Source organism: Lathamus discolor, chromosome 2 (genome assembly GCF_037157495.1).
Source record: "Lathamus discolor isolate bLatDis1 chromosome 2, bLatDis1.hap1, whole genome shotgun sequence".
In the NCBI taxonomy this organism is placed as follows: Eukaryota; Metazoa; Chordata; class Aves; order Psittaciformes; family Psittacidae; genus Lathamus; species Lathamus discolor.
This window is the reverse complement of record NC_088885.1, coordinates 33,025,065-33,095,731: the sequence shown is the minus strand read 5'-3', so window position 1 is coordinate 33,095,731 and position 70,667 is coordinate 33,025,065. Positions and strand designations below refer to the sequence as shown.

The 70,667-nt window shown below is 40.8% G+C and overlaps 1 protein-coding gene and 4 long non-coding RNA genes across 12 annotated transcripts in view; 1 reads left to right on the top strand and 4 right to left on the bottom strand.

The window, feature by feature from the left end:
- The first annotated feature begins 14,855 nt into the window (after positions 1 to 14,855).
- C1GALT1 (core 1 synthase, glycoprotein-N-acetylgalactosamine 3-beta-galactosyltransferase 1) lies at positions 14,856 to 31,600 on the top strand. Of its 8 annotated transcripts, none has more exons than XM_065666317.1 (4): positions 14,856 to 14,983; positions 21,295 to 21,534; positions 23,737 to 24,404; positions 27,003 to 31,600. In XM_065666317.1, exons 1-4 carry the CDS (start codon positions 14,887 to 14,889, stop codon positions 27,210 to 27,212), a joined length of 1,215 nt encoding a protein of 404 aa, XP_065522389.1. In that variant the 5' UTR covers positions 14,856 to 14,886; the 3' UTR covers positions 27,213 to 31,600. The 8 variants fall into 8 exon arrangements, with proteins under 8 accessions (XP_065522389.1, XP_065522390.1, XP_065522392.1 ...); XM_065666318.1 differs by having other exon boundaries at positions 14,910 to 15,082; XM_065666320.1 differs by having other exon boundaries at positions 14,910 to 15,138.
- A 6,348-nt stretch (positions 31,601 to 37,948) lies between these two features.
- LOC136007879 (uncharacterized) lies at positions 37,949 to 39,729 on the bottom strand. Its single transcript, XR_010609894.1, has 3 exons — positions 39,710 to 39,729; positions 38,100 to 38,182; positions 37,949 to 38,021 (listed from the first exon to the last, which is right to left on the bottom strand). It is a non-coding gene; the product is annotated as an uncharacterized LOC136007879 (long non-coding RNA).
- A 4,876-nt stretch (positions 39,730 to 44,605) lies between these two features.
- On the bottom strand, positions 44,606 to 55,472 carry LOC136007878 (uncharacterized). The gene is made up of 5 exons (XR_010609893.1): positions 55,402 to 55,472; positions 53,318 to 53,386; positions 53,181 to 53,232; positions 50,484 to 50,552; positions 44,606 to 45,290 (listed from the first exon to the last, which is right to left on the bottom strand). It is a non-coding gene; the product is annotated as an uncharacterized LOC136007878 (long non-coding RNA).
- Positions 55,473 to 58,222: 2,750 nt separating this feature from the next.
- LOC136009161 (uncharacterized) lies at positions 58,223 to 64,459 on the bottom strand. Its single transcript, XR_010610371.1, has 3 exons — positions 64,246 to 64,459; positions 60,104 to 60,172; positions 58,223 to 58,274 (listed from the first exon to the last, which is right to left on the bottom strand). It is a non-coding gene; the product is annotated as an uncharacterized LOC136009161 (long non-coding RNA).
- A 3,393-nt stretch (positions 64,460 to 67,852) lies between these two features.
- LOC136009162 (uncharacterized) overlaps positions 67,853 to 70,667 on the bottom strand; it is a 3,134-nt gene continuing 319 nt past the window's right edge. The window contains exons 2-3 of the long non-coding RNA XR_010610372.1: positions 68,923 to 68,991; positions 67,853 to 67,907 (exon numbers count right to left, since the gene is read on the bottom strand). This is a non-coding gene — a long non-coding RNA (uncharacterized LOC136009162). The remainder of the gene's footprint in view (positions 67,908 to 68,922; positions 68,992 to 70,667) is intronic.

Below are 70,667 nucleotides of genomic sequence, written 5' to 3'. Positions count from 1 at the left end.
CTCCAGTCCTAATGCATAGTAATGGCATCATAGGATAGGCAACTAAAATTTCACCCATGCTTCAAACGATCCTTTTCTGAGCCTCAGTGACTGAATGTTTATGATGTAAGCTGGGCATAGATCACCAGAATCCTGTATTTTCCAGCTTGATTTTTTTCCTTGATGTATTTGCTCCACAACATTTTGCCACACATTGCCACAGGACCAACTGAATGTCATATGTTACTCCTGATTTGTTTGTGTTTGTCAGCATCTACAAATTACTTCGGTGTTGAAGTACTTTATGTGTTTACATATTCTATTCCTGAATGCGTGCTAGTAAGAATTTAATGCCATTCTTGGGACAGGGAGTCAATGTACAGTTTCATTTCCACCAGGAAAGAGTGGCTTTAGACAGACATGGCTCCATACTTCAGCATTGCAGCAGTAACAGAAAAGATGTGGCAAATGGTGAACACTCTTTCTGGGAACACCCTAGTGCATCTTCTAAGACAGAGAGTGAGCCTGAAAGCAGAAATTGTTTCTCCTAATGGATCCACACAGAAGCACCCAAGCATGAAGTGGTGTCATTGGCAGGTATGGGCAGGATTCTGGGGAAGGTGGAGGTCAGTTTCTCCTCCCCAGTCACATGGGTTGACATAAATGATGTTACTTCATACCCCGGCTATCTTTACAAACAGAAATATGTGTTGGATATATGTATTCACAGGCAATAGTTGTGTTGTTCTGGTAACACACCTGACATCTGAAACTTACGCTTATAAGTCAGGGATATGCATATGCAGAGAGCAAAGGCCTTTTCCTAGTTTTGTTTTCCTTCCCCAGGAGAACAGTAACTTGAAATGTTCTAAAAGTTGGAGTGCTTGCACTCAACATCTCAGGCTGAACTGGCTTCACAGAATCACAGAATCCCAAGGGTTGGAAGGGACCTCAAAAGATCATCTAGTCCAACCCCCCCGGCAAGAGCAGGGTAACCTACAGTACATCACACAGGAACTTGTCCAGGCGGGCCTTGAATATCTCCAGTGTAGGAGACTCCACAACCCCCCTGGGCAACCTGTTCCAGTGCTCTGTCACTCTTACAGTAAAGAAGTTCTTCCTGATGCTAACGTGGAACTTCCTATGCTCCAGTTTACACCCATTGCCCCTTGTCCTATCACTGGATATCACTGAAAAAAGCCTAGCTCCATCATCCTGACACCCACCCTTTACATATTTGTAAACATTGATGAGGTCACCCCTCAGTCTCCTCTTCTCCAAGCTAAAGAGACCCAGCTCCCTCAGCCTCTCCTCATAAGGGAGATGTTCCACTCCCTTAATCATCTTTGTGGCTCTGCACTGGACTCCTTCAAGCAATTCCCTGTCCTTCTTGAACAGAGGGGCCCAGAACTGGACGCAGTATTCCAGATGCGGCCTCACCAAGGCTGAGTAGAGGGGGAGGAGAACCTCTCTTGACCTACTAACCACACCCTTTCTAATGCACCCTAAGATGCCATTTGCCTTCTTGGCCGCAAGAGCACATTGCTGGCTCATGGTCATCCTCCTATCCACCAGGACCCCCAGGTCCCTTTCCCCTTCGCTACTTTCCAGCAGGTCAACCCCCAACCTGTACTGGTACATGGGGTTGTTCTTCCCCAGATGCAAGACTCTACACTTGCCCTTGTTAAATTTCATCAAGTTTCTCCCCGCCCAACTCTCCAGCCTGTCCAGGTCTCGCTGAATGGCAGCACAGCCTTCTGGTGTGTCAGCCACTCCTCCCAGTTTTGTGTCATCAGCGAACTTGCTGAGGGTGCACTCAGTTTTCTCATCCAGGTCATTGATGAAAATATTAAACAGCACCGGTCCCAGCACCGACCCCTGAGGGACTCCACTAGTCACAGACCTCCAGCTAGATTCTGCGCCATTGACCACAACTCTCTGCCTTCTTCCTTTCAACCAGTTCTCGATCCACCTCACTACTTGATCGTCAAGCCCACACTTCCTTAGCTTATCTATGAGGATGCTGTGGGAGACAGTATCAAATGCCTTACTGAAATCAAGAAAAACTACATCTACCGCTCTACCATCATCCCTCCACCTAGTCACTTCCTCATAGAAGGCTATAAGGTTGGTCATACATGACTTCCCCCTCATAAAACCATGTTGGCTGTTCTTAATGACCCCCTCATCCTTGATATGCCTAGTGATGGAGTCAAGAATAAGTTGTTCCATCACCTTTCCAGGGATGGAGGTAAGGCTGACCGGTCTATAATTACCCGGGTCCTCCTTCTTGCCCTTCTTATAGACTGGTGTGACCTTTGCCATCCGCCAGTCCTCAGGCACCTCGCCCGTTTCCCACGACTTACCAAAGATGATGGAAAGTGGCCTAGCAATGACCTCCGCCAGCTCCCTCAGCACCCGTGGGTGCATTCCATCCGGACCCATCGATTTACAGATGTCCAGATTGCATAGCTGATCCCTAACCCAATCCTCATCTACCAAAGCAAACTCCTCCTTTGTCCTGACTCCTTCTGGGGCTATAGAAATCCGGGGCCCTCGGGGAGAGTCTGCAGGAGTAAAGACAGAGGCAAAGAAGGCATTCAGCACCTCTGCCTTCTTTATATCCTCTGTCTCCAGGGCACCCACTTCGTTCAGCAGTGGGCCTATATTGCCTCTTGTGTTAGTTTTATTTGCTGTGTATTTGAAGAAGCCCTTTCTATTGTCTTTCAGTCTGGTTTGTTCCTGTATCAGTCCAATATAGCTTGCTGGTAACCCAGACTATTGCTAATCCAGTTGGACTTTCCAGTCTGGTGTCCACCACAACCTCCTGGCTTGATCCATCCCATTTTGCTTGGCTGATTGAGTCAGTGTTAACATCTGTCCAGTAGACATATAGTCATTCTTTGAGCCCCTGTCTAGAGCCCCATATCTGAATGGGGAGAAAGGTAAACTGTCAGATCTGTAGCTTGAAGAAAGGTAGGCCCTCATTTGTGTTACTTGGTCTGTCTTTTACCCAGTGGGACTGAATCACATGCCAGCAACCTTTGAGCTTGCAGCTTTCAAGGAACTTATAGACCTAACAGAGCTGTTTGTTCCTGTAAGTTTGTTCCTGTAATTTTTTTTTCCTCTCTTCCTTTGGACATGCAGACTACTTGTCTCTCCTCCAGACAAAATCTTCTCACTCATGGTATAAAAAGTAGTTGTCTCTCTCACTGGGAGTCCCTGTTGCTATAGTCCCTCTTGTTTAATGCTTTTTTTTCTTTCTGCTTAATTATGTTATGCTTCAAAACAAGTAAGACTTGCTCTGACTTTGGAGTTAGAGGTCACAGCACCGAAGTGTTAGAAGAAAATCTTTTCTAGAGCCTGGGCATTCAGAACTTCAGTAAAGTGCCAGGAAGGTAAGTCTAGTGCATCGAGAGTGAACACAAAGTAAGGTGATTTGTTATTGCCTGCACAAAGACTAAGCTTTTTGCGCTACTGCTACATCCTTTCTTTAACATCCCAGGCCTTCCATTATCCCCCATGCTCTTTAACACAGAGAGGAAGGGATTGTTGAAAGCGCTGTTGGCCATAGAGTGCACATGGCAAGCATGGCATATGGCATGCCAATGGCGCTATTGTCAGCAGGACCATGGAGGAATGACACACTGCTGACTTCCCATGAATAGTGGTCTTGGCTAATTAGAAGGAATCCAGTGTAATTTATTCTCTTCTTGGGGAGGAGGAGAGGGAAACAAACCACAAAACTGAAGAATATTACATAAGCTTTTTTACCAATTCCAGAATAAGAAAGCTTAGTTGTCTGATACTGATTCTGTAACAAAATGGAATAACTCCAGAGAGTTTTTAGAGCCATAATGGTAGAACTAATATAAATTCTGGTTCTTTCTTCATACAGTAAAAAAGATTATGTGTCAGCTGCATTAGCATTTAATCTGTTGTAGTCAATACAGCAGGATTAACTGCAAATTACAATCTTCAGTTCACTTTCTCATTGTAATTTGTCCATTGTGAGATTTTGCCCCATTCAATAGGTGTTTTGTTTAATAAAAACACCATCTTTTTCATCTAGAATACAGTTGAATTCCACTGTAAAAGACATGGTTAGCTGGTATAAAGCTGTAACAGCTAAATTCATATTTGAACATATATAAGACTTAAAATACATTGGAATGTATTTTTCAGCTGGAATAATGAGACATAACTCTAATAAATTTATTTTGACACAGATCAGTTGTGCTACTATAGTCTTTTAAAGCACTGGATTTAATTTTGTGATTTGTGTATGGGAGACAGTGTCCAGTGAAATGTGCTTAAATACACATAATATGCTCTCCTAGAGGCAGTTAAGAACAATAAGGAAGTGTTGTTTGGATTTGAGGGTTTTGGTTGTTTTTTTTTTTTTTTTTTCTCCCCACAAAGTCAGATGGTCTTTGTTTATAAAAGCCTTAGAAACTATTCTGACTGCAGCTGCTCTTTCCCATCACTAGGTCGAGCTATTAGCTGAAAATGAGAAACGGACACCCTGCTAGGGTTGTTACCAGAAACCAGAGGTGTGGAACAAATACAGCAAAGGTCTGCAATAAAATAACTAGACTGGCAAATGTAACGCTTTTAGTGTTGAAAATAAACAATCACATATACTAAGCCATTTTTTTCCTGGAAAATAAAAAAAAAACCAATAATGTAATTTCCCCCGATTTTCTCACAGAAGTACACACTAAAGTAGATCTTGCTTCACAGTATTTATTGGCATCTTACTAATTTTGTTAAATCAAGTAGTACTGAACCCTTAAATGATTGCCTTGTTTCTTCATTATAGCTGCTTACTCTGCTTTTTTCCCTAGGAATTCATTCTGAATTCTGTACAGCAGTAAACTTCTGTTGTACTGCTATCATATGAACAGTAAAATGGAGTTTCTCCTCTCTTTTCTTCCATAGCTAGAAACTCTAACAACAGACTTTGTCAAAATAGCTTTGTCTCTTTACACATAAGGAGAAAAAGAGAATTCTTCCTGATTCGAAAAAGAGAAGAAAACCCAAATGAGAACCAATTCTAAAGGAAGTAAAATTTTTAAATCAGGATTAAAAGAATTAAATAACTAATGATTGCAAAGTAGAAGAGTTAGTTTTGCGTTCTAATTCTTACTGAACAATACTTTATCTCTTATCACAGATGCCAGATAACAAGGTGGGTATTTCTACTAATTTAACAGGATAATTTCCAATATTCCAACGTTTTTATTAAGCTTTGCCATTCTCACAGAAATACAATTATACAAGAATGATAGTTTACTGTGGAGGATTGGCTTGTCGAAAAAGGTCAAAAGGTCACATTCCCATCAACGAGCTGAAACAAGACATCTGTGTAGAACATGGTGCAAACCTCTCAGGCCAGATAATGAGGAAATGAAGGACACCGGCAAACAGCAACATACTATGACCAATCACAGCCAAGGCCACTAAGTGATAAGTGCATGAGAAGGAGGATGGTGGGGGGATGCACGGTGTAGCTGCAAAAATGTAGAAGCTATAAACCAATGATCTTGTAACATGTAAAAGCTATAAGCCAATAATCTCTCTGTAACCAAACTATAAACATGCAAGCAAGGTATATAAGTATCCATCTGCTTAGCAATAAACGAGACTTGTTGGTCATCATCTGATGAGCTCGTCTCCCGGCGATTCCCACAAATGGTGACCCCGACGTGATCCCTCGAACACCACGGTGGGACGACGTAAGTTCTGCTCGGGTCCTGATCGCAGCCACAGGACGGTCAAAGCGCCAAGATCTCAGGATTTTAAGCGCCGGACCCTGGGTGACCGTATAGACGAGCCCGGCCGATACGCGCCGCCGAAACCTGAAGGGGCTGCAACAAGCGCGCTAAGGTATGGAAAGGCAAGCGGCGTACGATTTATTTACTGCCTTCTTACAAAAGCGGCAGGTTAAAGGGATCGACCTGCAGAAAGAGCTGCAGGGACTGTTAGCTTATGGACAGTCTAAGGGATGTTTTGTTAACCCTCACACTGTCCATAAATTAGCAGAAAGGCGAAAATTTGGAGATAAGATTTGGCAAGCTATATATAATACCCTGTTAAAACAAAAGGCTGGGAAGACAGCAGGGATCGGGAAAGCTCCGAAGAACGCAGCCACAGAAGGCAGTGACACTGTGAAACATTTGTTGGTCATTTGGAGAACTATTTTAGAGATGTTAAAGTCAAAGTTAGGTAAATTATGGTGGGTGGTACATAATGAACTTTTACAATATCAGGCAGAAAAGAAAGCTGCCGAGCAGGCACTCACGGCTCAGGCAAAAAACAGAAGTTATGAAATTGACTGGCCTTCCTCCATTCCAATGCCATCTGCTTTTTCACAAGTAATGTTGCCATCTCCACAAAATGCAGATGACACCGGAGCAAGCCCCTCAGTTTCGGAACCAACAGCTCCCCCCACCACTACGACTCTAAAACCAGAAAAGCCCTCTGTTAACCCTCTTTCAAGCAATGAGCCTATCCCTGGGGCAGAAAGTGACCTAGTGGAGGCCATAGCTAAAGAAAGAAGGGAGGCTTGGGCAGCGGTGGCTAAGGACAGCCTTGAAAAGGGGGACGATAAGGTGGCGACCTCGTTGGCATGCCCGGTGACTTTTCAGCAACACCAGGGTGGTTTGATGGCAACTGTTACCCCTTTAGATTGGAAACTGTTATCACAATTACGAGCGACGGCCAGTCAATTTGGAGTCACCAGTGAGCCGGTAAAACAGATGTTAGATTATATCTGGACTGCTCATATTTTGCTACCATCCGATTGCAAGAGTATTGCTAAGCTTATATTCTCACAACATCAGCAGTTGCTTTTTAACGCTCATTGGCAAAATCTGGCTCATGGATTCGTAGCTATACAAAGACAACCTGGGGATCCCCTTTACGGGGTAACCCTGGATGAGTTAATGGGTACAGGACCGTTTTTTAGAACCGAGGCACAAGCTTTATTAGGACCTGATAAGTGTAGAGCAGCTATGAATTTAGTACAGCAAGCTATTAACCAAGTTAAGGACCCAGGAGGTGTGCCTTCATATATGGCTATCAAGCAAGGACGAGACAAATCATTTGGGTCCTTTATAGACAGAGCTGCTGCAGCTATTGAAAAAGCAGGCGTCCCAGGCTACATGAAGGGAGCCTTGTTAAAACAATGTGCTTTACAAAACTGCAACCTCATTACCCGAAATGTTATTCTTACTTTGGGAGCTAATTGGACTATAGAGGAAGCATTAGAAAGAATGGCCTCACAACCAACAGGGCCACAAACTATGGTAGTAGATGCCATAAAACAGCTAGCTGAGGGAATTCAGGAACAAGCTAAGGCTTCACAGACTCAGGTGTTAGCCGCTCTTGCACCCCTTCAAGCGTCGGCCGCACTTGGCCAGCGCAACCGTGGTCCTCTACGCTGTTATCGATGTGGAGGAATGGGACATCTCCGCCGAGAATGCACTGTCTCAGGAGTGTGGTGTCAGAAATGCCGAAACAACTCACATAACACCTCTATGTGTCGGCGAGGTTCGGGAAACTGCAACAGGAGCGCGTACACCAACGGCCGCGTGCAGAAACAAGTTGCCGCTGCAGCTCAGATGATTCCACCCCCTTGCAACCCGCAACCAGCGGAAGCTTCGGCTTGGACCTGGCAACCTCTGTAGAAATAACACTTGTAACTTCACAACCTCAAAAGATCCCTACAGAAATTAAGCAAACGGAACCCAGTGTCCCCCCGCCACCCCTGGCCACCCCTGAGCCTCTGCCAGTTGCCGTCGCAGCTGCAAAGTCTGGAGACAGAGATGAAGACACTCTTTTTGACCCAGACCCTATTGACCCCAAGAAAGAGCCTGTGCGTGCTCATCAGGCTGCTGTTGCTGCTCCTGAAGTTCTGACGCCTGTTAATTCTGATGCTGACCTGGATGATCCTTTTGACATGGAGCCAGAAAAGAAGCCTAATTTATATCCCCCAGATCCTCATGATAAATGGACAGCTGTAAAGGGAGAAGTAAGATGGGTGTGGGATGCAGATGTATTGTGTGCTTTCCCTGTGATGTATGTGCTGGATCAAGACCCGCGGTGGGAAGGTCTCGTATTCCCTTATCAGGGGTATTGGGAGGACTGTGGCAGACTGTGGCGGACCGTGGACTTGGGGCCCCATATACAACTCATTTGATACAGTCCCTCTGTGATACTCATGTACTAGAAGTTAGCAAATATGTCTATGATCTTATTGATGCTTGGAAACCTTTATAGATATTGCTGGCCACTTCTTCTGACATAGGCTGGCCACCTGTGTCAGAATGAGTGTGCATTTTGGTCAGTATAAAAGCCCAAGCCTCATGAAACGTGGGGGAGAGAGAGCCTCTGCGGGGACACTCGCTAAGGTTGAGCCTGCTACCTCTCACTGCGATGATGCTTGTTGGAGCTGGTTTCCTGATAGTCTTCACAGAGTCCTTATGCCACATTCTGTACGTGGAACTGTGTAGTGCGAGTAATGATTGTCTGGATTTTGTGTTTCAAACACTGTAGTTGTGTGAAATGTGCTTGTGGGATCCCATATGCATACGTATGTGTGTGTGTGTGTGTGATGAGAGCAGATGGTGTTCTATGTATTTTTTTGCTATCGTGTTCATGTAAAAGTTTTTAACAGGTAGTGGTTTAACATTTCAGGCAAGAAAGGGTTAATGTAAAAGTGTGGTTGCTGACAGGTATTTATGGCTGCTGCTGAAGCAGGCAGGCAGCTGTAGCTGCTGCCGAGCAGGCTGCTGTTTGTAGCCGTGCAAAGCAGAGTGAACAACTTTTAAAAAAAAAAAAAAAAAAAAAAAAAAAAGGGGGGTGGGGAGAGAAGAAAGGAAGGTAAAGTTGCAGAGCACAGGTAGACAAATGCGAACCCAGGTGATAGATTGGAAATCTATTCAGAGAGAGGCTCTGTCAAACAATGATTTTGATTGTTTGCAGGCCTTGCAGGAAAAGATTCTCGCCTTTCCTGTTCAGTACCAGATTAATGCTCAATGTCAGGCAGTAAATGCTGAAATGTCTCCCTTAAATTGAAATTGCTATCTCAGTTAAGGCAAACTGTTATTTCTACAGGCATTCAGTTTGAACCCACTAGGCAGATGTTGTCATATATTTGGGGAACGGATTTGCTGTTATATTAAAAGTATTGTGAAATTAATCCTCACCCCTTCACAGTTGTTGTTATGGAACATGTATTGGCAGAAAACCTGTCAAGAGGCAGTTGCAGTTCAGCGAGGCCAGGGAGATCCCCTGATTGGGGTGCAATTAGAACACCTGATGGGAACTGGACAGTTCTCCACTAAGGAGGCTCAAGTCCAGCTAGGTCCAGAATTGTTAAAAGAATCTATGAGACTAGCCTTGCTACTGGGGAGATCATCATCTGCGTTGAAAGGACTATTCATTGTTCCAGGTGTCATCAATGCTGATTATATGGGTGAAATTACGTTAAATTATTTATGCATCTTTGGTGATGAACAAACTCCAGCGGTTATTAAGCACTTTGTACAAACAGAAGATAAAGCCTTCTTTTAAGGTGTACTATCAAGATCCTAATACAGATTTGTGGCAGGGACCGGCAGAAGTAATATATCTGGGCCGTGGTTACGCCTGTGTTTGTGCTCCTGCAGGACCCTTGTGGGTACCATCCAAGTGACTAAGACCGGCTGTTGCAGAAGCTCCAGTGACGGCGTCTCCGAGCTAGTGTATGGACCCTGACTCGCAGGCCTGGGAGGAGCGTTGCTTGCGCCGAGCGCTACAGCCACTAATAGAAGAACTTAACTCCTTAGTCAACACAGAGCTTTCATTGAGCACGGTCGCCCTCCTAGATCCGGTCCATGGCCACAGGCATATAGTGGTACAACTGAGATTGGTGATACAACAAGTGCTTCGGTAACTCTGTAGTTTTTGTCATCAGTGTGACCCTACAGTAGAATTATATTGTGGTGGTTGTCAGTCTATAAGGCATCTTCGCCAGAGTTAGCTGAAACAAAGACTTTTTGTATAGTCTGTCAAATTATCTTTTATGTAACCCGCTTATAGCGCTTCAGAAATATTTAGCTGATTTTAGAAGTTTCACTTCATAGAGCTGCATATACGTTTGCTTTACAAGCTGCTTCGCTGTTATAGGTCTCATAGTTATAGGGGGTTTGTTACTTTGTTATGCTTTGCATTGTTTTCTGCTTGTTTACAAGGACTCCTGACTCAGTCCTTATTCCTTTATAAAGAAAAAGCGGGAATTGTGGAGGATTGGCTTGTCGAAAAAGGTCAAAAGGTCACATTCCCATCAACGAGCTGAAACAAGACATCTGTGTAGAACATGGTGCAAACCTCTCAGGCCAGATAATGAGGAAATGAAGGACACCGGCAAACAGCAACATACTATGACCAATCACAGCCAAGGCCACTAAGTGATAAGTGCATGAGAAGGAGGATGGTGGGGGGATGCACGGTGTAGCTGCAAAAATGTAGAAGCTATAAACCAATGATCTTGTAACATGTAAAAGCTATAAGCCAATAATCTCTCTGTAACCAAACTATAAACATGCAAGCAAGGTATATAAGTATCCATCTGCTTAGCAATAAACGAGACTTGTTGGTCATCATCTGATGAGCTCGTCTCCCGGCGATTCCCACAGTTTACAGAAGCATTACCTTGAATTTCATTTTAGCTGAACCTCTTTGATTTTGCCAGGAACAGGTAGGAGATAGGCAAACGAATGTATCCAACGTATCCACAAGCACTGGCTACACCTTAAGCTGTTCTGAAATGCAGCTCATTTATTAGAGTTTTTATTGTTAGCGAATTTATTAATTTTTTATTATTGTAGGATTTGACAGAGAAAATATTTGCACTTGCCCTTACTTTCACATTGCATGCATATGTAAAATGAACGGAAATATACTTATCTATACAGTAAGATATCAGTAACAAATATTTTGCCCAAGTGCTTAAAGTAGGTTTCATGAGGCCACTACTATGAATAAATCAGCGCCAGAAAGTAAATTCAAGTATGGGAGGCTGACTAATGATTAGCACACTCATGGGTGTGATTTATGCCTTGAGAAAATCTCTGGGCAAGGTTTACAGAGTAACACTTGCCAAGAGCCCTTTCTAAAAGAGCAGTATGGATAAGGCTGAGGTTTTGGTCCATCCACAGTGCAGCTCTGCAGGGGAATCCCAGCAGAATTCCTAACCCACCAGTCCTCCTGCATGTCTTCCCACCATCTTCCACAGCACTGAAAGTCAGTGTCATTTTCTGTTCCGTGATATGAAAATTTCAATCCAGCCCTCAAATTACTTTGAACTGAAAAAGCCTAAAATAATTATGTCAAAGAATGGTCCCTGGCACTGTTTCATCCCCAGAAGTAGAGATGTAGTCCAGAGCATTCTGCAGTAGGCTTCTGGGCAGGTCTGTGAGCAGGATAAAAACTTCGTGGGAATTTCTTTCTTGCAGAATTGCCAGAATGATAGCTTATTGTATTGTCTGATATGAAAGTACAAAGAAATCTAATGTCCTCGGTTAAAGGAGGAAACAGGCCTCCTTTACTTCAGATTGTTTGCAAGATACAGTGATTAATCCCTTATTCTGCCACTTAAAATATATAACTCAAGTTTTTGGCACACACCGAATACTAACCTGTAAGTTCACAATGGTTTACATCAATTATTTGTTGCAAGATCTGGTTAAGACAAATAGAGATTGTACATTGTTTAAATGCAGACAGTACTTCTGATGTCACTGATCAGTAACATGCCTTACTACACAGCAGTTCCACTCTTGTTTGTGCCTGACATACAGGGAGTGAAGTTCCGTATAATAACAGGATGTCAGACTTTCAGCCAGCTGATGTTCTTACATGTAAAAGGAAGGTGGTACACTACAGCATGGAGAACCCTCTTACTGCTTTATCATGTTATAATTCACTCCATCTCATGCAGTAATCAAGCATATTACAGTAAATAAATTAATTTTACAGCTTCATATATAGTTCTGCCTCTTTCAGGACACCACAGCACCTGATTTGCATGTCCTGTCCCATGTCAGGTGAGCAAAGATGTGGTGGTAAATTGAAATTCAACTCACTTTCCTGAAGGCCTTTGTTGTGCTCTAGGAGTTAGGGTAGGCATGGGTAATACTTGCATTTGATCCGGTCCAGTATGCCTGCAACCAGAGTTTGTGGGTTCACAGGCTGACATACAACAGGCAATAGGTTCTTTAAAGAACAGCCTCCCTGAATCTGAACAGTCAAGTTAATGGGATTTTTTTATAAATACTGTTAAGCAAGTAAGGCTTATATGTTTGTATAACAACATATGTTTGCATATGTTCCATATGTAAGCAAGTAAGGTCATATGTTTGACCAAATAGGAGTGAACAGAGAAAACAAAAGTAGTTTTCAATCAAAAAAATATGGAAATTACTCATCAATATATACTTTCATGGTCTTGCTGACAATCCATCAAGCAATGGCATAAACAAAATTGAGATAAGACCATTTATAATGGAACAAAATAGTTTTCCATGGAGTATGCAGAATTTGATCTGGTAAAGCTGGTTCCTTGTCAGCCATTAGCATGTAGAAAGCTGCTTACAGAAGGAAATCACAGTTTCAATCACAGATATTTATTAGGTAGCAAATTAAATATTTAAATGTTGTATGTGTAGTCAAAGGCTTGCCAAATCACACAGGCTTACAACAGCTGTTGCATTTTGCCTTCCTCCTTAACTCTGTGTCAGCTTTCTTATTTAGAAAGCTCTATTCTCGGTCTCCTGTGCATGGTAATGGAGAGTTGAGAGCAGTAGCTGATGTGCAAGTGGGCTTTTACGGTACGTGCGTATTCTGGAATGCTCTTCTGACGGCTTAGCAGTGAAAATGCCCAGCCAGGTAGCTCATGAAGACCTACCTAAGTGAATAAAGGGATTAAGGACCTGCTACCCTGTATTTGCCCTGCACCTTTTGGAAGCGTGCAGGAAACAGTCTTTTATGTTTAATACGGCTTTTCCCTCCTACATAGGGAAATATCTCATTTTTTAGTATATACTGACATGAAGACCAAAGTGCTTTATTTCCTTTTAAATCAAACTACTCAAAATTTCATTACATATACACATATGCGATATAGATGGGCCACAGTCCTTGACAGTAGAACTTACATGATCCAAGAGTTTGCCAAGAAAAATTAAGTCTTACATTCAGCTTGTGATGTATGTAATATGTATGCAATATATATGCAATCTCATGTGTAATATGAGATGTTTTGAAAACTTCATTTGATCTATTTTAGGATTTTAAGGCATGCCCCTGGACATTGGTGGACAGAGCTCATATCAAAACTTGATGGGAAGGGGAAGAGGAAGGGAAACAAGAAGACAGACACCTCTAATTTTTCAGCAGCCTTTGCAATTTCTATTGTCCTTGTTATTGTTTATAGTTGAATTTCTTACTGCCAAACACTCAAATGTTTCCCCAACAAGTGTGCTCACCTCACTTTTGCCCCTTCTACAATGAAACTAGCTTGAGAAGATACATCAAGTTGCCTGTAATTTTTGTTTTCAGGTGGCAGCAAACTGTCAGACGGGGCAGGAATGAGAAACTATGACCTGGAGCCATGTGGGACATGTGAGCTTCTTATCCCAGTGGAAAAGCCAGCCTCTCCTGAATGACCTAGCTGGTCAAAAGGAGGCCAAAAGCAGACACACAGATCTGCAGTCACAAAGAGGCAAAGCTATGGTTTTGACTAAACCCCTGGACAGTTTGGAGGAAGGAGATAGATAGGGTGCGACATCAAAAGCAGTGTGGGCAGTGACCTCTCTTTAGAGACACTGGTTGCCCTCAGCAAGGACCAGCTTTTGTTTGCACGTACCTGCACACCAGTGCTTTTAAAATAAGGAAACCTCTACTTACTAACTGCAGAGCTCCATTAACTACCTGCTGTTTGCAAAATACTGTCCTTTGGTTACCCTGTAATATAAAACACCTCTGTAATCCTTCTTCATATTCAGTAGCTTTTTCCTAAGGAAAAATACCGAGAGAGAAACGTCACGGATGTTAAAAAGGTAGGCAGCATTAGCAAAGGGAGATAAGGAATGATTTCAGAGGGCTTGGTTACCTAGCAACGTCCCTTGCAGTTCTCTAATGGTATTTTGGAAACGCAGAGGCTCCAGACCGGCTCAAGTGCAGGGAAAGAGGGGCTGGAAAGCCGTGGCCCTCCGCAGCCCGGCCCGAGCACACCGCACGGCTGCTTCCAGGCAAGATCGGGCAGAAGGAGCAAGGTAATGCGATAAACAGGCGGGCGAGCAGCCCTGCCCGGGGCATTTCTTCCCTAACCATGCCTGAAGAGGCGGCGAGGGAGGTACCGACGCCGAAACACTTCACCACTTGCAAACCTTCCAGCGGCCAAGGGGAGGCGACGCTCCTCGCTCTCTCGTCTCCCCCTCGCAAGCCCTGTACCATGTTTCTCCCACATGGAGAGCCCTCACCGACCAACCCACCAGGCGCTGCGGGCGAGCCGGCCGCCACGCCCCTCACGCTGCAGCTGCGTCCTGGGGCACCCACCCGGCGGTCTCCCCACACGGAAGACATGAGCTGTACTCGCGGGCTGGGCCGGCGGCGTGGCCGCGCTCCCGGCAGACATGCGGAGGGGGAACACACGAAGGGGCAGATTACCATCCCTAGGGGGGTACCGCGCTCGGTCGGTCAGGACACGCTCCTGTTCCCCCGCCACCGATGGTGGCGGCTGCCACATACTCCAAACCGCGCCAGGGACAGCCAAACTGCCACGCGGCGGGGCCCGCCTGGCGGCAAGGGTTAAAATGAGAGCGGCGGGGCCGGCCACGCCCCCCACGGCGCTCGCAGCCAATGAGCAGGCAGTGGGGCGGGCGCTGGCCCCGCCCCCGTTCCGGTCCAGGGGGTGCGCGGCGCGGCACGGCGCGGGGCTGGCGGGATGGTGCCGCAGGTCGGTGGGCTTGGCAGCGGCTTCCCGTGCGCGCGGCCAACGGCTGCTGAGTGCGGGCCGCGCGGCTGAGCGGGCGCCGGGCCTGGCAGGCTTGACGGAGTAAGGGGAGGCGCTGAGGCGGCGGCGACGGGGCCCCGCGCTGGGCAGTCGTAGGGGTGAGACCGTCGGGCAAGGCCTCTGGTGGCACTGCCCCATCTGGGGAGGAGGCGTTGAAGGAAGGTGCCTCTCTGCGGTGACTGGGCTGGAGGAGGTGGTCGGGGCGGTGCGTGTTACCTCGGCGGCGGCGAGACGGGTGCCCGTAGGAGCTGCGGTTGCTGGAACAGCAGGTGCCTGACTGCCCGGCTGGGAAGGACAGGCTCCGGAGGGAGGGGCCTCAGCTTGGAAGAGAGCGGGTCCCTTGGAGCCGCGGTGGAGGGCGTGAGGTGGTTGTGGAGGCCGAGTTGCTTGCTGCTCCACGCCGTCCGCCTCTGCTTCTTGTAGCAGGGACTTCCTGGACTGACGTTGCAGTTCTCTAGTAAGCGCTGTTAGTAGAGGTCTAGAAAGCCATTCTTTGGACGTGGTAACTTGTTGCTACGGGAGGGTTGTCGGCTTTTGGAATGAGGAAGGAGATTGCAGGATATCTCTTCCATCTCACCTGTGCTGTGGTTTGTTACACGTCTTGTTTCAATGCTATCATTGGCCACCCATACCAAAATACCTTATTTTGCTGGCTATACTTTGTGGTAGACCAACCAAGAGTTTTTGGTGGTTAAAGTTCTTCTCCAAAGAAATGCCTGAAATATTAGATATCCCCTCCTTCCCTCCCCCCCCCCCCCCCAAAAAAAAAAGAAAAAGGGAAGTGAAAAATGTAATTTATTACATTTCTATTATTCCTATCAACATATAGTTGATAGGAAATTACAGAAGATGCAGACAGTATTAGCAAATATACAACTTTTGCTTCTTCGTTTTAAAAGCATATGAATATGCCCATGTAAAGCTCCTGGAAATAATGGGACTCGGTCAGCAGAAGACCTTCCTGGGCATTTCGCAGCTAACCACGTTTTCTGCATTTTGACTTCAGTTATTCTGATGTGCTCTTTGGTGAGGGTGTGGTAGTGGAGGTCAGTTTCACTGCCAATTATGCAGCTGTCCAAGGACGTTTGCATTTTGTATCATGCTGAGGGCTCAGGGCTTTCCCATCACTTGTAAGTGAGGGATGTGAGGAAGAGCCAGCAGTGTGTGTAGGCTGGCCTTGTTTCTCAGAGTTAATTTATTGAATCTTAAAGTGATTATGGAGTGGTACTGCAAAAAGCATGTGTAAAATACTTAGTTATTTTGTAAATTTAAAAATTTCCAGATTTGGTAGCTTGCTTTTTTTTTTTTGCCCCCTTTTTTTTCATTTTTTTTCTGAAAACAAGTTCAGAAAGTTACGTAGTCTGAATTTATTTTAAAGTATCAATTTTAAAGGTCTTTTTTTGTTTTGCTTTGAGGGGTGGGAATGAGGCAAGCTCCAGTATCCTATTATTCCTATTGCATGGGGATTTGGGGATTCTTTAAGTTTCCTTTGGCTTAGGAAGGTGACCTTAATCCTTGTTGGAACAGCTACCAGAGTGAGGACAGTATTCTAGATCAATGTGTTAAAAGGCTCATTGCTAGGACTCCACAGAGGCACAGCAGGGGTGGTGGGCCCCATTAATCTCATCAGAGGAAGTAGCCCCAGGTTCTGTCATTGGAGAGCCATCAGTCCCATTGCCCAGGTTCGGCATACATCGAGATAAGTCAACAGAAAGGCTCTCTGGAACAGCTTGCAAGATTAAGGGGTAACTGCCTACAGAATATGGGACATATTACAGGGTGCAGGAGAAGAGCATCTTGTGACTGTACAAAACTTATTTTGGGATGCTTAGGGGATGGACTAAAAGGGGAGAGTTCACTGAGGTGGAACAAGTATGGGAAAATAGAAGGGTAAGGTGATAAAAGGGATAAGGGGATAAAGGGCCTGGTTGATTGTAAACAAGTGGTTGGTCACTATGTTTGGCCATGCGCTGTGCCAGATTACCACAGCCTGTCCTCTTTTCTCATTGAGCTCCATTTCTCTTTTCCTGGATGAGAGGGCTCTGTGCTATATTCATACTGAGGAATAAGCACTGACAACTGGAGTGGTAACCGAAGTTATAGGGACCTTTGTGCCTGATGTGCTAGAAGGGGGAGGGACTGGAGTGAGGGAGGGTCTAAATGCCAGCAGCTACAGTGGAGACTGTAAGTCACGGTGGCTCATGTGTCTCTTAAGTGCGAGTAACTGCGGAGAACAGTGTATGCATTTTGTCTTGGCAAGCATGCCAGTGTGTGATTGCTAGTGAATAGCATGTCTGGCTAGCCAGTAAGTAGAGTAAGACACTTGGGAGCCAGGTTTTGAGGCAGCTGTAAGTGTGAGACAGGTACTAGTGAGATCATAAGGTCTCCAGTTTGGCAATATGAGTCCAGGAGGTCCAAACCAGCTGCCAGAGGGACTGTAAGATCTGGGAGTTGTTTTGGAGGCTCATTTGCATGTGTGTTTCTGAGCAGGGCAACTGGAGACAAAAGGATCCAGGGGCCAGTTACTGAGTAGACTGAATGTCTAAGGCCATTTGCTGGAGAGCTGTGGCATGTCTGGGGGTGCAATGTGTGTGTATCTATGTGGAGGCAGTTTGTACCAGCAACTGGAGTGGGACTCTTGGAAGACTGAGGATTCAGTGTTCGTTCCTTGGTAGATTGAGTATCTGAGGCCAGTATAGTGGATCCCGCCACTGTACACACATGTATATTTCCATTAACAGCCTTTTATCCTAGTCAGCTAGGGAGAGGAACAGCATAGGCCTGGCCCATGTCTGTATTTGCGCAGACACTGGTTTTAGTTGTATTGATCTGTATGTTGAGACATCCGTATATGCATGTTCATGTGTGCAACTCTGAGAATACATCCTCAGCCTTGCCACTGGCCAGATCTGGGGACATGGAGTTGCAGCTGCCTTGTCTTTATTTGGGCTACCAGTTACAGCAGCTTCTAACACAGAAGAAATACTTTTTCTGTAAGTTTGAAGATGCAGATTCACAAAACTTGGAGCCACATCCACAGTGACTTTTATGTTGTGATAGAATGTTAGAATATTTGTTGGTCTGGCTGATGTGAATAGGGCTGCCTACATGAATATCTAAATACATATATATGTTTAAGCTGCCATGATAGGGTAGTGGAGCGTAAATTAAATTTAAATGTAGGATTTTGTTGTAGGTGTTTTTTAAAAAGCATTTTTTTAAGTAAAGTGAAGTAAAAATAGAAATATGAATAAAATGTCTTTTAGTGACCTGGTAGGTTTTGTATTTATCTTTTTCCTCTCTGTATGTCATAGAATCATAGGATCATGGAATGGTTTGTTTTGGAAGGGACCTTTAAAGATCATTTAGTCTGATGACCTGCCATGAGCAGTGGCATCTTTCACTAGATCAGGTTGCTCAAAGCCTCATCCAATGTGACTGTGAACACTTAAATGTTCTGTATGTTGTGACCCTCAGTAAACCCCTGTATAGAAAAGAATGTCAATAGAGAGTCTGAGTAGGGATTCTTATCATAATAGGAAACTACTTTCCTTATAGGCGTTTTCTGGTTCTACTACAATGCTATAGCACAGTTACTTTTGCTGGCAAGTTAAAAGACCCAGGTCAAATATAAGGATAACGCAAAAAAATGAAGATTTCTGTTCTGTTTACTGTTAGAGTTTATAAACATATGGCTATACAAATATGTATATGGTAGTCCAGTCTATTTATATAAAATTGATATAATGATAGATTATTTTAGATTGAAGATGGTAACCAGTGATATTTCATATCAAATACCAAGTACAGCTTTGGCATCTGTCCCAGTCTGCTTCCACAAAATCTCTTTGCTTCTGGAATAATGGCAAATCAACTTCTGATTTCAAAATGTGATGAACGCACTTTTTTCTCTTTTAATGTTTCCAATACACTTGAAGGTCTTTTTTCTAAAGAATCCAATTTAACATAATTATGTAATTTAATAAGCAGCAGTTATTTTCACTTTTTTTTCTAATTTTTTTTTTCTCTCCGAGCAAGAGTAATTTTAACAGGTGTTAGAGCAGATAACTGAAATTTTATGGCAAAGAGGTGCCCAATATTAGAAAGTGGAACAATGGAGACTTCTTATTCTAGAAGGTGCTGCAGTTACGGTGTGTGCCTGCATGAGTTTTTCTTTTTTTCCTCTTTTAATATGCAGAAGGAAGGCATTGTTGTATTCTGGACCTCTGCCTTTGTGTACTGCAAATTTTATGGGGATTTTGTGGTGGTAGATGGGGAAAATGAAAGCAAAAACCCAACCATTTTAGTAGAGTGAATACTTTTCAGCATTTTAGGCTGCTTGTGTGTGTAGATTTTTCCTTCAGTGTTGGGTTTTGGTTAGTTCGTTGGTTGGTGGTTTTGGGGTTTTGGTTTTTTTTGGGGGGTAGGGCACCTGATCTACATCCTCATGTTTTCTTCCCAAGTTAGTGGCATAGAAAAGAATAGAAATAAAGCTGGAAACCAAGTAATTTTTTCAAGGCCTGGGTTGCAAATGATAATACAGTCGATTTTGTACTTTAAGATGTGATGTCTGAAGGCACCTGTTAGTCTCCACCAAGATGTAGTATTGAATTGAGGGAAAACAATGTATGATTAAAAAATTGTATAGTGTGCTTTTTCATATTAAAGAAGTATATCTTCTTATCAACCTCAGTTATAATTATGCAATTTTGATACAACCTCTAAGTTTCTTGATTTTTATTTTGCTTCAAGTTGTGTTTCCAGTTTTCTTTCCTTTTTCTACCAGCGTGGCAAAAAAAGCATATCATGTTAGAGCTGCTTTGCTCTCAAATGCTTTAGATCTACATGTGCGCAGTAAATCTGATGATTTCTGAAAGTACCAATGTAAAAAACCACACACCTGCTTTCTGTCCTCTCTGTTGTCTGTTCAGGAGAGCGCTCAGACAGAGAGCTGGTATTTGGAGTGTGTGTTACTGCAAAGTGATTTATACAGCTTGCTTGGGGACAGTCTTTTTCCAATAGACTATACATAGCCAACGAGAGAAGTGGGTGCAGGCTAAATGAGTTGTTTTGGTGGCTGCAGCTCTTCAGATCAGTGTTTTTTATTGATGCTCTGTGCATTCCATAATTTTCTTTTTTTGGCTCCCTAACTAACTAAAGTGGGTTCTGTCCATAGACATTAAGAGTGATCCTAATGGAGGGAACATCACCAACTTGTTTGTAAGGCTCTGGCTTGAATCCAGTATAATGGTCAATGTTTTTGTAGTTTAGTCATGAATTCTTAGAAAATATCTCTACCCTTTGCAAAAATGAAAAGGCCTCGGGCCTCAACAGCCTGAAATTGGTTTGCCTGAAAGTGTTTAATAAATAAAAACTCACACCTGTTTTGGATTTATAAATCCCACTTCATGCAGGCGTAGATGCAGATTTGTCTGATTTTATAAAAATGGTCAGTCAAGTCCTTTGGTTTTTGAGGAGAAGGGGGATAGTTGAAGCGAATGTTTTTGCTTTTTGTTACCGGAATACAAGGGGTTTGATCTGTAGATGAGGCCCTGAGGCTGAGGCATTTTGTTCTTCCCTTTAAGAATGGGGTTTTCTGCATGAAAATTCAGATGTTGTCTTACTCTTTCTTCTGAAAGTGTATCCTCAGTACTTCCGAAAAGTGGAAGGAAAACTCCCCTACTTTGAGAGTAGATTTGCTTTTATAACTCTTCAAAATCTGCAGGTATTTGACATCTCTTAAAGAATTCCCATAGTATATTTACTCCTGGAGTTTAGGTACATCCCATGTCTGTATTGTATCTGGACCTGTAGATTGCCTTTGATCATAATCTTTTGGCTTTGTATTACATTTTAATGTAATAGGTATTACATTTTAAGCATAGGTTTCTTGGAATGAAGAGAATAAAGAAGTGAACTTATTGCAGTTTTTAATTAAGAGATTGCGCTCTAAATGTATACATTCTTGTATAAATATGAAAGGGTTTTGTGTGTATAGTCACTATTGTGATTATAATTTTAAGCTAAAGAATATGATGAGCCTTTTGCACTAAATTTATCGGTGGACTTACAATTTTGAATGAATATTTGCATTGCCCTTGTACTTAAACCTCCAGGGAAGCCCAGGGGAGCTGAATCTGAGCTAGAATGGAGATCTCTACTTCCAGAGATCTAGTCCCTGATTTCTTCCTATAGATTTCATTTCTGTGTTAAGTAGCTTTAAGTTTAATGTATTTTTTATTTGGTTTTGACAGTGCATTACCTTCAGGAGATGGCCTCTTCCAAGTCTTTGATGAACCTTCTAACCTTCACTTTTGGATCAGCAATAGGATTTTTTGTATGCTATCTTCTGTTTAGCATTATACTAGAAGAACAAGTGAAGATCCAGCCTCATGTCCTTCACAATGATCCACACGGTCAGCACTCATCGGATACCGATAGCAATCAGCTGCAAGGGCAAATGAATTTCAATGCAGACTTTGGACAGCATAAAGGTATTTTGTTACGCCTGACTAATTATATAATATGCTCCCTTTTCATGCATGGCGAATTATTGCTTTATTCATTGCCAAGAGTTTGCATGAACCTTTCCCCGTGTTCAGGTTACCTCTAAATAACTTTGTTCTCCTGAGGTCCAGTGACTGGTGGTTTTCTTTGTTTACATTTTTATTACACTAGTGGTTTTTTCTTTTCCTTAGAGCTCAACTGTTTGTTGAACTTCTGTATCTAGACTTGTTTGAAGCAGGAGCTTCTCAGATGACCTATTGACATCAAATGGTGGTTTTGCTAACCAGATGTATTTGCTAGCATTGTAGATGTGCCTGAATTGCTTTTTAGCTTTATGGAGCTACTTTTGGAGCACCTCTAACTTTTGAAATAGCCTCTTAGATAAAGCTGTAACAAAAACCCCAACAAACAAATCCAAACCAAATCAAACATCAGAAAATCAATTTTTACACAATTAGTAAAATTGGGGATGGTGGGGTGGTCAGAGGGGGCCACTGTAGGCATTGTTTCATTGTTTGCCAAGCTGATTATGCAGCAGTCGTAGAACAATAGAATCATAGAATGGTTTGGGTTGGAGGGGAATTTAAAGATAACCTATTTCCGCACACACCCCCGCACCCCCGCCATGGGCAGGGACACCTGCCACTAGACCAGGTTGCTCAAAGACCTGTCCAACCTTGTCTTGAACACTGCCAGGGATGGGGCAGCCACAGCTTCTCTGGGCAGCCTGTGCCAGTGAACAAGCACAGGTTGCTGTTGCAGTCAAAACCAGAGAAATGCATCTGAGTTGGGAGTTTGGATGAGAAAAAATTCACTTTGGTGCATTTGCTGAACATGTTAATAAGTGATTTGCTATTTAAATGTATTTAAACTACAAACTTCATAAGACAAGTTTGTGAGTGTTTCACACGTAACTGTAGAGCATTGTTACAAAGAAATCTGATCAGTTGTTGCATAAAGTATAAACAGGAATATTTTATGACAGGTTACGCCGATCTTACTCACCATACATTCTTTTACATGAGTTAAAATTGCTGTGTATGTGTCAAGTGAAAATGATTCTTTGAGGGAAATGAATGCTTTGGCAGCTTGTCAAATATTATATTATGTGCCTCAGAAAACCGTGTCTGTTTATTCTGTTGGATTGTCTGCAAATAAATACATTTAAGCACAAGAGTAATACTAGTTTCAAAGTATCCTAATTTACTTAATCTTATTTGTAAAAAATCAGATTTAACTTGGTTTGGTGATAAATTCTTTTTTTCTGGCTCACCACCTGCTTTTACCTTCAAAAATGTATTAGAATCATAGAATAGTTAGGGTTGGAAAGGACCTCAAGATCATCTAGTTCCAACCCCCCTGCCATGGGCAGGGACACCTCACACTAAACCATCCCACACAAGGCTTCATCCAGCCTGGCCTTGAACACCGCCAGGGATGGAGCACTCAGAACCCCCCTGGGCGACCGATTCCAGTGTCTCACCACCCTAACAGGAAAGAATTTCCTCCTTATATCCAATCTAAACTTCCCCTGTTTAAGTTTTAACCCGTTACCCCTTGTCCTGTCACTACAGTCCCTGACGAAGAGTCCCTCCCCAGCATCCCTATAGGCCCCCTTCAGGTACTGGAAGGCTGCTATGAGGTCTTCATGCAGCCTTCTCTTCTCCAGGCTAATTTTTGTTAGTTAACATGACTACATACAACAGACCTTACTAGCTTTTTGACCTCTCTGTGCTGTATTCATTGTGTTCACTGTGAATGGCAAAAATACTCAGCTTTTTAGTTTTCATTAATCCTCCAACACCATAAAAAACTTGTCTCCCAACAGTTTTTATGTACAAATCAAGGTTTTCTAAAGCCTGTTTCCTGAACAGATACCCATTCCAGTCTGGCTTTTATGCTCTTGTTTATCCTGTTAAGTTGAAGTAGAATCATAGAATAGTTAGAGTTGGAAAGGACCTTAAGATCATCTAATAACTTTAAAAAATTTTAGTTTCTGGGTTTGGGGTGTCTTGTTTGCTTTCTTTCTAAATCTGACATTAATTTCATTACCTTTTACATTTGGAAGCAAATGCCTTTTCTCTCTGCATCTCTTTTCTGATGTAGAAACAATGTCTAGGGGATAGGCTGCTCTTTGTTTTGCAATCAAGTCTAATATTGTTCTGGAACTTTTCTCTTTTTTTTATTAGATGAGAATAAAAATATTGCAGAGGGACTGTATCAGAAGGTGAAAATACTGTGTTGGGTCATGACTGGACCTCAAAATCTAGAAAAGAAAGCCAGGCATGTTAAGGCCACTTGGGCCCAACGTTGTAATAAAATACTTTTTATGAGCTCCGAGGAAAACAAAGACTTCCCAACTGTGGGCCTAGAAGCCAAAGAAGGCAGAGACCAACTGTACTGGAAGACTATTAAAGCTTTTCAGTATGTGCATGACCATTATTTTGATGATGCTGATTGGTTTATGAAAGCAGATGATGATACATATGTTATATTGGACAATTTGAGATGGCTTCTTTCAAAATACAGTCCTGAACAGCCAATATACTTTGGAAGAAGGTTTAAGCCTTATGTGAAACAGGGCTACATGAGTGGAGGAGCAGGTTATGTTCTGAGCAAAGAAGCTCTGAAGAGATTTGTTGCTGCATTTAAAACAAACAAATGCTCTCATAGTTCTTCAATTGAAGACCTTGCACTAGGAAAATGCATGGAGATCATTAATGTGGAAGCAGGAGATTCTAGGGATACAAGTGGTAGAGAAACCTTTCATCCCTTTGTTCCAGAACATCACTTAGTCAGAGGATACCTGCCAAAAACATTCTGGTACTGGAATTACAATTATTATCCTGCTGTAGAGGTAAGTCCTTAGGAACCTGGTACCCATTTTATGAAGTACATATTATGATGTGTGAATTAGAAGTTTAGTAGTTACTCAATATATATTTTAGAAAAGAGGATTTTGTTGTGATACCCTGTGATGCACCTGTGTGTAGATGTGTTAAATACAGTAATCAATGCAAACTTGATGCTAAGAGCCTAATGTTGGAAAAGAGCTAGTGAATTTTAAATTATTATTGCTGGTTTGCTATGTTCTGTGGACAGCAAAAAATGATGAAACCTTTTTGACATATTTGTTTAGTGTCACCACTACTACCTTCCTCGCAAAGTTCCTGCTCTGTTTCAGTCCCTCACATCTTGCGCACAGTGTCCTTAGTTTCTCCTTCATCCATCCAACTGCCAATATGCAGTGAGACTGGTGCAGTCAATTCCAAGGTATATGCGCTCACTGCACAGAGCTGGGCCCAACAGTGTTAGTTACATTAGTTACATTGAAGCCTAATGAAAGGGAAGGTGGCACTGATGCACCTTTATCTTCTACCCAACAGCAAACTTTGCATAGAACCTGTAGAACTAATTTTGGACTCATTCGTGATTGTAGTTGGTTAATGTTGTCTAAGAGAGTCCCAAGTTACTTGAGGTGCTGGTGGGTAATGGTAAAGTGAATTCCATTGAAAAGATTTCAAAATAATGAGCGTTGCCTTTTACATTAGTTACATTAGTGTTAGTTACATTAGTTACATTGAAGCCTAATGAAAGGGAAGGTGGCACTGATGCACCTTTATCTTCTACCCAACAGCAAACTTTGCATAGAACCTGTAGAACTAATTTTGGACTCATTCGTGATTGTAGTTGGTTAATGTTGTCTAAGAGAGTCCCAAGTTACTTGAGGTGCTGGTGGGTAATGGTAAAGTGAATTCCATTGAAAAGATTTCAAAATAATGAGCGTTGCCTGGAAGTGAAATAACAGCATGATCCAAACAAATATGATTAGATTTTCTTGTGTACTTGTACTGGACTCTTGTCTCCCTTCTGTAGAAGTGGAGGCAAGCATAAGAGCTGGCAAAGTAAGTTCTAAAAAATTCTTTTGTTGTAGCAACAGAAGTAGTATTTACAAAATGAAACATTTTTACTGCAACAATTTCAAGTTGTCCTTTGTATTCATATCTGAAATCTATGGTTTAAAAAGGAAAAAAAAAAAATGAACCAAAAGGTGTGTGTGGGAGTAGGCTGCTACTTAAAGCAACCTGAAGGTATTCTGCATTGTAAACTTTGATCGTAATCGTATAATCATAGAATAGTTAGGGTTGGGAAGGACCTTAAGATCACCTAGGTTTCTTCTTAGGATTATAATTTTTCAGCAAGTTTTGAGATGAGCATAAGTAGCCAAAATCAAGGATAAGATGTAGGATTTCTTACACAGTAAAGCTGGGGGAGAGAAAAATATAGCTCTTTAGCAGATTCTTTTCATTGTAAAGCATTCATTTTTATATTTGTATTCAGTGCCTAGAGCATTTCTGTAGCTTAAACCAGCTACAATAACGTATTTAGTGTGTCAGGATGCAGCAGCTTTAGCTATGGTTGTTCTTCATGGGTGGCTGAGCTGTGGGCACTTACATCTGTAAGTGATGCAGTGGTGGTGGAGATCCATAATGGAAATCACATATTTGATCCTGTCCTATTGTAGTTGTGTTTGGATAGAGACTACTTTGGTACCAAAACCATGGTATATTGATCAGACTTAATAAGCATTGAAAGAATAACAGTTGTGTAACATTGCTCACTTCAGTGTCTTTAAATATTTTAATCTTAGTTCCAGTTAGAATTGGAATATTAGCAGCTCTGCAACCAAACCTGATGAACAGCCCCCTTCCAAACTAACTTTCAGAAAAGTTTTCTCAAAGCTGAATTTGAACTAGAAAATAAAAGTTGCAACAAGTGCGTTAATTAAGATCTTTTAGTTCTTAAAAATGCTTAAGAACATGAATCATAGAATTAGAATCGTTAGGGTTGGAAAGGACCTTAAGATCATCTAGTTCCAACCCCCCTGCCATGGGCAGGGACAATGAAATTAATAAACTTAAAAAATAGTTCCAACATGATTCGTTACAACTCTCTGTATTTAGGAAACTAGGTACTGACGGTTTTGCCAAACTGTGTAATGTGTGAACACACACACACGCAGGTGCATACACACACGCATTTGGCTTGTGTACTCTTGAGTCGATGCTGTCATGAGTATCATGTATGTATTGTTTCATATGGAGATGCAGTGCATTTAGACCTGCTCACTGCCACTTGGTTTTGTTTAAACACCAACATAAAAAGCAAAGTATGGAAAGCAAAAAAACCCTGATGTTATTGAGAGCAGCTAGTTATTTTACCTGCTTAGTTACAGAAACAAAATACTTTGTTTGACTTCTGTTTGTGAAAGATGCTTTGGCTGTTGTTTGATACATTTTGCTTCCCTGACATTAAGTTTTGAAGTATATATGTGACTGATGATAGTAAATTTCTTATGAGGAAGTGAAGGATGCTTTTGAATTCTTACTGGGTCTTCAATGCAGGGCATGCTTTGCAATTTTAGCTGATGACTTTGACTTGTTTTGTATTTTAGGGTCCTGGATGCTGCTCCGATCTAGCAGTTTCATTCCACTATGTTGATTCCATGACTATGTATCAATTGGAATATTTGATTTATCATCTCCGTCCGTATGGGTATTTGTATCGGTACAATCCTGATCCAGTAACCAGTCCAGAAGAGCAGAGCAAAAACAAAGCACTGGAGGATAATCAGAAGCTAAAGCAAAAAGTTACTGAGAGTTAATTAGACTTTGAAGAAAACAAAAAGAAGCCAGTACCATGAGTAGGAGTCTCCTCAAACTCCTGCATGAAGCTTGTAGACTGAAATTACTGATTAATGACTCTCACTTAAAAAATCACATTGGCAGTACTGCCTGTCACTGTCTGTATACAATAGAATCTGGTGCTGGCTCTGACTGTTTGGGATAGTGTGACCTTGCTGACTTGCTTAGTGAAGATTTAGGGCTCTCAAGCTGTGAAATAGGAGGTTGTTCTGATACACTAATACCTGGAAGAATTTGTATGAAATTCATAGTGGATGGCTTCAAAGATAATCATACAGTATTTCTGTTCCTTTTTCTGTTCTCCTTTTCCTTCCAGCTGTTCTGTTAGGTAAGCTCTAATGGTAGAATGTGGATGCTGCATAGTCAAATACTTGATGATGGCTTTCTCTAGTATTGTCAGGATCTTGAAATTAGTTTGCGTACCTTGCCCTACAAGGGAGAGGAGTGAAAATAGTCTGCTTAGCCTTAATGGCAGACTGGCTATTATGAATAGGCAGAGATCCACCCAAACAATTAATCTTGAGTTGTTTCAGAAATGGAATTCACTGCTCTGAATTATTTTTAACTGTAAGTCTCTTGTACAAAACAATATGAGGTTGGAGCACTACTGTTTTAGGGAGAAACCCAGAAATGGTTACTATTGTTTCAATTGCTGAGGCAAGGAAAGCTGCTTACATACTTACTTACCTGTAGCTTTTTTTAATGTTTTTGTTTTGCATTATTGTATTGGTTGAATGGTTATAAAAATTCATCACAGAACTTCTCAACACAAGATAAAGTAGATGCTTTTTGAAATAGAAGTCTCTCTTACATCCCTCCTTCCACGTGAACCAGGAAGAATAGTATCTTGGCAAAGTTACAATGACATTATAATACCTTGGTTTCAGCCAATATTATAACTGGTTTGTTTCCATTTAATTTTCACATCACTGTACTTTGAGATTGTGGAGTTACCTTATACATTAAAATTTTACAGATACAAAAAGCTTCCATCTTAAAACTGCAGCAAAGCCAATTTGACTGCTTCCCTAAACATCTCATTTATTTGGCTGAAGTACTTACTCTCACTCTTTTTTTTTCTTTTTTTTTTTCTTTTTTTTTCCTCTACCTTTAAAGATTTCTTCTGTAGCTGCTGCTTGTTACCTTTTTGAGGACAAAGTGTTAAATGATCCTTATCTCACTCTTTGAAGCTGAAGTATATAGTTATTCAGGTAAGCCAGCCTGAATGCAGGAATCTCTGAAAATGCATTAACTTTCTCCATTACTTTGAGTATCTCTGCTTCTTAACTGAAGACACCTTCTTGGTGTTTGATACAAATAGGTATTTTAATTACTGGAAGATTTTCAGAGGCCAAGTCTATGTTTTATGTAGTTAATATAAAACTTTCTGGTTTTCTCTTTCAAATTGAGTGAATAACAGTGTGGGGGATGGGGTTAGGCTTGGCGTGTAGTGTGTCTTTATTCCACACTTGAACAAAAGTTTTGTCATCTTTTTATCGCTTTTCACCTTCATCATATTGATGAATTTGGACATAACCTAATTACCTCCTGTCATTGTTTTGGAAAGGGCACATACTGGTAGCAGACAGCCTTATTTACTACGGCTGTCCTTCAGGATGTTCCTGGAAGAGGATGTTACCATGAAGTACTGGATTTACTTTTTTTTTTTTTTTCCAAAGATAGTTCTTGTACAGATTGGGCTTCTGTCTGTTGCCCAGCAGTAAAGTCATGGCTTCCTTTCTGAGCATTGCTCAGCAGCATGATGGTAATTGCTGAAGTCTCTCGTGGAGCTGAATTATTACATACTTCTCTGCCTGAATATAGGCCAGGTTCATACATCAAGTGTTAATTAAATGAATAGTTCCTGCATGGTTAAATCTGCTGGTCTTTTATCAGCAAGACTGCCTCTGAAGTGCTGAAACGGACATGAGTTTTATTTTATGTTAATTAAGTAGGAAATTATAGCTGTACTTGTTTAAAGAAGGAAAAAGTCTCCAGTTTCTCTAGTAAAGGGATGCTAGTCCAGAGGAGAACGGATGGTACCACGCTGAAAGGTGCTTCCTTCTGTGAGCTAAATGTTTATCCCATGTGCAGCACAAACCAGTGATCTTGTGAACTCCATATGGTTTCGATCATTCCAGTGGCATTGTTCAAGCATGCAGTTAAAATTTTCTGGGATACTTCGGGGAGTTATAAAATGAAACCAGGATACCAACTTAATCTCTTGGTAAATTCAGCCCATGTAAAAGATCTCCTAACTAGTGTATGGTTCCTTTATTTCTGCTTTCTTCCTCAGTTCATCTGTGCAGATTTAAAGACTTTCTACCCCAACAGGCAGAACTAACTGCAGTTTTTTTTGCGGAGTTGTGTCTTGTGTTTGCCCTGTGCTGCTCTGTGAAGTAACTTCTTTTATTCTTCATGTTCCTTACTGTCCTGACTTCCATCTTTGGGTTTTCAATTGCATCATGCGCATGCACAAGTCTCAGGTGGACAAGAGGAAGCAGGCAGGGAGATGTTTGAGCTCTGCACAAGGCTGGTTGCCAAGGTGGCAAGTTGTATCGGGCACCACTGAGCTGCCAGTAAAGCATTTTCTCAGCAGCAGTTCTGGTTCTTGTTTGCTGCCCAGCTGTGGCTTGTGCATTTAGCAGAGCGGGGCAGGAATGTCTCTTTGAACTAACATGCAAGACCTCAGAGGGAGTGGAGGAATAAAGGAGCAAGTTCCATTTCTTGAGGGAGTAAGGCTAAGAACATACTACCTTGTGATAAATAGGTGGCCTACCTGGGGAAATAAGAGGAGCTTTTTCTTCAAACATCCGTTCTTGTTTTCTTTTAAAGTGTCCTTGTGCTTAGGCCTCAGAATCTGTTTCTTTTGCCTTTCCAACAGCACTGCAAAGAATTCTTTTTTTTTTTTTCCTTCCAGACAAGCTAGAAAAGAATCAGTTTTTGCATTCTGCAGTTAAAATAGAGGGCTTTTGTTCTATGTTGAGTTGTACTGCCATAGCAATGAGCTGAAACCTCTGAAATAACTGGTTTGTATCTCACTACCTTCAAAAGCTTCAGTAGACGTGATTAGAATGTGAACAGTTCATATAATTTTAATAAATTATATTCCATGATAGTATTGGTAGTTATTTTGCTCCCAGGTGTTTGTGCTTTGAGAAAGCATTTTTTGAGCTTGAGTACATATGCAGCCCGAGGAGGCTGCTGTAGTTGAGGTGGATAGACCTTCCTGAAGCACAGGGGCACAGGCTCTCTTGGGCTGTACCGGTTATGGCCCTGTGCTTTTGTTTTATTTATAAAAGAGGCTTCTCAATTTTTCAGGACCTAAAAGCTTCCATTGGTACCATCGTGATTTAAATGAGCCACCTAAAAATGTTTAACTCCTTTCCTTGAGATTACTAGGCAGCAGTTGTTTGCAGCTGGATGTGGGAATGTCCCTTAGTGTAAGAGAGTAACATTTTAACCCTCTGGTAAGTGGACTTTAGTTCAGAGAGAACAAGGATGCCAAGAAGTTACGTTCTGATCACTGCTTAATTAGAGGATAGTATTCATTTTTGCAGAAGAAGCCTGATTTTAAACTTCTTTCACACCCATTTGTTGTTTGGGGTTTTTTTTTGGTTTGTTTTTGGTTTGGTCTTTCGGATTTTCTTTTTGCAGTCTGTGGTGGTCTTATTTAAGAATTTAAATGCTGGTGATGTTAGCGTTTTCTGGCAGCTCTTTTCTCTTTTTTTCCAGTACTTTTTGCTTTTAGGGACACTTTTTTTTTTTTTTTTTTCTTTGGTGGAGCTATATATTAAAAATCACTTTTACTTTGCGTGTTGCCATCGTTCTGTTAGGCTTCCAGAAGTATAAATTTTAGACCTCTTATGAACAGTGTGCTGTTTGAGCAGGGTGTTTTATTGGTGTATGGCACAAAAATGTGGGTCATTTCTGATGTGCCTGCTACTGATGCTGATAGTGCAGGCATGGGTGAAAACAGATCCCTCAATACAGGACCACTTGTAAACGCAGTTTTGCCCTTTTTCTGTCAAGAAAAGCTTCTGTGGAACCCCAAAAGTGTAATTTCCTTTGTTTTACAATGTTGTATTTAAAATCCTCCACAATGTTGTTAATGCTCCAAAAGAATTGAATAATGCTGCTGGACAGTACTCTCTACGTTGAACCTGTGAATGTTTCACTTTGCAGTTATAGATAGTTGTGTCCCTAATGGCATGTATGAGTTGGTCATTTGTTGGGAATGTTCACTGTAAGAATTTGTTTCTTAAATACCTTCTTTGAAGTGCCTTTGACCAATTTTTAGCATCAAAATTGAGTTGAGATTTGAATAAATAAAATAAGTTATCTCATACACCGTTCATGTCTGTCTTCCTTTACCCCTCCTGTATACTAGCAGTGTAGCATAGCAGCACAATTTAGTCTAATAAAAACGTTCTTACTTTTGGTCTTGGGTGGTGCAGGAAATTCAGAAAGCTTTTCACACTTGCTAAGTTTTCTATTATTTATGCCTCAACGATAAAGCAGAACTGTTCAAAATTAACCACCTGTTTTTTAAAAAAAGGATTTGTTCTTTTGGTGAACCTCTTCTGAAAAAAGAAACAAAACAAAACCAACAAAACCCGCCAACTTCTTGGTTTAATTGCTGTGCTTTCTCACTTAGACTTCTGCTATTCATGCAGAATAATATCCAGCAATACAGAGCAGTCTATGTATGCAGATGGGAGGTGTCTTTACTTAAGGAATGTTGGTTGTTGCACATGGTAGGCGTAAGCACAGTACAGCTGTGTTTTATTGCCCTAAGTACAGTAACAGATGCCTCTAGAATTATTAGCCTGGATTAGTTGTTTCAAAGCACAGGAAGTGTGTGATGACCAGTTTAACTGTGCTCAGAAGCTAGAATATTTTAGCTAAGTAACAGTGGCCTGTTGAAGATCCTCTCTAAAGTTTCAGGCATAGATTTCGGAACAAACTAGATCCATTAAATTGTAGGGTGATGCGAGTGCTGGAGTGGAACGAAACCTACAGCTACTATCCTGGAGGAAAACTTTGGTAAGTGCAGGTTTGCTTGCTTGCCTTTTAATTTTTAATATATAGCAGACTCTGCATATGTGATGACCAGAAGTTGTAGACACAAGTGAAATAAATCATAGAATAGTTAGGGTTGCAAAGAACCTTAAGATCATCTAGTTCCAAACCCTGTGCCATGGGCAGGGACACCACGCACTAAACCAGGTCGCCCAGGACTCCTTCCAACCTGGCCTTGAACACTGCCAGGGATGGAGCACTCACAACTTCCCTGGGCAACCCATTCCAGTGCCTCATCACCATCACAGTGGAGAACTTCCTTATATCTAACCTGAACTTCCCCTGTTTAACTTTGAACTTGTCCTATCACTACAGTCCCTCCCCGGCATCCCTATAGTCCCCCTTCAGATACTGGAAGGCTGCTATAAGGTCTCCATGCAGCCTTCTCCAGGCTGAACAGCCCCAACTTTCTTAGCCTATCTTCATATGGGAGGTGCTCCAGTCCTCTGATCAATCTTGTGGCCCTCCTCTGGACTTGTTCCAACAGTTCCATGTCCTTTTTATGTTGAGGAAACCAGAACTGCACAGAATACTCCAGGTGAGGTCTCACGAGAGCAGAGTAGAGGGGCAGGATCACCTCCTTCGACCTGCTGGTCACGCTCCTTTTGATGCAGCCCAGGATACGGTTGGCTTTCTGGGCTGCGAGTGCACACTGAAGCCGGCTCATGTTCATTTTCTTATCAACCAACACCCCCAAGTCCTTCTCCGCAGGACTGCTCTGAATCTCTTCTCTGCCCAACCTGTAGCTGTACCTGGGGTTGCTCCGACCCAGGTGTAGAACCTTGCACTTGTCATGGTTAAACTTCATGAGGTTGGCATCAGCCCACCTCACAAGCATGTCAAGGTCCCTCTGGATGGCATTCCTTCCCTCCAGCCTATCAACCGAACCACACAGCTTGGTGTCATTGGCAAACTTGCTGAGGGTGCACTCAATCCCACTGTCCATGTCACTGACAAAGATGTTGAACAAGACCGATCCCGACACTGATCCCTGAGGGATACCAGTTGTTACTAGTCTCCAGCTGGACATTGAGCCATTGTACGCAACTAAATGCGTGCAACCGTCCAGCCAGTTCTTTATCCACCGAGTGGTCCATCCATCGAATTGATATCTCTCCAATTTACAGAAAAGGATATTGTGTGGGACAGTGTTGAATGCATTGTACAAGCCCAAGCAGAATCCTAAAATCCTGTTCCCTCCAGCTTGTCTCCCTTTGTCTTGGTAGCAGCTCTGGGGTTTCATTCACACTGGTGTCCTCAGTACACGCCCTCCGTTGCAATTACGCATACTGCTGTCGTGTGAGGATTTTCTTGTGCCAACCCAGCAGATAGGTAGAGACAGAGGTGTAGGTACAGGAGAGATAGAGATGAGATAGCAACATATAGAGAAGGGTGTGTTTCTGTTTGTGTATATTGTTTTTTCCTTCTTGTTTTGAAGAGGTGATTACGCTCATTTTCTACCAGAGCTGGACAGAGGCAGTAGCATTTTTTACTCCTGTATGTGAAAAACATAGGTGTTTTGCCTAAAAGAAGAGTTTGTTCAGACAGACACAAAAATTTCCCCGTTTCAGAGAGGAACCCAGCCGGGACTGTCTTCTGCAGCCTGCACCAACATCTCCAGTAACAAACTCAGTGACTGTCCCTATTCCCCCCACTCCAGACCACTCAAAAAATAAGCCTATGGGAGAGAGACCAGTTGCGTTTCAAGGATTTGGACAAATGTGCTGGGGGGATTTGTTGCCAGTCTCTCAATCTCTGCCATCTATGCAGTACCCTTATGCGATACTTAGCTGAAGGGTTTAAAACTGTTCTACACAACTGAGTCAGTTCCTTGTTTTGCCTGAGTGTTGCAGGGAAAAGCTGCTCAGTCCACACAGTTGAAACCAAATTGGGATCAAAACACTTCATTGAGCTATCGAGAACACAAAATTAGGCAGCAGTTGGTGAAGTGTTGCACTCAAACAGTAATACAAGAGGTAAGCCCCCAGAATAAGCACATGAATGTTAATAAACACAAGCAAATATCTAAACATTCCAAGTATAGAAGAGATTTCTGAAATTCTTCTTTTTTCCAAGAAGAAGATATCACCATAAGCAGCATTGTAGCAAATGGCACTTGGTGTATTGGTAAGGAATGGTGAGGAAACCCTGTATGGTCTCTACATTTCTGCAAAGTTCATGCAGAGGGAACCAAAACCCCTTTCTTTCTTTCTTTCACCTCTGGGATCGCCACACAGGGACATCCCCCTGGGCCTCCTGGGCACAGGCACTGCCTCAGGGCCAGCACCCCAAAGGCCTTTCTCCAAGGCACGCTGGGCGAAGGGGCAGCAGCAGCAGCAGCAGGGCTGCGGTGGGCAGGGCTGTGGGGGCCCCGTCACCCCCGTGTCATAGTGCCAGCACCCAGCAACGCAGGATCACAGTGCTCTGGGGCACTATGAAGCCCAGTGCCCTCCACCAGCGCTTTGGAGCTCCAGCGCCAGGCACTTGGAAGGGTTCTTGCTCCCAGGCTAGATCAGGCCAGCGGCATTTTGCTGTTATTGGGAGCCCCTGAGATGGCTGCAGGTGGAGGCAGAAAAGGCAGTGCCAGCGTCCCCTTGTCCCCTCAGAGGCATAACCAGCCTGTGGACCGGGAGCAGGCCATGCTCACTTTTTCAGGGAGTAGCCAATCGCCAGCGCTGGGGTCAGGAAGGAATTTTCCCCCGGGGCAGATTGGCACCGGTCCCCGGGGGGTTTTGCCTTCCTCTGAGCACTGAGCACGACCACTTGTCGGGGCTCCTCTGGTCCTGGTGCTCTGCGTTATCACCTGGTGCTCATGCACCACGAAGGTGGCCCCTCGTGTCCTGCAGCTGGGGGGGAAGGCTTTTTTGCCCCCAGGTGGACTAGCAAGTGTCCCCGGGGTTTTTTGCCTCCTCCGCAGCCGAGCACAGCCCCCTCATGGGGCTTCTTTGGCTTATTGGTAGCCCAAAGACAGCTGCTCGTGCTCCACGCAGGCGGCCCTCGTGGCCCGCATCCTGGGGGAGGAAGCCTTCTGCACTGCCAGGGTGGCCCCAGTGTGGCCCCGGGACTTTGCTGCTTCTCTCTGTAGCATTGAGCACCCCCCTTGTCAGGTCTTCCCCAGCACATTCTGCCTGGGTTCTTTCTCGCACTGCTCTCGCCCCACCACGGCACTGCTCCTGGCACGGCTTTTACATTTATCAGGCTGCAAGGGATGTTGTTTCAAGCTAAACTGAAGGGTGTGTCAGCCTGCTGCTGGCTACACGTGGGCATCAGGTTAGTGCTTGTGGGCATCAGCTCTGAGAGATTTAGAAAAAGAAAATGTCATCTAGTCTAGGCTAAAATTAACTAAACTAAACTGAAATGAAATGAAATAACTTTATTTATAAATAAATTAAATACCCTTTGCATCTGTAACCTGATTTGTGTCTGATTTCTGTCTTTGAAAGTGTTTTTAGTGCTGGAAACCCCTTTTAATTTCAGGTAAATACTGGTCACATCATTATACCACTCATCCTGATTGCCAGGAATGGAATAGAACGGAATAGAACAGAACAACTATGATATGTTATGCATATAGCTCTGCATGACAAGCTCTGACCTATGTCTGAGGGGCCATCTGCAGTTCAGGTCCCAAGGGAGGCCGATCCCTGGTACTGATGTACCCTCTGGACCCTGACAGAAGTAGACCTGCACTGCTCCTGATTACAGCAGGACAATCATCTCTTCCTCCTTTTTTTTTTGTTGTTTTTGTTGTTGTTGTTGTTGTTTGTTTGTTTGTTTTGTTTGTTTGTTTGTTTTTGTTCCTATCCCAGCTTCCGGGATTAATGCCCTCCTTCTTTTCTGTATGCGCTATGGTGGTCGCCTGTGGCCTCTGCACAGTTTGGGCCTGGAGCAAGCAGTGCAGCTCACTCTCAGCTCCCCTGACACCTTTCAGCTACTGACTGAAAGTGATTATTTAATTCAGAAATGTAGCTTGAGCTCTCCAGTTTTTTCAGCTTTCTTACACATTTCTGCAAGACCTCTTGAAATGCCAATAAAAACAAATTGTAGAGATGCTCTCAACCTTGGTTAGTCAAAAATGCCTGGCGTGACCACATGCTTTCCTTTCAACTCTTCTTTTCAGACTCAGCCCTCTGTTCCCTTGTGCCTAACACTCCTCTCTTGTGAAACCACAAACCATGAAGTACAGTCCCTTCTCCCCTTCCTCTCACAAATGCTTTTCCTTAAGTTTTGTTTTCTTTGGGGAGGTTGAAGCGCCAGGTGCTGATGTTTGCACTGATGCTGACCAAAACTTCATGCCTCAGTGTCCCAGTTCTACTTGGGGCTTCTCTGGTGTGTTAGAGAGCTCTGGGGATAAGACAGTGTCAGTTCTTTTGCATATTCCAGGTGTTACTGTCTTTGGAGGTGTGATTCATCTTTTAAACTGATTCCCATCTCTTCTCCTCCTTTCCTTTCCTTTCCTTTCCTTTCCTTTCCTTTCCTTTCCTTTCCTTTCCTTTCCTTTCCTTTCCTTTCCTTTCCTTTCCTTTCCTTTCCTTTCCTTTCCTTTCCTTTCCTTTCCTTTCCTTTCCTTTCCTTTCCTTTCCTTTCCTTTCCTTTCCTTTCCTTTCCTTTTCCTTTTCCTTTCCTTTCCTTTCCTTTCCTTTCCTTTCCTTTCCTTTCCTTTCCTTTCCTTTCCTTTCCTTTCCTTTCCTTTCCTTTCCTTTCCTTTTTTCCTGTCAATAGCTGGCCCTTCTGCTCTGCAAAGTGCTGTTTGAGGAGTACAATACTGATGGGTCGCTGTTGTTTCCTCACTCCCAGGTAGCTGCTGCTCAGTTCAGGTCTGTATGTGAAGTGGTATACTGCCTCCAGTAAAGTTACTAACTTACAGTATGCTTTAAAGTCAGCCTAAACGAGCCACTACCAAAGCAGGAGCTGTAACCATGTTTCATCAGTTGATGCTTAAAATACTTCTCAGTTTGGGAGGAAGGATGGGTGGGCCGGTCCAAACTCTAGCAGCCAAACTCTAGTATGAAATATTCATGTTTCTTTAGCACAACTTCCTTAGAAGTTGTCTTCCTTAGGGAAGAGAGAATTCTTTGTTGTAATGTTCTTCTAAAAGGAATGTGAATTTTCCAACCGTCTGCTAAGTGTTGTTACAGCCACTATCTTTTTTTTTTTTTTTTTTTTTCTTCTGCACAAAGAGCCGAACTGTCTTTTGCAAAGCTGAGTGGCAATAGTTTCAAATTTAGATCTGAATAATGGTGGGAATTTCACAGGAATGTTTGTTAAATAAAACACTGTTGTGAGCAGCTTGCTTGTTTCCTTTCATTTAAACTCCAGAACTTTACTTGGGTAGGTACATAAGTTCGCAGCACTGATCTTCATTGTATAAACCCAACCTGTGGTGCATGTGAACCCATCACTTTGGCATCTTGAAGTCAAGGAGGCTGGTTTGCTGCTTCCAGTTTCTAACTTGGCTTCCAGCAATTCCTTGTCCTCTTCTGATTTTTTCTCCTGCTAGGATAAAATACTAACCTGCTGTAAGGAAAGGAGCTTTGTCAGTAACTTTAGTCATCTGAAGAAATTGGATCAGCTTCCTGATGCTTCTTCCGAGTTCCACTCTTGAGTTTTCAGTGTTCTGCAGCAGCTGTGGATCCTCCCTGGCCCCAGGTAGTTAAGGTCTCAACTGTTCCTCCTCTGCCTAAGAACTGATCAAAAAGGTGTAGAAAGTAATGTGCATTGGTACCCTGCACCTTTAAAACCTGTGACTATGATTTATTTTTTACCTCCTTTTGCTGTCCCACATGAACTCTTAACTAGGAATCAGCCAACTGTTGAGCTGTTCAGTGCTTCTTCCTGCTCCCTGCCCCTGGAGGTGGAAAAGGTAACATTGAAGACAAATGTTAACTTAGGGCTGAATCCTGAGTACTTAGTGGAAATCAAAACAAATCAATAACTCTGTAATTAATTCTTCTTTAAATGTATGTCTTCAATCTCCTAGTTCTACTAAATTTGGGAGTACAACAGTATTGTCAAATATCTGTTCTCTGGCTATTCTATCTCAAGTGGAGGCTGTGGCTGTAAACTGGAACCCATACCCTTCCTAGATCTGTAGCCCATGTGAGCACTCTGCAGGGATTAATCATAAATCATATGAAAATCACACCTCAGGGTCTGCAGTTTTCCTCAGCAGGGTGCTTCACCAGCACCAGGAGTTCAGGCATTTGCTGATGAAAACAGCAGGTTTCACATATTCTGCTGTAGATTCTGTTGAAATCATTGCTTAAATATGATTAATGCTCCAAGGACAGGTAGTGGAATTGTGTCTAAAACCAGTTTTCAAACACCGTTTTAAAAAGCAAACTTTCCCTTTCAGAAGCTGGCAGTGTTTCAACATGAACAATGAAGCCTTTGTTCGTGTTTGTCAGTGTTACCCCTTTTTTTAGCAGGGAATAGGTGGTGTTGTTTACCCAGATTAGAACATCATTTGTCAGTCTAATCAACAGCACCCTGCTCTGAAAATATTTCCCTGTCAGCTAGCTGGAGCCTTATGGGCTTCATCTTTGTCAACTTCCAAAGCTGAATTTCATGTGTCTTGTTCAGGCTTATCCCAGTAAATATTTCTCAGAATGCATTGGCTATGTTTTCATTTTAGGTAAAGCTTCATGGTCTCTAAATGCAGAAGCTGTCTTATCAAATGTAGATCTGAATGTTTACAAATTCATACCAGCCCCGATGGGAGAAGTCTCATGCATCTTGCTTTAAAACTGTCATTTTAAAAAAGTAGCATTTGGGTCTTATTAGTCACTGTAAAACTACCACTATCCTGATTAATGCACACTGGGTTTTATGGGTGTAAATGTTCCCTTCTCCCTGTTCCTGTACAATAGCTGTGCCTGTTGAACTCAGAGATCACATTTCTTTGGTATGCAGAGCTGGAAGGTTAGCTCTGGCACTGGCACAGTTCATTTCTCTGTTAACAAAATCTTCTCATCTCTGATAACCAACATGTAGCTGCTATTAAAAATACCATAAAAAATTATTTTAGGCAATGTGAGGACAGAATCCAAAACAGTTTTTCCCAGGTGGAAGTAATAAAGGGGGGTCCTGTGCTGCCTGCAGCACCTGTGCCCACCTTAAGCCCTGGGCTTAAGAGCTACTTGTGATTCTTAAAAAGCCAATACATAAAATGCAACAAGGCAGGAAGCACTTTCCCTTGGTGTTCAGTTCAGTATTATGCTGATATTTAGTGTTTTACTGCTATGCCACAAATACATCTGATTTGTGTTAGGGGAGGAAGTGAGCTGGTTAAACAGAGTGCAGTTAAAGAAACACAGCAGCATCCAAAAATTTTACACTAAGACCAGAAGGAGGAAATATCCAAACACATGCTTACCTGATGTGATAACCAGCTGGCAAGCAGAGCACCTGAGAGCAGGTAGTGGAGACAAAGGTGTGGTATTAACACATTGTGAGTGTGAAAGGTCAACGTACACCTAACAGTGAGCATGATCCTGATGCCATGGTTGGAATGAATTTTATTTCACAAGTAACTTTTGGGTCCAATGTTAATGCTGCCCTCTCCCACTGCAGCTGTTTGATTAATAGATGCTGCTCTTGCAGAAGCTGGAAGAGCCACTTGTTATGGAACAGGATGCTGAAGAAAATAGGATAAGATGCATAAAAGTAAAAATAGTTCCCTGTGCAAAGTATACCAGTTAAAAAAAAAAAAACAACAAACAAACCAAAAACAACCCCAAAAAACAAAAACAACAAACCAAAACAAAACTCAAACCAAACAACAAAGGAATTTAGTGAAATAATGTTCCCAGAATGAAGCTTGTTCTCAGGACTGTAGCATGAGAAAGCTTTACAGAGCACAGGTGCGTTGGGCCATTGCAATTTTAGCTGATGGGAGTGGTAGGAAGGTAGTTCAACCTGTATCCCAGGGTGTATCCTGGAGGGGTGATGCTGGGCATATTGAGCCACAGTCCGAAAGCAGAGACCGTAATCCATACTCCTGTCTCCGGCCTCCTTCACCTCCCTGCACACCAAGCAGCTCATGAACTCTAAAGCCCTTAACCTCAGATAACTAGATGAGTAATCCAGCTCAGAGTAGAAGTTGCTCCTCTGTTATAGCTTCAATTCCAGCATGACACATTCTTTGCCTGGCTTTGTACTGGAGGTACAGCTTGGGGCTGGGTACTCTCATTTACTACCACTGCTACTACACTGAGCCCTGACTTTCCTGGATCCTTGGCTTTCCAGAAACTGCTCTTTGGCTTGACATTTATTGCTAGATGTAAATTTTCTTGTTTCAGCAATGGCTATAAATGAAGTGAGGTGCTACAAGGGGGTTTGTGATGTGATTGTGGGGTACATTGCTCTGGCATTTGTGCTATGGTAGAGTGCATAAGGGCCCTTTTTATTGCTGTGTTCCTGCCTCAGTGAAAATGCTTTGTAGACTTGTCCTTGCTATGCTCAATACCCGGTTTGCTGAACACAGTTTCCAGTTTACACAGTATCCAGTTTAAACATCAGTTGTCCTCTTGTCAAAGAGACCAAGGAGCATGAAGTAGCTACTGTGGCCAGTAGAAAATGTGATTTTGTGAGATAAATTAAGGTGATTTAAGAAGTCCTCAGCCAACTACTGCTGCTCAGCTGAATTTTGCAAGTTACTTCAATATGATTTTTAGAAACCTGTTGATGTCTTGCTGTTTTATCGAGGCATTTCGTTGTTTTCCTCCTGGTGGCACTGTAGGATAAAGCTGTGGCTGTAGGGGCTCTGTACTCGAGGTGCACTATGTAAGATGCTGGGATTTCTTCTCGCTGACATGACAGGTTCTGTAATGCTCAACTTCCGAACAAGTTCAACATCCTTATTCCTTGTTAATCTAAATTAGTGATGTGGACTTTATCTTATTTAAGGGAACTTTTGTTGGGTGATTTTCTCCTCTCAAAAAGGAAAGTTTAGCTAGCTTATGAATTGTAACAAATCTAACATGTCACTGAGCATGTGAAAAGAGTTTGAAAAACCTTGGCACATGACAACTCGGTTTTCAAGGATCGTGCTCAAAGGACGTGTTTTCAGTCATGCAAGCTCACGCCTATCCTCTAGAGTGTTCAGACAGTACCATGACTTTTGACTGACTATATTATAAGATTCACCCAGAACAAAAATCAAAGATTTCTTTTTGCAAACATGACATTCCCTTCAGGCAGAGCACAGAACCACCCCTGTCAGTACACTTTCTGCTTATTACAGCCACTTGTGTGTTTTGGCAGTCTATGCCTCAAGTAACTTATGACCTGCACAGTTTGGGGTATGCAGCCTGATGGAGACCCAGTTGTAGCTCTCTGAGGGTCATTGCAGTGAAGATACTAAGGTTCAGACCTGGATTTTATACGTGAATCTCACTATGCTTGAAATAATTGGAAAGTACAGCTTTTCTGGTCAGCAGGAATATATTTTACCTATTAATTGACAATGCAGATAAGAAGCTATCCTCTGAGAAAACACAGCGCACTAGGGAGTTGCCCTGAATGAAATCAGACGTAGCTGAAATTGCCAATTATGTCATGCTGGTAATTCAGAAGAATTATTAGCTATGAGCTTTCCATGGAAAAATCGCTAACTGTCCTCAGGCTCCTTCGCCTGCCCAGCTCCCCACACCCATGTCTGTGCGCACAGTGAGCCTGGGGCACCCCTCGGCCAGCAGCCAGCAACCAGACCACAAAATCCCCCAAGTCCTTCTCCCAGGAAATGCTTTCCATGTGCTGACTGTCTGTCCCCTGCAGTCCTTCTTCCCCAGCCCCACCGCTGAAGGGAATGTACTGGGCACATCCTCGGCCTGAGGACTTGTTTGAGTTCTTGGTCATTTATTTCCTGCTCTGGCAGGGGTTTTTAAATGCCCTGAAAGCTTTAAGCTGCTGAGAGAATAGCATCAGTCCAAACACTTCCAGCAGTACCAGGATTTGCTGAGTTTGCAACAATTTTAAAGCTAATCCAAAACTCTTTTTTGGGATTTACTCACTTGTTGAGCCTTGTGGCTGCCAGATTTATTCTTTTCAGAACTCTCATCTACTGTTATTTTGCAATAAGAAAGGGTTTTCTTTGTGTCCCAGGGTCAGCTGTGCCAGAAGATGTAATTCTCAACCATTTTTAGCTCTTACAGTTTATAGCATTTGGCCTGGTCTAGCAGAGGGCTTAAGGATTTCATGATTATTCTTGCTTTTAAAATGTGCCTGTGATGGAAATAATGGATTTGTTTGTTTGTTTGCTTGTTTGTTTGTTTTTCTGCCTGTAGAAACTGTAAAGCTTTCAGTTACTAATGATGTTTTATGATTTTATACAACGCTAGAACAAAGCTGTAGACGTTGGCAAGAGGTGCCCTCTCCTGGCTTACTGACCCATGACACCCTTGAGGATGCAGTGCTGTTTGAGGAGACAAAGGAGCCAGTGCTGCCAGTCAGTGCTGGTGCAGATTTAGAGAAGAGCGGTCCTTTCAGCAGGAATTTATGTGCTGTTTTAATGGTTTATTATATAGCAGAGCACACATTCAGAGTTCTCAGTCTAAGGATTCACTGAAAGACCTGAATAGAAAAGGATGCCTATTTCAGGATAATCTGATTTGAACATCATACAACTTTTTAAAAACCTTTATAGCCTGCATTTTAAGTTCTTTTCTACAAAAGCTTTAGTCGACCCTACGTAAAAGTCTAAAAAAAAAAAAAGCAGTGACCTTCTGGATCATCACCCTGGTTTAATTGCATTAAGATTTCTCATATGCATATTTTAACAGGCATAAGATGTTTTAACATTTTTAGAGTAACTGCTGATTTTTTTTCTAGCATTGTTAAGTAGCAAATGGTATCAGTATTTGTACTTACTAAAATTGTCAGCTATACCAGGGAGGTTTGCATTAAACGTTATAGAAGACATAATTGCAAACCTGTAACTTGCATCTTTTAATTTATTCCCAGATTCATTATCCCCCATCTTTCCTAGACAAGATGTATGTCTTGGTCTGGAGATCTGGAGCTGAACACAAGCCAATCCCATCCTTGAAGCAACTGCTCAGGCATAGAAGATGAGAATAGGTTTGAAACATCCTGTGAATTCCTACATTTGCAGGTCCAGTAGGCTTTGATGCCTACTGGGTTTCCAGGAATAGCTAAACCTGAAATATTCCTGGTAGGTGTGAAATGAAGTAGATTTGGAACCAGTTACACTTGGAGGTTTTTCACAGCCATCTGTAGGATACTCTACAGTAGCATTTAACTGTGCAAATTTTTCATCTTTTCTGGATGAGAAGATCTTTCAACCTTCATCTGTACATGTGTCTCTGTCCCTGTATCCATCTACCTGTGCCTGTCTCTCTTGTTATCTGTCTCTACCAATGGCTCCAACTTCAATAACGTGCTTGCCTATCAGTGCAATGAATCACTCCTGCTGGTGGGGATGTCCCACTTCCCACTACTGACTCCAGACTGCTGTGGGGTGAAGGCCCTTTAGCATAGGGGATACTGGGGGCTTTTTTTTTCTTCAGATGATTTTTTTCTTCTTTTCAGGGTGATATTTTGTGCTAATCTTTTTCTTAAAAGTATTTGCACTGCCTCTTTGTTTTAATATTTCTCATATTGCCTTTGTCATCTGACCAAAATGAATTCTAAACTGGATTTCAGACCTTGCCTAGAAAAGAAGTTTCTCAATATGTCTTTCAAGTTTGACAGTATGTTGACATTATGTTTCTGTATGGTTTAAGTTTTGAATCTGCTGTTTCCAGCCAATTTGAAAGCATCATTGTGTCTACCCCTCTTCCTCTTCTTTTTCCCTAAACTTCTGTGTAAAGTGCTGTCAATTTTCTCTTTGCTAGGTTGAAACTCCCTAACAAGGCAATTTAAAACTTTAAAGCAGTACTTCAAGCACTGCCTTCTATAGAATTAGGTTTGCATCTTATCCGCTGCAAACAAGTTCATTTTGCATGGTGCATGCTGTCATTTGGTTGCAGGGGGAAGCCAGGGAGGAGGAAATTATGCAAGGAATCGTTAAAACAGATGAAGAATTGGCCATGCTTCCCATGTAGATACCACTCTTTTGTTTACAAAGAAATAACAGTGTATGACTCTTTATAAGATGTCACTTTGTTTTAATCACATGCTCATCATTTTCAGTTTTAACAATATGTTCATACAGGATTATGGCTAAAAGTAGAAAGGATATCAGTAAATATTTCTATACATCGCTCAGTGCTTTTCCCTTTTTAATTTAATAGCATATATTACAGTGAAATATTTTTATTGTTATTTTTTTAAACACAGAGGCCCTGAGAAATGGAAATGTACAGACTAGCCTACAGGCCATGAAGAATCCTGGATTTAATCAGTTCTGGATGAAAGTCCCACCTTTATATTTAAACCCATTGTATTTTAATTCAATTAATTTATAATTTAATCCAAATGTCTTTCAATGGGGAAAAAAACCCCTCTAATTACATACAGCTATGGTATTTACATGCCACAGAGGTACTTTAATGAATGGAAAGGTCCATTTATGACTCTATATGCTGTGTTAAGAGTGCTAATTTCAGAAAACACTTCATCTTGTTTAACGCTAGAACATATTTTATTCTTCCACAAGGCTAAGAGACCTTTGGCATTAAATGCTAGTGTAAAGAGTTTTCACATTTTACTCCTAAAAATAAAATCTCACCACTGCCATATATAGTAGTAACAAGTTAATAGAATTTTGGAGGGAAAAGGGGTGTGTGTGTATGTGTGATTGTAAATTATGCTATGGTGTTGCAGATAACATATGTTATACAGGACTGTAGTTAATGTGAATACCATAGTGGGGAAAGCGGTGGAGCATGGTAGTAGTATATTCATTTTAACACATCATTCTGGATTCTTCTCTGTCAGTTCTTCCTCAATACATACGAACTTCTAACTTTAAAAACTCTGACCAGAAGTCATTTCTAGAAGAAATAGGGAATTGGTTAATTTTCTTGAAATGTTTAGAAACACTCGTACTGCAGTTCAATAGAATTTTCCTATACTAAGAGATGAAATAGAGTACTCACTACAATTTACTGGGGATGAGATAGATGATGGCTTTTGTAAAGGAAGTTACGCACTACTAATTGATAAGCAACCTCTTTGAAGTCCACACCTCACTAAACGTGGACCTAAGGCAGTTAGTATTTTCTTCTTGGATTCCCAAAATGTAAGTATTTTCTTCTTGGATTTCCAAAATGTAGGGTCACTCTGCACAGAGAAGTGACACTGATTTGAGAGGGACAGCCTTCTCTCTTTTAAGTGATGAAAAGAATAAAACAAAGGAAAGGGGATAAATGGTCAGTGGAGAGAAGTCACTGGAGGATGTATGCTATGGTCTGTCCTGGTTGATATAGTTGTATGTGATCTAGAGAAGGGAGTAAGAAGTAAGGTGACAAAGTTGATGATAATACCATATTCCTATTAACTATTAAAGAAAAGAGGTGGCGGCAAGCACTTGCAGAAGGACCTTGTGATGTTGACTGCATAGGCCGAGAATTGAAAAGAAAAACTGAGTTTAGATAAATGTGAAATAATACACAAGGGAAAAATTATCATAAATTCACATATAATATGTGTTCTCAGATCATCTTATATATAGATGAAGAGTTGGGATTGCACTGTATGAAAATATTGCCTTCAATCTCAGTAATGGTCAAAAAAAAATCAAATACAGTGTTAGAAACTATAAGATAAGGAACAGAGAGCAAAGTAGAAAACCTCACTTCATCCCTGTATAAATTCATGACTAATAAGTGCACTTTGGAATCATGAAAAGCTTCAGACAAGCATATCAAAAGTGATCAAAGGTATAAAATATCATATCCATTTTGCCTAGAAAGGTTGTACCAGATGATCCTTGATCCTGATATTCTATGATTCTATGATATGTACGTATAGTATGAGATACATTTAAATAGACTAAATCTTTTTAGCCTGAAAATTAGGTGATTGAAGAATTGAACAATTGTCTCCTGATGGAGACAATTTACTTGTTCACCAATCAATGCAGTTTGTTTGACATTCTGTTTCTGTTTCAGATCTATTGCTGGAACCGTTACAACCTCCATACCAGAACTGGCCACAAGAATTGCCATTCTTGTCATAATACCATTTCACCACGTAGTCCCGAGAATCCCCTGGTTTCATAGGTTCCAAGCACCTTGGATCTGAAAGTGTTTTGGTAAAAGTTAGCTTCGATACTGGAGAGAAGTTATATTATCCAAGAAGTGCCTTTTTCAGTATGAAGAGCACCCCTGTTTTTCCTTCCCTATAGTGCCTGGGAGTATATGTGCCTCTCTCAAATTTGTAGCCAAATTCCATTTCTGAGTTACCTGAACATGCCTGAAAAAATACAGGATCAGTTTGAAATGAGACTGCCTAAATCTTGATGTAAGGATGCTGCTATTTAAATCTGTAGGCACATAATTGGTACGCAAGGGTTGTCTGTCATAAAGGTCTGAAAATCTGGCTTTCACTGTGTGTGATGTGTGTAGACAGCACCCAGAAAACAAAAGGTGCTAAATTCTAGTAACTATACTTGGGGAGGGATTGGGGTGTTCTCCATAATTTTTTTTTTTTTTTTTTTTTTTGGTGCAGATTTGCTACAGTACTTATTACCTTTTTGGGTTGTTGCTACCTGTGTTTGCAGCACAGTTAGGTGGTGATCTTCAGCAGCAGTTACATTGAACAAAGGATTAACAGCTGAACTCTGAGGTCTGCTTTCATGTATGTCATAAAGCAAGGGAAATCTTGATTCTCTGTGGGCAGAGGTGGTCACAGTGTGATCCTGAGCAGTTGGCAATGGCTCAGTATATCTGGTCTGTGGTGGTCTAAGCTGTAAAAGGAGTCAAAATCATCAAACTCTGTCTGGGCTCAGATGCTAAGTTAAAGGGTTGAGAGAATTATGTTGGAAGCTTTTGCTAAATATTCAGTGAAAAAATACCATTAACAGCAGGTAGGTTGGGACCATTGGCTATTTTTAAGCAAAGCAGTAAGAACACCCTAGAGAATTAGTGCTGATACATGATAAAGGTGACAGATGTCCTACTCTGATGCTAACACAGTGACTGAAAAATACTAAGGACTTTATAAGGGAACAAAGATGACATACAACTGCAGAAAGTGTTTATCTATTGCATTAAAACTCAACCTTTCCTGTATATCTGTGCAGCAGCACTGTGTTGGAGGGCAGAACCTCAACACAGGGCAGGAGACATTTAAAGCTGGAGAACAAAGAGTAACATAGATGAGGAGTCCTAGGAGTATAGCCCAATGTGGAAAGCAAAGACTCCTGAACGCTTTGTACTAACCATCAGCTTACACACAAATAAATGCCTTACACACTATGTATCTGCCTCGATAGAGATGGATCTGTGAGATTTGTAACTCACTTCTAAGACGAATAAAAACTGCAAAAAATATGAGGACTGTTGGCATTTATTGCAACTAAGAAGCAATATTATCCTCTTCATCCTGTAAACTTCTGTTCTTACCATATAAGCTCACTCAAACTTTAAAAGTCTTGTTCCAGTCTTTTGATCTGACATCTTACTTGCATATTAAAAGATTGGTGAATAGTGAAATAAAGAGTATTTGAATTCAAATAAAAAGATACATATTTTGAAAACGTTTTATAACTGTTACTTCATTACTTACTGTAATGTCAGTAACCCTGGTTTTGTTGATAGTCACAATTGGCTTTCTGGTTCAATGAGGTTTTAACATAAATTTTCTGTTTTTTTTTTTTTTTTTTGTCTGTGTGTGGAGCTGGTTTATCTTGTATACATTATGAAGAAAATTCCTGAAAGCAAGCTCTCAGAGAAAGCAAGATGGGTAGTAAAAACACCTTTAAAAGTTGTTATGAAAGATTACCTTAATTGAGGACTGAGTGGTAAAGACATCTTTACACAAGTGTCTAGAATATATAATTTATTCTTCTTTGATTTTCTTGAACTCTAAACGATCTTTATACTGGACCTATATTAATTCAGCCCTATGGAGAAACATAACTGCCTCAGATCAGCCAAGGTACTGAAAATCATACCAGCTTTGTGGGTATAGAACCCACCTAAAAAAATGGGAACTTGTAAGAACAGGGGAAAGGGCATGTTTGGACTGTTACAGCCATTGGAAAACATGTAGTTTTACATCTCTAAGCAATTCTGCACTTTTTCCCTCAAGTGACCAGACCTTTTGATTTCCAAAAAGAGAAAAGGTTCAATGTTATGGTATTCCAAGAGACAGTTTTTATATAATGCAGTTATGAAACACACTATCACAGGACTGAGGTTGTAAATCAGACATTTCTTCAAGAAGATTGTGCAGGACAGTTTTTTACTTCTCTCTGGAAGTTACTAACCACTTTATATTTCACTTGAAACTTCAAATTTAGAAAATTATTTAGATTACTGTCCATTTTTATATTATTCCTCATTAATACCCAGCTGATGGAATCACATATATAACTCACTGTTGCAGTGTTTGCCATCATGATTGCTATCAATTTTAAGGAACTCTTTTGACACTCTCAGTCTGATTCTGATCTTACTCAAACTGGTCTAAACCTGAAAGCTGTACATAGCTTCTCCACAGCATTAAGATAACCATTCTCCACTAAGTAAGCTCTTGGAAGATGGTTCATGTACTATTTCACAAAATTGTAAAATCCACCAAAAGATATTACTTTCCATTACCTGTCCATGAATTGAATCTAACCTCATCAAAGTTAAAGTCAGCATAAAGAAGGACAAATATGATCTACTGACCGTGGTGGTACTGCTACTCTCTTACACATAAATATACTAAAACCTGATCTCTTTGGTATTTGGCACTTATATGAAATTCCTACTGAGCAAACCCATTCCTTTTCATGTATGACGAGTCTGCTATTAATAGAAAACAGAAGAATTTTGAGTATTTGGAGAGATTTACATTGGGTGGCAAAGATTAGCCAAGATATGAGATGAATAAGAACAATGAAAATATTGCAACTATTATTACAGTATGTACCATTTGGCATCTAAGAGAAAACAGAATTAGGAGGCAGATATTTGAATCTGTGTGAATGAGCTTGATATTTGCTGTTGCATAAAAGCTCCAAGCTATAGTAGCTTGAATAATACAGAAGTCCAAGAAAGTGCTAGATAATGTAAACTTATTGTAGACCATAGTACCATGAACATTGCTAGTGCAGGCAGTAAATGGGTGTGGCTCTCAATGGGTACTGCCTGTCTTAGGTGACTACAGAGAGGACTGAACTCTTGGTTGGGTATCTTCTTAAAGTTAGGGAGCCTGATCATTTCTGCTTGCCCATGAAGACTGCTATGGGTTTGTTCTTCCTCAGGCTTTCCAGACAGAGCTTTCACAGTATAGTCAAGATTTCAGCTATATTGTAATTGTTGCATAGGAGCTGCCCAGCTGGCCCAGGCAGCTGCTGTGAACTGAAGGCGGTGTACTGTGTCATGCATTTACATCAATGCTCATTCCACCTGGGCATATTGTTCCCACTTTTGTATGCACATCCACACTGAGCATGAGCCTTGGTTTGCTTTGGCTAGGTTGCTCCCATCAGAAGCTGCACATCCGAAAATCACTAACAAAGAAACAAAGTATTTAAATTCTCTTTGTGCAAAATTTGATCGATGGGAATAGGTGTGTGTGGAAAACTCTTACAATTGTTATGTCAACCAGGAAGTTGTTCAATAAGGAAAAATTCAAGCTTGGGCTTCAGTCATTATAAAAAGAAATTAGTAAAAAAAAAAAAATAAAGCCCTTAAAAGACATTACTAAAGAAAAAAATCTTCTTTTGTCAAAGCCTGACAAATAAAAGAACATTTTGTAATACTTGAAAAATATCTAAAATAACTGAATACTTAATTTGACTAGTATTATTCTCCTGCTAACAGGTATGATCTCATTTTAAATCCTACTTCAGAGCCTGGTCCTTAATGATAATTAGGATTTTTACAGACTCGAAAGCTGACAGTAAGTAGTGGGCACTTACCTTGCAATGTCTTTGCCTTCTATTTATCTTCAAAGACCCCTCACACCAAATAACCAATAAAGGAAGAAAAAATAGCCTTTTATTTCTCTACCGCAAGCATAGGATTTACCTTTGGTCCAGGAAGGCCAATTCCTATTGATCCCTTTTCTCCAGGAAAACCTTGATTTCCTTTTTCTCCCTGAACAGAAAATGGAAAGTAAGTTTAACTGAAAACTAAAGTAAAACCTATGCTGTATCTATTTACTTTATAACATTGTGCATCGTTGAGAAAGCCAGATATTATACAATGAAGTACATAATTTTCAAGACAGAAATGGTCTGAAGCTGGATAAATACACAGTTGGGTATGATTCAGAACACACACGAAGCCTTTATAAAAAGTATATAATGAAGAATTATTCCTGATTAATTAAATGAAATAGTCATTTCACTGAAATAGATGAAAGACAAAAGTAACCTTACTAAGGCTCAGACAGTTATTCATCCAGTGTACAAGCTGTAAAATGTGGTCCAACATACAGGTTCTCTAGAAATACACACCCAGAATCTCAGCAGGGTTGACTTATTTTTTTTTATCTTAAGCAAATAAAAAGACATCTCTGCTTTTCATAATGTGGAGAGCAGAACATCTTGCTGCTGATACTTCAAAAGACAGTATCAGTCCAGTTACAAAGTTCAAATTTGTTTTCTAATTATTGTTAAATATGTCTTGCTGCATGCATGCATGCATACTTGAAAAGCACATTCATGCTAGCAGTGTGTGCATACAACATATTATAAACCACAGCAGCTACAAAATATGTACAGAAAATCCTTCACAGCATCTGGCTTCCAGAAATTTTCCTGCTTTATTTAATAGGGTAACACAGTTTGGGTTTTGTTTTTGTTTTTTTCCAGATCAACTGCTGTATACATTTTTAACAGTGCTGGAGGTGATTCCTATTACATGAATTCTTCACCATAACTGACATTACATAAATGATTCACATAACAGCAGTGCCTGGTGCAAATACAAAAAACAGTTCCAGAGAATGTCAATGGACCAGGAACAGTCCTCATCTGTAACCCAGTTCAGGAGATGCAAGTTCAAGGTTAGTTAGTTGTATTTTTCAGTCAAGAACTCTTAGGATGTCTTACTAAAACATCTTCTACTCATACTTGTATAGCTGCTCACAAATTGGCTTAAAGGAGCTATATTGCTCATAATGGGCAGAGAAATACAAAAATGTTTCCAAATTTATCAAGACTCCAGCTTCCACCAAAGCACACTAGAGCAGCTTTCACAGTTCAATCCATGTACATAATTAAATTCAAACTTGACAATCAGTCTTATCATAAAACCCAAGGTGATATGCATGTAAAACTGCAGACCCTTGGATCCTTGACCCTAACATCCTGATACATTACTGATCAATAACCAGACTTCCATGTAAAAATGTCATTCTGTGAACTGAGTGCAGTTCTAAGACTGTCTAGACTGTGGTTTTGAAAGGAAACCAAGCATAAAAAAAAGAAGACCCATAAATGTAGCTATCAACATAAAGTTACTTGCAAACTATCTCATTTTTGACATTCTGTTCTTACCATATGCAGACTGAGCTTTATGTGTATATATAAAAAAATAATTGGAATGATATTGATTTTTCAAATGCAAGAGTATGATAACTTTAAGCTGTTGCATGGCCAAAAAGAATTAAGCTCAAAGTAACTTCAAAGAGATAGGAGACAGAAAAGACAGATAGAAGCTCAACAAGCATCAGGAAACAGGTATTACAGGAGCATGGCAGTTTCCAAAGTTGTTCAGAAAGTTCTTCTTAAGAATTATATGAAAATAATCATAATTAAAAAAAAGTGACTGTTAAAGGGAAGAAAATTTAAATGACAAGACTGTACTAACACAACTTGTAGAATGCAATAGATACAACATTAGCTGAGTTTGATCCACCCCATCATTACAGCTTTGGTTTCAAACCCAAAGACCTTCCATAGCAAGAGCATGTTACTTTCCTACATTCCTAAATTCTCCATCCTTACATTACAAATATGCTTTTTCTCTGACGGTGTGTGACAGTGGACTTTTTCCACTGGAAAACATCCATGATGAAACTGAGTTCTCTGCACTTGATTGTTGAAATATTTCTGCTCAAAACGGCAATTGCACTTTTATAAATAACCTCACATACCCATAGACTTAACAAAGATACATCCCATATATTAGACTCCGGAAGCACATCAGAAATATCTGTAAAGCCAGGCATGTAATTGTTTTCCTATACTATAAAGCCATACAGAGATGGCAGAAATGTTTCTATTTTCCACGAGAGTAGAGCAAATAGCTTGCAGAGATTCAGCAAACAAATGAAGAAAAGACATTCCTTATGCTCTCAAATTAAAATACTTACTATCTTTATGGTTACTGGTAGCAATTAATACAGAGGAAAACCACAAACAGGTCAGAGCCAAAGGTCTAGACAGTCATGACTTTTAATTGTGTAGAGATCCCTTTCTAGGAATGTCCTGAGACAAGATAAATTAGAATCTGTTAAAGGGAGTTATGTGATAAGCAGAAAAGAAAGAACAAAGTAAATTGCAGTTTTATGCTATGAAACACAGGAAAACAAGGTAAGGATCTCTGCAATAAAAAATGGGAAATGATTGAACATGAATATAAAAGTAGAAGACATTGAAGCTGGAATCAGAGCAAGTACTGAACAAAAGAAATTCAGAAGGAATCGGTGCTCTTTTGGTAAAGCTTATATGAAGTAATTACATGCTGAACTCAACAGTTGAAGCAAGTATTACATACCATGAACAGGAAACTTAAATGGGCAGTGAGTATTTGCAGAAGTTCACTGACTCTGTGGCCAAGAGAAAAACAGACAATGAATCTCCTTAAGGACAGTTTTGAGAAGAAACTAGAGATATCACATTGACCTGGATTACCTTGCTTCCTTGTATGCTGTCACCAGGGGGGCCAGGTGGACCAGGCAAGCCTTTCCGTCCCATAATACACTGTAATAGTGGAGCAAAAAAGAAGAATCAGGAGGTAAACTCTTCCAGGTAACACTAAGGAAGTAATCTCAAAGCCACTGCAATCAAAAAGTAAAGCCATGTTAAAACCACCAGTTCTGCTTCCTCTTTGGTTTATAGTTTCTCACTGTGAGCCCTGGCAAATTCCCAGGAAAGCAAAAGAAAATTAAGCTGAAAATTATTAAAGAATAAAATTTGCCCATGACACAGTGTGATATTTTCCCCATTTTTTCCTATGTAGAAACCAACAGGAACCATGTTTATACAGCAGCTTCAAGCAATCACTCCACACAAGGGAGGTACAGAAGGACCAGACCAGTAAAACCCAGCACGAGTAAATCTGCCAGGTGTGTTAGCTAGCTCATGTGCACTATGTATACATGCCAAGTTCCTGGGTTCCACAGTCTCTGGAAGCAGCAGTCACTCAGAAAGTTTTTAAGTGGGAAGGGAAGAAATAAAGCTAAAGAAGCACCTGCTGATTTCTGTAGATACCGTCAAAGCCAGGTAAAGCCCTTGTGCTTTGGAGGTGGGCTAATCTAACATTTCAAAGCGCCAAAGTGAAGCATATCCCTTTGATTATATCAAAATTAAATGTTTGTTCTCCTGTGGTTTTTTTTTTCTCCTTTATTCTTAGTTGAAAAAACTTTTTGAAACTTGATGAAGCTTCATAAAAGTTTATGTAGAGTTCAGGTTGTTTTTTTGATTACTGTCTTTCAATAAATAATCACCATACTACAATACAGTAAATGGCATTCATTCAGTGGTATGTAAGTTACCTAAATTTGCGTAAGTTGAATATTTAGGCAAAATATATCAAAACTTGATTATTAAATAGTAATACATAGTTCTAGATATTTAACTTTTAGATATTATTGAGGTTTGAAAAGTCATTCTCAAATGTATAGACAAGAAATTTGCCACAAACTTTGAGAGTATATCTTGTGAAAAATACTGTTAGTCTATATACTTATAAGCTATTTAGTACATAAATAGCTTATAACAGCAACTAGCTGCTACAAGCAGGTCTTAATCCTTGTTCCCCTACAGAGAAAGTATTTTTCATTCTCAGAGGCTTCATGGCACACTTGTAGGATTTTGACACTCAGTTTAAACTTAATTTTGTTTAAACAGACTGTGTCTGTATGATTTACCAAGGTACTGAAGTTGCTGCAGCTTTCAGGAAGCAAAAGAAAGTCAAGCATACATCCTGAGAAAATAGTAATGTTCTGTCACTCACTGCATTTCTGTAACAGGTTGGTAATAGCAATGTTTCTCCATTCAGACAGAAGTTTATCCAAAATGACAGTGGAGACATTTGCTAATCTCTGCTAAGGAAATCACAGCAAAACTTATAAAGGCATATCTATTTTTATCTTAATGTGTAGAAATATACACAGTTTCTTCTTGTTGCCTTTGTAAAAAAAATAGGTGGATATATCTATAATGAAATCCAAGCATGCATTGAATTTATTCTCTTACCATTATGTCTTTCCTGAATTATAAATAACTTTAGTGGATGGAGATAAAAATTGCCCAGATGTTGTATGCTGGCTCCTTACAGAATTCACTTTTTGTATTAGAATAAAGAATTAACTTCTTTTGTAGTCAACTGTTTTACTAATGAAATTAATTGGATTCAATTTCTTTGAGCAAATATTGCAAACATCAATTCACATTTAACATATTTTCTACCTCATAAGAATATCTTGGAAAAAGAACAGATGCAAACAGGAAAATGCATCATTTAACTGATTTATCAGCCTGGCAGTTCTGTTCAGCTTCCAGCTGTAATCTCATGAAGTTTAGCTGTGAATGCAATTTCGTCCAGTTAATATTCCTTCCTAATTTGGTTGGTAGAAAAGTACAGTCAGTGCCCATGTTTTTATGCTTGATTTCTCCTGCAGTTGCACCAATATAAATCAATTATTAACGAAAATATGTGAGCATCTGAGATATCACGAAAGAGCACGGAAGCTTCCGCAATGCACCACACCAACCTTGGGACCAACCACTCCAATTCCCCTTGGCCCCAGGGGCCCAGGATAGCTTCTTATTCCATGGTCTTCCTGAAAATAGTCACAGGAATATTAGTGATTTATTACCTATTATCTGATACATCTTTTGTCCACTTATGAAGCAGTCAGTCAAAGTACTAAGTTGAAAACAACAAATATTATATACAAACAGCTGCTTTTTAGGTAGATGTACAAAAAAAAAAAAAAAGCCCCCGACCAATACCTCTTCCAACCCTGCAGTAAACTAGCCCTTCTGGGGTAACTCTCCGTTACATCCTGGGCGTGACGTGCTGTGGTATGGAATACCTCTTTGGCTAGCTTGGGTCAGGTGTCCTGTCTCTGATTCCTCCCCGCTTCCCCTCCTCCCTGGCAGAGCACGAGGCTCAGAAAGTCCTTGGCCAGATCAAACATTTGAGCAGCAACTAAAAACATCCGCATTATCAGCACTGTTCCCAGGCCAAAAAATCAAAACACAGCACTGCACTAGCTACTAAGAAGGACAAAAATGACTGCTACTGCTGAACCCAGGGCAGTATCCACCCCTTATTCCATACCATTCACATCATGCTCAGATCCCACATTTTCAATATACCATCACTCTTATCTCAGTGCACTCTTATCTTAGTGCATGGACCAGTCCCTATAAAGCTGCTGAGTCCATCTGGTCCATGATGTCTGGCTCCATCTCTTGTAACAGTCTCTCAGAGCAGGAGAGGCTGTGTGCAGTGTTCACACTTGTGAATAACCTGGTCAATAGTGTCCATTGCTAAGTCCACCCCTCGATCATGAGTCCATCTCTATGTTGCATCTCTGCCCTGATGGCCTGAAGTGTCATGAGACCACCATGCTCCAAATAATTCACTGCCCCCTTCAGCAGTTTCTGCAGCTTGTTGCTGAGGACTCCATACAGCTGCCTTCCATCTCCTATGCTTCCAAAGTACTGGAGGGGCCCAATGGACTAGATACTTGCTCATACTGTCCCACACACCCTGCCACTCATGACTGTCCAGCCTTGGGGAAGATCTCTTGGTCCTCCCATATCGTTGTCTAACCCCAGAGAAGACCCAAACCTGACTCTGCTTAACTTCTGAGATCAGACAAAATGGTGGTGTGTGCCACAAAACTCTGTATGTGTGCCAACATGCTGATCCCCATCACAATCAGCAGGCAGGTCCCAAGGGTACCCAAAGGCCATTCAAACCCTTCAGAACTCTCAAATGATGCTGCTGTACTTGTCCCTGGGGCTGGTGCAGCTGCTGTGCTTGCCGGTTCTCCCACCACCAGCTTCTCTTTTCCTGAGTTCAGATCTTCCTCCTCTGCCTTGCTGGAAAATGCTGCGTGGGCTCTTGCATCTTCCTGGGGCTCGGCGGGCGGCTTCTGGTGGATGCTCTCGGCCTGCCGCGGGGCTGGGCTCCTCCGCGGGGCTCGGCTCCTCCGCTGCCTCCTCCCGCAGCTCAGCAGCCGACTCCTTCCTGGCCTCCAGCTCTGCTCCTGCCACCGCCTGGTCCCCGGGGGCGCTCTCCTGGGCCGCTTCGGCCACCGCCGGCTCCCGGGGCTGCTCCCCTTCGGTTCCCCACAGCCTCACAAAGACAAGAGGCGAGGACAAGAGCCAGGACGGTGAAGAGCAGCGGGACAGCCACGTACAAGTCCACGGCCACGTCCATCACACCCTGCTGCCAGAGCCCGTCCGTATTACAAGTCTTTGCCATAAAGTCTTTGCCATAAAGTGAAACAAGAACCTTAGCCCAAGCCCCACACTTGATAAACACTAACACAGCAAATACCAGCTCTAAGTAATATACAGCATTCTGAAACTGTGAGAGCAAGAGAAAAAACTTTGAGAGCCGATAAATCAGCATGGTGACGACTATTAATCTGATCATCTCTGTCGTTATCTCAACCCTTCGTGCCCCACGTTGGGCGTCAAAAAGAACTGTTTAAACCGATCCACACAGCTCGTCCACTCACTCCCCCCTTCTTCCCCTCCCTCTACTCCCGGAGGGATGGAGAGGAGAATCGAAAAGAATGCAACTCCCATGGGTTGAGATAAGAACAGTTTAGTAACTAAGGTATAACACAAACCACTACTGCTACCACCAATAATAATAATGCTAAAGGAAATAACAAGAGGAAAGAATACAACACCTCAACACCAGCCAACCGATAACTCACCCCACTCCCCCCAGCCGAGCACCAACCGATACCTTGTCCAACCCTGCAGTAAACTAGCCCTTCCGGGGTAACTCTCCGTTACATCCTGGGCATGACGTGCTGTGGTATGGAATACCTCCTTGGCGAGTTTGCGTCAGGTGTCCTGTCTCTGATTCCTCCCGGCTTCCCCTCCTCCCTGGCAGAGCACGAGGCTCAGAAAGTCCTTGGCCAGACCAAACATTTCATAGAATCATAGAATAGTTAGGGTTGGAAAGGACCTCAAGATCATCTAGTTCCAACCCCCCTGCCATGGACAGGGACACCTCACACTAAACCATCCCACACAAGGCTTCATCCAACCTGGCCTTGAACGCCGCCAGGGATGGAGCACTCACAACCTCCCTGGGCAACCGATTCCAGTGTCTCACCACCCTAACAGGAAAGAATTTCCTCCTTATATCCAATTCAAACTTCCCCTGTTTAAGTTTTAACCCGTTACCCCTTGTGCCCTACAGTCCCTGATGAAGAGTCCCTCCCCAGCATCCCTTCAGGTACTGGAAGGCTGCTATGAGGTCTCCCCACAGCCTTCTCTTCTCCAGGCTGAACAGCCCCAACTTCCTCAGCCTGTCTTCATACGGGAGGTGCTCCAGTCCCCTGATCATCCTCGTGGCCCTCCTCTGGACTTGTTCCAGCAGTTCCATGTCCTGAAAACATCCGTGTTATCAGCACTATTTCCAGGCCAAAAAATCAAAACACAGCACTGCACTAGCTACTAAGGAGAAAAATAACTGCTACTGCTGAACCCAGGACAGACACACTTTTTGATTTCTCAGTATTATTTATCTAAGTGCATTTCTCTATACCATGTATATTTGTGACACTTTTGAGAAACACAAACACAAATGTTGATATTAAAAATTCCAGTTGTGAAAAATTTCACCGCAACTGCTCTAGTGGTTTTCTTTTGCTTTAAAAAAAAAATAAATAATCTTTTATTTCCATTTTGGATTTAACTCAATTTTCTTTATATTAAAGCCATCTATTCTTACTGAAATTCTGATTTATATTTCTAGGTCTGAAATTTTGCAACCATGGCATTACAGTAGGAGATCATCTTATTTGATTTTCTGACACGACTTCCCAATTCCTTATCTTTGGGAAACACTACTTTTCAGACTTATGCACTTAGGAAGTGATGGGAAATTCCAGACTTAAACATGCCCGTATGCATTCTGCAGTATAAATTACATTTTAATCAGTATTTGCTTAATAATTATATACAACATTCTAGGGTTTTTATGAAATGTTCTTCTGCAGTACCAAGAAAAATGTCTTACACGACTGTACTATATCAAGCCTAATATCTCTATTTTGAAAAGATACAATCTCTTATAAAAGAAGATCTAATTAGTTTAGCTGTATTTTCTATAAGTCTATATTAAATAACATAACTGAAATAATTCTTAGTCCTCATTAGTTTGTGTCATGGGCCAGACCTTCCGTTACATTATGTGAAATGTCTTGATAAGCAGTAATTCGTAATAGGAGCACAAAGCCGGGTTTCCCAGATCCCATTGTCAGGCTATTGCGTGGTACTTATAAGGTCAGGTCATTCTAAGGATGAATGCCCTCCTGTTTCTCCTTTATTGTGGATACATTTCTAAAGAGGTTATCATTATTTATTTTAAATGGGAATTCTCACGTTCTGGGAACTGAAGTTTAAAGTTCCTTCTGTTTGGGAAAAAACTTGTTTGGGCAGTATTTATTTCTCTTTCTCCTGCCACAGGCTGCTTATTTCCTATTTCACATATGTAGTGAGGAAATCATTAATAAAACCACCCTGTGGGATATTTTAAAGCAATTTCTTCTATAATTTTAGTCTTAAGGTCTTTTTTCCATCTTTCTATAACATAGGAGTTACAGTGTATTTTTTTAGGTGAATTACATACTGCTTAGAAGCTTATAACACTTCAGCTATTCTGTGTTTTATGAAAAAAAGTGGAAGTGTTTCAGTGTTGTATTTTTAATCCCTTTTTTAGTTTTGTTTTGTTTTTCTGATGAGTTTTGCCTCTAAACTAATACTGTTTTTAGATGAAAGTTTATAGTCTTCTCTTAGATCCATTTCTAGGAACTTTAAAAATCACTCACTAGCTTCATGTAGTGAAAAAAACATTTTCCTTGAGTCCCTTGGAGTCTGTGGGAGATAGGAAGTGCATAATTATAAGACAATACTCTGCCTGTGTTGGATTCTGACTTCCACATAGAAACTCTAGCATTTTGAAACATCCTGGGTCTTTGGATTTATGGCAAACCTGCAGATTTGCATGAAATCTGGGGATAAAGCAAGAACTGATTTCTATCTATCATGGCAGAAAAATCTATCACAAACTTTTCTTTTAACTGAAACAGAAAATGGGAGATAAGATCGCAGCATTCTTTCATAAATATACCGTTCTAATCTAATGTGTTTTTTGAAAGATGTTTGTCTACCTTGTCTACTAGTCAGATGCATCTATCACCTTTGTACATGTACCTTTGGTCCAGGATCTCCCACGCTTTTTGGGCCTGCTGGTCCTGGGGGGGCTGATGGTCTTGGAGGTCCCTGGTGCAGCAGAGGAATAAAACATGTCAATAGTTGTCCTAAAGGAAGAGTATTTGTGTTCTTCAACAAAGGAAAGAATTTCAGCAATAGTTACTAATCTCTTTGGTTTTGCTGTATTTTGTCAAATTCTTCACATTTACAATATGTACTGAGCAACAGTTATCTTCAGTCCCAGGTGGAAACCTGAAGACTACCAGAGTAGTATGAAAAATGTCCAGCTCTTGACTTCAGAACACTGGAGTTGCTCTCAGCAAAAAGGTACCAGTGAGAAAGCAGACATTGCTTCATGATTCATACACTGCAGACATTACACATCTGGAGTACCAGAGCTAAGCCATCTAAATTTGGGAGTTGGGTAACTCTAACATACTTTGATGTATTTCTGTTTGACAATCTGTAAACTCACTAGTCAATCCATCATAGCTCATACATCTGCCTTTCATGCTGATGGAGGCATCCCCAGCCTTTTATCATTCATAGGTCAGATGTCTTTTCCCCATTGTGCTACAGAGACCTAGGTACACAAGTCTTGTCCATCTGCCAGCGGTTTACGAAGTTGGTCTTTACAGATTATGGGGCATGGAAAGGCAGCAGAGAAGGGGAAAAGATGCATGCTACAGCACAACAGAACCTTCACACATTTCAAGGATGTGTATTCATGTGGCAGGGAGAAACACAACCAGTTCTACTGAAGCCTGAGATTGAGTTGCAGAGAAGCATGATTCTTGAAGTGGCTGCAGATGGGATTCCTAGAATAGACATGATTTCAGGAATACTATTGCATAGCAAAGCTCTTCCCCCCCCCCCCCCCCTTTTTTAATCGCCTAGGCACTAATAGAAATGCAGGAAGTGTAAATGTGTAAGTTTGTCATCTTGTGACTGGGCAGACTACAACTACCTTTTGTGGTTTTAATCAGTTTAGTTAGTGGTTACCAAACCAGGCTTCTCTTCAGTTCTTTGACTAATTAGAAATGAAAAGTTTTCAGCTTCTCACTGACCTCTTTGATTCTGTATCTACCAATACTTTTTTTCTGTATCGTTTCAACAGATATCTTGTAAAGCTTAAGACTTCACTTCCTATGAGGCATTTTAAGGACTACTAAAAGTTTGTCAGTCGTTTAGTTGCATCAATGTCTTCTTCATGATTGCCTTTGCATTTCCTTTTTTTTTTTCATTTAGGATGGCATGTTTTCATGTGCTCTCTTTAATGGGTCTGGGTTTGTTAATGGCACTCCTTGACCCTCCAGGGAGTTTTGAGCTGGTCTAGTGTCCCTGTGTGCTGTGAAATATACCAGATACATAGTGTTACACCAGGAATTCTGAGTGAATGCCCTCTGAACTAATTCTGACCCCAAGGGCTCTTTGCAGGATCAGTTTGAATGATAGGAAACTGGAACTGAGACGTGGTTTACTTTGAAGCACTCAGGTCTCACCTCAGTGTACTTGTGGCTTTGTGGTTGTAGTTTGAAATAAAGGTGGATTACAGGCATAAAGAATATAGTGCTAATGGAAGTTTGGTGTGGAGGTTGAGGGATGGCAACAGTATTTTCACTGCCTAGCGAAAGGCTGGTGAAACATATCTGTGTGTCTTTGGATGACTGAAATTTAGGGTAATATGCCCTTGTAATGGAACGTATCAGGTGGAATATGCAGGCATTGACATCCTCTGGAGCTCACTATCAGAAAAGCCAGGCAGTGGTGGGGGGCAAATATTCAACAAAGAGGATTTAACCCCCCCACCAGTATGAAAAGCAGCTGAAACCCAAAGGAATTGAAGGGTGCAAGATTTTGCCAAGATGTTTTTAGAGATCTTGAGCAAAGAACAGTAGAGTGTCCTGGGTTCAGCAGTAGCAGTCATTTTTCTCCTTCTTAGTAGCTAGTGCAGCGCTGTGTTTTGACTTTCAGCCTGAGAACATTGCTGATAACACAAATGTTATGCTAGCCAAAGAGGTATAAGAGGTATTCCATACCACAGCATGTCATGCCCAGGATGCAACGGGGAGTTACCCGGAAGGGCTAGGGCACTGCAGGATTGGACGAGGTATCGGTTGGTGCTCAGTTGGGTGGGGTGGGGTGAGTTATCGGTCGGCTGGTGTTGTATTCTCTTCCCTTGTTATTTCCTTTATAATTTTATTTTCCTTGTTATTTTCCTTGTTATTTTCTTTTATCAACAGGGACGGAGGGAAGGAAGGAAGGAAGGAGGGAGGGAGGGAGGGAGGTAAGGAAGGAAGGAAGGAAGGAAGGAAGGAAGGAGGGAAGGAAGGAAGGAAGGAAGGGGAAAGAAAAAGGAAAGAAAGAAAGAAGGAATCTAAACATAAATCTCTCCATGGTTATTCTTATGAAAAAATAACTACTGACATAATCAAAACCTAAAGGATTAGGTATGACTAGACAAATAGTAATGTTCATCACTTCTTTTTATAAGAAAAAAGAGTGAAGTAGCATTCTAGACTATAGACAAATTAAATTAATTTAGAGTTTCTGAAAATTCAAAAATACAAGCTACTGAATGCACACGGATCAATCTGCTATCCAGCATCCTCTGGTAAGTGTCCTGGTAGAAGTCTGTCAAGCCAGGTGTAAAGCATTATTGGTGTCCCTAAGCTGTTATCACACAGAAGTTATTGCGTTAAGTTTTATTTTGAACTACATTGTGTTAGGTGCACATAGACTAATTGCTCTCTGAATTTGGGTCTATCAGCTATGTTCCCAAGAAGTGAAACAGTGGAATTTAGTGGAACATTTTATGCGCAGACATAGTAAAAGTAAAAAAAAAATTCTCAGACACTGAAGAAAGTCTTCCTGAACTATTCCTTATCACAAGTGGCAGAAGGCTTATAGAAAGTTTCAGACCAGACTATGTATTAAATGTATTAAAGGTGAAGCAGAGAAAGCTGCAAAGTAAAAGGATATATACCCAGGTTTTGCAGTAGAGGACATGGGATCTGTTCTAGGGACTGTGTTTTTAAATTCTTAAGTAGCGTAGAAAGGTACGTAGCACTGTTTTCAAATAAAACCATATTGTTCTGATTACTTAAATGAAAGCAATTTCAAAGAGTTGAGGAAAGACCCTACATAAGATTTTGAGTAATCTGGTGACAAAATGTCAGACAAAATTCCACTCTGATAACCATAATACATTACGCAAGGAGAAATAACAGTCATAACTCTATGTACCTAACAGTCATCCTGAACTAGTATTACCACTTAAGAAACAGAAGAGATAGAACCATTCATTAAAAAGGTCACTTCACTGTTAAACAGTGATAAAAACCCATAAATGTTATCCTTTGCAAATTAATCTATATCCTTTTCCTCTAACTTATTTCCCACTGGCAAGAGGATGCCCCTTGGTTTCACCTTATTCTTCAAGAAGCCTTAAGTCAACTCGTGTACTACAGAGGAGATTTTTTCAGTCTCTCACTTTTGAAAAGACTGCAATCTCTGTGTACCACTGAATCCTTGTCTTTCACTTTAGTTAACCACTAAAGGCTCAAAAAACAGTGAGCACAGCAACCCTGCCACAGACTGCTGGAGTCCATTCTTGGTGTTGAAGTTAAAAATGTAAATGATATAACCAAGTAAATCTTATTCTGAAACCTATATGCAAATAAGTACCTCCAAAAGACCTATTTTTAAATTCATTTTGGGTCTTACTCATATTTTTGCATGTGCATGGTTGGTAATACTGAAATGACACTATTAACATGACTAATACCTCTCTTTTTATACTCACTAAAGACCATATTGCCCATAGAGAGGTATAAAACACCTCATGAGGTAATGAAAGGTGGAGATGAATTTGAGGAGCTACCTTCCTAATGAAGACTTCCTGCGGGAAATTTGCAGGGTGAGGTACACTGGGCTAGCTATTTAATCTTTTGTGTGTTTCTTGTTTGAAATGATAGCAAGTTTTTATTTAAAAACAGATGTTAAACTGGAATTATATAAAAATGAAGAACTGGTCAGTTATTTTCCCGAAAAAGTTGCTCACGTGGTTTCTGCATATTCACAAGGAGTTTTTCATGTGTCTCATGTTTCTTTATTTTTCATATTTTGTCTAGAACTCCTACCATTGGTCCCATTATTGAATTTCCAGGAAGTCCATCATCTCCCGGTGGCCTGTTGGGACCCAGATCCCCCTATCAAAAAAGAAAAAAAAGCAAAACCATATCCATTATTTCCAGTTTCAGTTTACAAAGTCTTACAGAAAAAAAGTATTAAATTCTTTCTGACAGTGACAATTATTGAGCTAGGCAATATGAAATCAGTATTTCTAAAGGAAGCTTTTACTACCTTGATTCTGACCTCACTTATAATTTGCTTCTCTGCAACTGTATCAATGAGTGTGTTCTGCTTTGATGAATGATTTGGCAGCTTCACTTTTCAACTGAAGGTTGAATAATGTAATTTAGCCTCCATGGCCAGATTCACCTGTGGCTTCTGTGTGCTTTTGCCCACACAAGCAAGGCTGCATAACCTTGTTACTGTCAGAGCACAAAGAGAACAGCAAAGAAATTCAAAGACAAGTGCTGACACAGAGTATGCTGAGAAAGATGTAAGTGTGCAGCACTTTGAAATTGTAAGCGCCACAGGCTGAAGATTCAAGAAGAAACTATTTTTTCCTCAAACACTACCTAGTACAACTGGTTGGTAATCTTAGCTCTATCAGTGGCTTTCCTGGAAGCAATCAGGCTTCGAATTCAAGTTCCTCATGTTAACCACCCTCCCTGCCTCCCTCCCCGACTCCCCCCCCACCCCGCCCCGAGTAAAATCTTGCTCCTTCTTAGTATTTAATCTATTGACAACAAATGTCTTCTGTTATATTGTTATATTAGGGGTCTTAAAAAGAAAATTTTGATTTTCAATGAAAATTGCAATTTTTATCACTAGTGAGAAGAACAGGCTCATTCATTTCAAGACTCATTCACTAGGGAATGCAGATGAGATGTTCTATCAAAACCTCCAGGCAGCTGAAACCACAAGAAAGGAATATGAGGAAAAACAGCTATCAAATGTTACTGTCTCCACATTAATAATAATGGTTGTCAAGGGAAATAAAACTCTAGTTCCCAAATGTGGGTGTTGATTAAAATAAACAGATTTCCAGTGAACATAACCATGGCTGTTCAGAAGTTGTCTAAGCAACCCTTCGCTGCTACATCAAATACTTAAGAGATGTAATAAAAAGACCACAGACCATGATAACTCCCAGCTTTGAAAAACATGTGGATTCCCTGCATTAGAAATTTAGAATGTCTGAATTCACTACTGCAGATACCAGGATTTTCCAAGAACACAGTTACTAGTAAACATCACACTTTTCACAGTGGAAAGAGAAAACGGATCTCTTTAATCTGTTACATTATTGAGCAATCGTCAGAAACATGGCAGATACATGTTTAAACAAAGAAATTATTATGGAACTAAAGAGACAAAGTTTTGTGTATTTTCTAAAAATCAACTTGCATTTTAGAATTACCTAAAATACTTGCTTTCTTGCATCAGCTACTGCACATAAAACCCCTCATCTAAAATTTAGTAGTGTATGGAAAAACTCCTACAGACCCCAGTGAATTTTTGCTTGTGGCCAGCCTGCTATGAAAGTGATATGAATTGTACTGAACAGAATAAAATCAGAGTGAAAACGGCAATAAAGTCAATAAAGTTTTTTTTTTCAGCATGAGTTTTATCGATAAATAATCTTGACTCCCATAATGGTCTATTTAAAAAAATGTCACAGTAACCATGAAAACGTGAAGACGGCAGACTGGTGTAGTGAAACCTATCTTCAGACAAATTGTGCATTATAGCAAGCTACTTACATTTTCCTGAGATAAAATTTGGTTGCATTTTTACTCCAGGTGTACCCTGAGCTTCTTGTATTCTCTTCTTCCTTCCTCCTCCGTGAACAAGTAAGTCCAAACCACATTCCTGCCCTCTGTGATGCCCTGTTCCAAGGCTTATGAGTACACTGTATGTACAATACCTACATGTGCTTGTGTGTGAGAGCATATATATTGTTAAGGAAGAAGAAAAATTAGGATGAAATTACTCCAGAGCGACAGGATGCACATTAATGATTTCTCTATCCAAAAAATTATCTATCAGCAAAGCTGAAAACCGTCAATTAAAGCTGAAGTAAACTGATGTATTTATACAAACAGTAACTGTTTTATTCTTAAAATAAGAATGTGCTGGTAGTGAATTTTCAAACATTTTGAAAACCTTCAGAGTCATATTTACTTATGCTGAATCTGCATATTTTACTTAGCAGGACAACTCCCACTCATTTCAAGTACATTTTCCCCATGGAGAAAATGAGATGGATGTAGCTCTAACTACCTCATATATGACATTGTATTTGAACTAATGTCTACCAGCCAGCTGTTCACTTGGAAGTGACATACAAACATTCATCTCCAAAAAATCATCGAGTCAGTATATCTTGAACTATACATAGACACACTCCTGTAGGGATTTACTGCCACATTCAAGAAATCTTTGGTCTAAGAAACAAAATACATAGCAAATTCAAACCAAACCAAACCAGGCCAGGTTGGATGAAGCCTTGTGTGGAATGGTTTAGTGTGAGGTGTCCCTGTCCATGGCAGGGGGATTGGAACTAGATGATCTTGAGGTCCTTTCCAACCCTAACTATTCTATGATTCTATGATTCTATGAAAAAAACACAGGAAAAAAACTTCAAAGACACAACAGAAATGTTACAAGGATTTTTTTTTTAAACAAATGGATTCAGGAGGCAATAGCACATACTAAGTTCAGCATCCTGTTATAGGGCTCACAAACACTCTCTGTTGATTTTTAGTATACCTTTCAGTCCTTATTTATAAAATAATAACCAGTTTATTACTACAACAAGGAATTTTAACTTCTTTAACTTATATTCTTTCGAGAGACGTGCACCAAAAATTTTCCAGTCTCTGGTCTCCAGCAAACAATCAGATAATCAACGACCTCTGGTCCAGGAGGTCCCTGAATAAATGACCCAGTGACACCAGGGAGTCCTTTCTCTCCCAGTTCACCCTGTTATAAAATTGCGCCATCTAGATTTAAACAGTTTCATTTTCTGCACAAGTAGCGAAAAGTTTTTTCAACACTTCATATTATAAAAATATCCACAATATAGATCTATCTACAAATGTTGGGAAAAAAACATAAATCAACTTACTGTTCTTGTGAAAGCCTGTCCACACTTCATGTTTAAGTAACTATTGGTTGAACTGTGTATTTGTTTTTTTAACTTGAATTAATATTTTGTGCCTGGCTTTTGTGCCAATGCAATAACCAGAACAGACGCATTATTTCAATTTCCTTTTCATTCAGAGTGACACTCACAAAATATGATAATAACAAATTAATGTTTCAAAGTAAAAATTTGCGAAATGCTCATGGTTAGAATCATTTGGACAACCTTAATTTAGCTTCTCAGTCCTCATGCATAACTACAAGGTCTGTGATTCTACGTTTACCTATTCTTTTTCTCCTTTGAAATTTTGTATCATTCAGGACAGGGGATGAAAATATTTCTGCTTTTTGTTTTTTCTGCTAAGTCTCCAAGAACCCGATGTTTAAGAAATCTGGACATGACATAAATTCCATACATCCTTTTATAAAATACAAAGTGGAAGAACAAGCTTACTTTTGGTCCTGCTGGGCCTTGTACTCCTTTAGAACCAGGCAGTCCTTGGGATCCTTTTTTTCTGAGGTCACTCTGAGGAAAACAAACCTTTATCAATCATAGCCAAGATTCATTCATAACTGGAAGATACACAAATACCCATAATATGTGGCAAATGAAGCACCGACTCTGGTTGTGGTGCAACCGAAATCATTTATTGAGTGAGCTTACACGCTTTTTATAGACCCCTGCCTAGCAATTAGTAATTGTTAGCATTGGTTAGTTTCTTTTCAGTACTTTTCACAACATCATACGCTTTTCCCAGCCAGTGACATTACTGATCACGCACCTTTTCAACCAATCACATTATTGTCCATGTGCGTTTGCTAGAACACCATATTTGTACCAGGATGTCTAAGCACATTTTTCTGTTACCACTTTCTGCTACATTATTACTTTCCATTTTCCTTGAACACACGTTCTTTTGTCCCCTCAGTCCGCACTGGAGTCTCATTAGCTCCTGGGAAAGTCCCGGGTACAACATTACATCTTTGTCTTCAGTAACTTCTTTGTTTCAATATCTATAGTTCTTGGAGATTATCTCAGTGTTTTAACTTTGATTCCTCTTGACTCCCATGGTTTGCAACTGATGAGGGTCAGGATTTTAATGCTGTCATTGAGGTCTGCTGGCGCAGCTTCTTGTGCAGCATTCCCCACAATAACATATATTATGTATACATCATCTTAATGATGCCCATAACTAGAAAGGTATTTAGATGCTCCACTCCAACTGAAATCCCACTCAGTTCTAAAATCTTCCCCAAATGTCCCAAATTTAACCAGGTGAGAGATAAAAGCTGTCTGCCTACTAACACATCTTTCCGCGATTTAATTTTGGTTTCAGATATCAAACTAGTCACCTAATTTCTCTGATTTTGCTGCACTTGATCAGACTAAGGAACATATCACTCACAAAACCTTTTAAATCACCAGTTAAACTACAGATGCTACTTTAAGATATAATGAATGAAAAAATAGACTAGAATCTGAACACTTATAAGACCTTCTAAAGTTGCAGTATTTCTCCAGTGTGCATGTCACGTCATACCTTTTGGTCTATATCTCCTTTGGCAGCGGGTCCTTCTGAGCCTCTTGGACCTTGATCTCCCTTTTCTCCCTAATAGAGATCAGATGGTTAATCAATTCTCATGTAGCTAATTTTATTGAATCAATAGACTTATGTGAAACAATGCTTGCATAAACACTTTACCCAGAAATGTCAATAAATACCTGGTTAATTTTTTTCACAAAAAGTAAAGAAGTATTCTGTGTTCTTAAACCTCTTCCACCCTCCTGCATTTATATTCCTCATTTTCACAACTCATTACAATTCATTACTCAACTGTAATAGTGCCATTTGCAATTGAATCAATCTTTTGTGGGATGAATTACATGCATAAACTCATATGAAGAAGAGAAATACTTTCAGTTATCAGAAAAGATTTTGGTTTACCAATTTTAAGAAAAACAGCTTTTAAGAAGCAGTAATTTTAGGCAACTCTGTAGCCAAAGGCCAGTCTAGGCATCAAACATTAGCCAGAAGCATCACTTCAAATAATTAGTAAATAATCTACATAAAATGTTCTCTTAAGGAACATTATTATTTGTGCATCATATAAGTCAGATTAATATATTGGAATGCCTGTACATAATTCAGAAAGTGAAAAGTAGATTAAAATTAAGTTTAAAAATCCATTTCTGATTTGAGCTGTTGATGGAAGTGGCATTACAGAGCCTGATGTTAATAGGCATCAGAGTACATCCCACTACTGTGACACAGCTTCAAACATGAAAATAACTGCCTTAACATCACCATGCTACCCACTGCAAGCATCAGGCTGTTCTTTGCACAGTCCCAAATATCCAAGGTAGCTGCTCAGTACTAGTATTTTCACCTACAATGAATTACACCAGTTAAGGTGAGAGCATCAAGCTGATAATTGGAATAAAAGCAATACTCAAGAGAATACCCCAGCATTCCCAAATACAAAAGCCACCTGTAACTTTAACCCAATATTTACTTGTAACTCTGATGTTTCCCTTCTGAGACACTGAGGTCTTCTTGAGCACTTACATAGTGGGTGATTTAAAATATAATAAAAATAAGCAGCAACAGAAATGCTACATATTTTTCCATAGTGGAAGGCTTACTGACCCAGGTGTAGCTTGTCAAACTGGATTTGCACTGTCCTCGTAGATGAGAAAAACACGAAGCTGCATTCTTAATAGATGCTTATTACAGCTATTCAGATATCTTCTGAATAAAGACTTGAAGCCAAAAAGTGCCGATTTGCCTTACTCTGAATCATGTTCTGTTCATCAATTCTACACATTGGCCAGCAGCTATCCTCATTTAAAAGCTGCACAGTAGCAGTCCGTCGAGGCACCTGGATTCTCAGGAGCAATTCAAGAATCAGCTAAAGCACTGTGTTTTGCCCAATGAGCAGCTCATTCTATTTGGAAAGAGTAAAATTAAAAGCCTCTATTTAACTTATTCTAAATTGACTATTTTGAGCATTCAGCTTTGCACTCCTCTAAATTCCTGTCCACCATTTTGAATTTATGCTTCTTTTTCAGTATGTGGCAGAATGTCTCTTAAAATCTCAGAATTTCCCTTGGAAACAAGCAGTTCTAGTTTCAGCTGTTTGTGATTGTGTCTGTACCAGGCTGACGGGTTTCAGTCATAGTTCACCACCCTGCCAGATACCCTAAGTCACATCAACATGAGCATTACTCCTTGGTATCAGGAAATATCTGAACAGGCTGTGAGGAACAGGCTAAAGGTATAACCTA

Coding starts and splice junctions, on each gene's coding strand:
- C1GALT1 (XM_065666317.1), top strand. CDS start 14,887: ATGAGCAGGCAGTGGGGCGGGCGCTGGCCCCGCCCCCGTTCCGGTCCA. Junction 14,984..21,294: donor CTGGCGGGATGGTGCCGCAG/GTCGGTGGGCTT, acceptor TGGTTTTGACAG/TGCATTACCTTCAGGAGATG. Junction 24,405..27,002: donor ATTATTATCCTGCTGTAGAG/GTAAGTCCTTAG, acceptor TTTGTATTTTAG/GGTCCTGGATGCTGCTCCGA.